At 42.5% G+C, this 70570-nt stretch overlaps 3 protein-coding genes and 2 long non-coding RNA genes across 10 annotated transcripts; all 5 read right to left on the reverse strand.

Moving 5' to 3' along the window:
• Positions 1 to 421: 421 nt before the first annotated feature.
• On the reverse strand, positions 422 to 23276 carry LOC135538994 (uncharacterized). 5 transcript variants are annotated; one of them, XR_010455529.1, is made up of 4 exons: positions 11775 to 12069; positions 7717 to 8034; positions 1942 to 2062; positions 422 to 1140 (listed from the first exon to the last, which is right to left on the reverse strand). XR_010455529.1 is itself a non-coding variant. In XM_064964882.1 (4 exons), exons 1-4 carry the CDS (start codon positions 23212 to 23214, stop codon positions 1020 to 1022), a joined length of 615 nt encoding a protein of 204 aa, XP_064820954.1. In that variant the 5' UTR covers positions 23215 to 23276; the 3' UTR covers positions 422 to 1019. The 5 variants fall into 5 exon arrangements, 1 of the variants encoding a protein (XP_064820954.1); XM_064964882.1 differs by lacking the exon at positions 11775 to 12069 and adding an exon at positions 23160 to 23276; XR_010455527.1 differs by lacking the exons at positions 422 to 1140; positions 1942 to 2062; positions 7717 to 8034; positions 11775 to 12069 and adding exons at positions 18696 to 19188; positions 19990 to 20110; positions 20464 to 20779; positions 23160 to 23276.
• A 13517-nt stretch (positions 23277 to 36793) lies between these two features.
• LOC135539000 (OX-2 membrane glycoprotein-like) lies at positions 36794 to 43237 on the reverse strand. Of its 2 annotated transcripts, none has more exons than XM_064964889.1 (11): positions 43027 to 43237; positions 41714 to 42052; positions 41108 to 41413; positions 40929 to 40964; positions 39156 to 39252; positions 38993 to 39052; positions 38767 to 38826; positions 38200 to 38229; positions 38006 to 38063; positions 37759 to 37797; positions 36794 to 37664 (listed from the first exon to the last, which is right to left on the reverse strand). In XM_064964889.1, the coding sequence occupies exons 1-10, from the start codon at positions 43076 to 43078 to the stop codon at positions 37786 to 37788; spliced, it is 1050 nt and encodes a 349-aa protein (XP_064820961.1). In that variant the 5' UTR covers positions 43079 to 43237; the 3' UTR covers positions 36794 to 37664; positions 37759 to 37785. The 2 variants fall into 2 exon arrangements, with proteins under 2 accessions (XP_064820961.1, XP_064820959.1); XM_064964887.1 differs by having other exon boundaries at positions 38006 to 38068; positions 43027 to 43233.
• Positions 43238 to 45933: 2696 nt separating this feature from the next.
• Positions 45934 to 50231, reverse strand: LOC135539002 (OX-2 membrane glycoprotein-like). Its single transcript, XM_064964892.1, has 5 exons — positions 50015 to 50231; positions 49508 to 49849; positions 48206 to 48532; positions 47473 to 47571; positions 45934 to 47268 (listed from the first exon to the last, which is right to left on the reverse strand). The coding sequence occupies exons 1-5, from the start codon at positions 50052 to 50054 to the stop codon at positions 47204 to 47206; spliced, it is 873 nt and encodes a 290-aa protein (XP_064820964.1). The 5' UTR covers positions 50055 to 50231; the 3' UTR covers positions 45934 to 47203.
• Positions 50232 to 59540: 9309 nt separating this feature from the next.
• LOC135538995 (uncharacterized) lies at positions 59541 to 61299 on the reverse strand. Its single transcript, XR_010455530.1, has 4 exons — positions 61092 to 61299; positions 60460 to 60771; positions 60135 to 60258; positions 59541 to 59591 (listed from the first exon to the last, which is right to left on the reverse strand). It is a non-coding gene; the product is annotated as an uncharacterized LOC135538995 (long non-coding RNA).
• Positions 61300 to 66898: 5599 nt separating this feature from the next.
• LOC135538993 (uncharacterized) lies at positions 66899 to 70361 on the reverse strand. Its single transcript, XR_010455525.1, has 5 exons — positions 70151 to 70361; positions 69525 to 69831; positions 69194 to 69316; positions 68613 to 68652; positions 66899 to 67513 (listed from the first exon to the last, which is right to left on the reverse strand). It is a non-coding gene; the product is annotated as an uncharacterized LOC135538993 (long non-coding RNA).
• Positions 70362 to 70570: the final 209 nt, after the last annotated feature.

Here is a 70570-nt window from a genome sequence, read left to right on the forward strand (position 1 = left end):
GGGTTCTACGTGGAACTAAAACGGCTTCTCCCTTGAACCAAAAAGGGTTATTCTATCGGGACAGCTGAAGAACCCTTCTGGATTCCTTTTTTCTAAGAGTCTAAGTAATAAGCTGTAGTCAGCTGGTCATTACCAGGTGATGATGAGGTCTGAACTATGACCAGGAGGCTCCATAATATAGCACATAATATAGTGGTCAGAATTATGACCAGCCGGTCAGATAGAGGTCACAATTATGACCAACTGGTCGCTGGCGGGCAGAAAAATACATCATATTCTGGTCAGTAAAATAATGTAATTTTTCAACCAGTTTGTGACCAGAATAAGATGTCATGAAAATACTTATTTTCAACCAGGTTTTGCCCACTGGTCATATGGGGGTTAGAAAATACATGATATTCTGGTCAGTAAAACGACATAAAAAAAACATCATTTGTCAACCACTTTGCAACAGAGTAAAATGTCATACAAAGATGTCATAATGACGTCTTTTCAACCAGGTTTTGCCAACTGGGTAGGCTACCAGCATAAGTAGGCCTGTACTGTTGTTGTCATTTGTTTCCAAATATGTTGTCATTTGTTTCCAAATGTTTCAGAATTTGAGGTCAGTGCAGCATATTAAAAGGTAATTGAATTCAAACAATCTGTTTACAGGTCTACAACCATTTGCAATAGTTTTTTATTTCAGAAATGGTCAGATACTGCAAATGTCACTGTAAAAGATTTAAACATTCTGTCAACACCTCCAGAGACATTTGATCAAGCTTACCATTTCTATTTGGAAACTACCATGGTATAATTACAATACTTCCAAAGTATACAGTGAAAAAAGGCGTTATTCTCAGTATAAATGGTGAATGAAGGCCATTTTTCAGGCAGATTCTCACTCAGGCGCGCACAGGTTCAGGACGGGTCTGATTTATAGCGGAAACATGCATACGTATTGCATCCGCCCAAGTTGATGAATCTCAGTGTTATTGTACGTGTGCGGTCTTTTCAGGTATGGAGCGCGCAGATATTTATTGTGAAATGTACGCAACTGTTGCAAATGGGGACCCAGCTGCTGTCATCTGACTAACAGGCAACAGCAAGCAGTGTTGTGGCACCTCGTTGACGGTTCCAGACACTTGTAGCTGTGTTCTGTTGAGCAAAAAAAGAACAAGATTGAATTAACATATAGCACCAACTGAAACATGTTTTACACAAGACATTTCCCAGAGCACAATGATTGTGTGCAGTGTATCTGGTTTTTTCACCACACTCGTTTTTGACAGGAAATGAGACGTGAGAAGCCACAACAGTGCAGCTATTGGAAACTACTCACTGGTCACAGATGTCAGTTGAACATCTAGCCTAGTTTCGATTTACATTTTGGTTGAGTTGTCAACTAACGTGAATTCAACATTGCATTTGTGTGTTGAAATTAAGTGGAAACAACATTAATTCAACCAGTTTTTTTCTCCGTGGGTAGTGATCAGTACAAACTCATTGAATCAGACTTAAAGTAGGTCAAGTAGCCTGTATTTTATACATGGTGTTTGGGTATTTAAAAATGTGTCAGTTTGATATAGAGCATTGCGTGTAAAGGGCTTACATAGAAACATTTCCAGAAGGACTAATTCGAGACAGAAAGGAGTTGGAACAATCAACTGTTATCATCCTATACAATGAATTACACTGAGCTAAAATAAATCCATCTCTGCCTTCCTTGTTGAGTGCTCCAATTACTTTCTGCCTCAAATTAGTCCTTTTGGATGTTTTTCTTGGTAAGCCTTTTCATGCTTTTCATCATTGTTGTACTCTATCCTCGTTGTAGATCTAATATGTATTTGAGAATGCACCATTTTTACTACGGTGCTTCCAAGTAATTATTCAAATACCATAAATCTGTCAAACACTCATTACAGCAACTCTTTTACCAATGTATTAATATCATCTGACCTGAGATGAATGTTCCTCATGATTACGCCACCAAACACCAGGACAGCTACACATGCTGCAACACCTGATATCATCCCCCAATAGAAGAGACGGTTGTCTGTGGCCTTTCGCACTTGGGCCCCTGAGCAAGGGGAAAATATATATTAAGATCTTATTTGTTTCTCTTCTGCCATCTTGTTCATTTTCATTAAGCCAACGTGTTGTTGACAGTATCTACATTTTAAGACATTATTACATGAACTTGTTATGTACTTGAGTGAAGACCCAAAAGCGGTTTTAACAGAAAACAGAGTTCTTTAATGAAAAACAGGAATGGCATAAATCCTCTTCCAACGTAGTCAATGGAACAAAAAGAACGTTAGTATAATGCAGGATGCACCTGCCAGGCAGACTCCGACAGGATAGGACAAGGTGGAAGCAAACGGGACGACAGCTTGCTTCTGGCATCAAAAACACAAACAAGAATCAGACACTGAAAGTAGCAGGAACAGAGAGAGAAATAGAGACCTAATCAGAGGGGAAGAGAGAACAGGTGGGAAAGAGTGAATGAGCTAGTTAGGGGAGATGTAGAACAGCTGAAGAATGAGAGACAGAGAAGGTAACCTAAAAAGACCAGCAGAGAGAGACAGAGTGAAGAGAAAGGACAGGAACAGACATAACAAGACATGACAGTACCCCCCACTCACCGAGCGCCTCCTGGCGCACTCGAGGAGGAAACCTGGCGGCAACGGAGGAAATCATCGATCAGCGAACGGTCCAGCACGTCCCGAGAGGGAACCCAACTCCTCTCCTCAGGACCGTACCCCTCCCAATCCACTAGGTACTGATGACCACGGCCCCGAGGGCGCATGTCCAAAATCTTACGAACCCTGTAGATGGGTGCGCCCTCGACAAGGATGGGGGGAGGGACGAGCGGGGGCGCAAGAACGGGCTTAACACAGGAGACATGGAAGACCGGGTGAACGCGACGAAGATAGCGCGGGAGAAGAAGTCGCACTGCGACAGGATTAATGACCTGAGAAATACGGAACGGACCAATGAACCGCGGGGCCAACTTGCGAGAAGCTGTCTTAAGGGGAAGGTTCTGAGTGGAGAGCCATACTCTCTGACCGCAACAATATCTAGGACTCTTGGTCCTACGCTTATTAGCGGCCCTCACAGTCTGCGCCCTATTACGGCAAAGTGCCGACCTGACCCCCTTCCAGGTGCGCTCGCAACGCTGGACAAAAGCCTGAGCGGAGGGGACGCAGGACTCGGCGAGCTGAGATGAGAACAGCGGAGGCTGGTACCCGAGGCTACTCTGAAAAGGAGATAGACCGGTAGCAGACGAGGGAAGCGAGTTGTGGGCGTACTCTGCCCAGGAGCTGTTCTGACCAAGACGCAGGGTTACGAAAAGAAAGACTGCGTAAAATGCGACCAACAGTCTGATTGGCCCGTTCGGCTTGACCGTTAGACTGGGGATGAAAGCCGGACGAGAGACTGACGGAAGCCCCAATCAAACGGCAAAACTCCCTCCAAAATTGAGACGTGAACTGCGGGCCTCTGTCGGAAACGACGTCAGACGGAAGGCCATGAATTCGGAAAACATTCTCGATAATGATCTGAGCCGTCTCCTTAGCAGAAGGGAGCTTAGCGAGAGGAATGAAATGAGCCGCCTTAGAGAATCTATCGACAACCGTAAGAATAACTGTCTTCCCCGCTGATGAAGGCAGTCCGGTGATAAAATCTAAAGCGATGTGAGACCACGGTCGAGAGGGAATGGGAAGCGGTCTGAGACGGCCGGCAGGAGGAGAGTTCCCAGATTTAGTCTGCGCGCAGACCGAACAAGCGGCGACAAATCGCGCGCGTCACGTTCCCGAGTGGGCCACCAGAAACGCTGGCGAATGGAAGCGAGCGTACCCCGAACGCCGGGGTGGCCGGCTAACTTGGCAGAGTGGGCCCACTGAAGAACGGCCGGACGAGTAGGAACGGGAACGAACAGAAGGTTCCTAGGACAAGCTCGCGGCGACGGAGTGTGAGCGAGTGCTTGCTTTACCTGCCTCTCAATTCCCCAGACAGTCAACCCGACAACACGCCCGTCAGGGAGAATCCCCTCGGGGTCGGTGGAGACCTCAGAAGAACTGAAGAGACGAGATAAAGCATCAGGCTTGGTGTTTTTGAGCCCGGACGATAAGAAATAACAAACTCGAAACGAGCGAAAAACAGAGCCCAACGAGCCTGACGCGCATTAAGTCGTTTGGCTGAACGGATGTACTCAAGGTTCCTATGGTCAGTCCAAACGACAAAGGAACGGTCGCCCCCTCCAACCACTGTCGCCATTCGCCTAGGGCTAGCGGATGGCGAGCAGTTCGCGATTACCAACATCATAGTTACGTTCTGACGGCGATAAGCGATGAGAGAAAAACGCGCAAGGATGGACCTTGCCGTCAGAGAGAGAGCGCTGAGAAAGAATGGCTCCCACGCCCACCTCTGACGCGTCAACCTCAACAACAAACTGTCTAGAGATGTCAGGTGTAACAAGAATAGGAGCGGATGTAAAACGATTCTTAAGAAGATCAAAAGCTCCCTGGGCGGAAACGGACCACTTAAAGCACGTCTTAACAGAAGTAAGGGCTGTGAGGGGAGCTGCCACCTGACCGAAATTACGGATGAAACGACGATAGAAATTAGCGAAGCCCAGAAAGCGCTGCAGCTCGACGCGTGACTTAGGAACGGGCCAATCAATGACAGCCTGGACCTTAGCGGGATCCATCTTAATGCCCTCAGCGGAAATAACGGAACCGAGAAAAGGGACAGAGGCGGCATGAAAAATGCACTTCTCAGCCTTCACATAAAGACAGTTCTCCAAAAGGCGCTGGAGGACGCGTCGCACGTGCTGAACATGAATCGAGAGAGACGGAGAAAAATCAGGATATCGTCCATGTAAACGAAAACAAAAATGTTCAGCATGTCTCTCAGGACGTCGTTAACTAGTGCCTGAAAGACAGCTGGAGCGTTAACGAGGCCGAAAGGAAGAACCCGGTATTCAAAGTGCCCTAACGGAGTGTTAAACGCCGTCTTCCACTCGTCCCCCTCCCTGATGCGCACGAGATGGTAGGCGTTACGAAGGTCCAATTTGGTGAAAAACCTGGCTCCCTGCAGGATCTCGAAGGCTGAAGACATAAGAGGAAGCGGATAACGATTCTTAACTGTTATGTCATTCAGCCCTCGATAATCCACGCATGGGCGCAGGGACCCATCCTTCTTCTGAACAAAAAAAACCCCGCTCCGGCGGGAGAGGAGGAGGAGGAGACTATGGTACCGGCGTCGAGCGAAACCGACAAATAATCCTCGAGAGCCTTACGTTCGGGAGCCGACAGAGAGTATAATCTACCCCGGGGGAGTAGTTCCCGGAAGGAGATCAATACTACAGTCATACGACCGGTGTGGAGGGAGAGAAGTGGCCTTGGAACGACTGAACACCGTGCGCAGATCGTGATACTCCTCCGGCACCCCTGTCAAATCGCCAGGCTCCTCCTGTGAAGAAGAGACAGAGGAAACAGGAGGGATAGCAGACATTAAACAGGTCACATGACAAGAAACATTCCAGGATAGGATAGTATTACTAGACCAATTAATAGAAGGGTTATGGCGCACTAGCCAGGGATGACCCAAAACAACAGGTGTAAAAGGTGAACGAAAAATTAGAAAAGAAATGGTTTCGCTATGATTACCAGAGACAGTGAGGGTTAAAGGCAGCGTCTCACGCTGAATCTTGGGGAGAGAACTACCATCTAAAGCGAACAAGGCCGTGGGCTCCCTAACTGTCTGAGAGGAATGTCATGTTCCCGAGCCCAGGTCTCGTCCATAAAACAGCCCTCCGCCCCAGAGTCTATCAAGGCACTGCAGGAAGCAGATGAACCGGGCCAGCGGAGATGGACCGGAAAGGTAGTGCGTGATCCAGAAGGAGAGGCCTGAGTAGTTGCGCTCACCAGTAGCCCTCCTCTTACTGATGAGCTCTGGCTTTTACTGGACATGAGGTGACAAAATGACCAGCGGAGCCGCAGTAGAGACAGAGGCGATTGGTGATTCTCCGTTCCTTCTCCTTGGCCGAGATGCGGATACCCCCCAGCTGCATAGGCTCAGCATCCGAGCCGGCGGAGGAGGGTGGCAGTGATGCGGCAGGTGGCAGTGATGTGGAGAGGGGAGCAACGGAGAACGCGAGCTCCTTTCCACGAGCTCGGCGACGAAGAACAAACCGTCGCTCTATGCGAATAGCGAGAGCTATTAAGGAGTCCAGACTGGAAGGAACCTCCCGGGAGAGGATCTCATCCTTAACCTCGACGAGGAGACCCTCCAGAAAACGAGCGAGCAAAGCCGGCTCGTTCCAGTCACTAGAGGCAGCGAGAGTGCGAAACTCAATAGAATAATCCGTTATGGATCGATTCCCCTGACATAGGGAAGACAGGGCCCTGGAAGCCTCCTCCCCAAAAACAGAACGGTCAAAAACCCGTATCATCTCCTCCTTAAAGTCCTGATACTGGTTAATACACGTCCGGTAAGGAGAGAAATGACGTAGGCGATGCGGGCTGCGCTCCTGGAGTAAGTGTGGGGCTGGAGAGAGAACACCACATCACACTGAGTGAGGAATGAGCGGCACTCAGTGGGCTCCCCAGAGTAACACGGCGGGTTGTTGATCCTGGGCTCCGGAGACTCGGAAACCCTGGAAGTGGGCGGTGGATCGAGATGGAGTTGGTGAACCTGTCTTGTGAGGTCGGAGACTTGGACGGCCAGGGTCTCAACGGCATGTCGAGCAGCAGACAATTCCTCCTCGTGTCTGCCTAGCATCGCTCCCTGGATCTCGACGGCGGAGTGAAAAGGGTCCGGAGCCGCTGGGTCCATTCTTGGTCTGATTCTTCTGTTATGTACTTGAGTGAAGACCCAAAAGCGGTTTTAACAGAAAACAGAGTTCTTTAATGAAAAACAGGAATGGCATAAATCCTCTTCCAACGTAGTCAATGGAACAAAAAGAACGTTAGTATAATGCAGGATGCACCTGCCAGGCAGACTCCGACAGGATAGGACAAGGTGGAAGCAAACGGGACGACAGCTTGCTTCTGGCATCAAAAACACAAACAAGAATCAGACACTGAAAGTAGCAGGAACAGAGAGAGAAATAGAGACCTAATCAGAGGGGGAAGAGAGAACAGGTGGGAAAGAGTGAATGAGCTAGTTAGGGGAGATGTAGAACAGCTGAAGAATGAGAGACAGAGAAGGTAACCTAAAAAGACCAGCAGAGAGAGACAGAGTGAAGAGAAAGGACAGGAACAGACATAACAAGACATGACAGAACTGATGAAAAAAATCCAATATTGTGACTACAGAAATGCTCAGTTCTGTCAGATGTAACGTCTATGACAGACGTTACAAAACAAGAACACAAAACACTGACAGAACATCAAGGTAAGTGTAACAGAATAACTTTAGACCGTCCCCTCGCCCATACCAGGGACCCTCTGCACACATCATCAACTGACACCCACGAAGCATCGTTACCCATCGCTCCACAAAAGCCTCAGCCCTTGCAGAGCAAGGGGAACTACTACTTCAAAGTCTCAGCGCAAGCGACGTCACCGATTGAAACGCTATTTAGCGCGCACCACCGCTAACTAAGCTAGCTGTTTCACATCCGTTACATTACCACATGACAGGCATTCCACTAAATATGTGATGATAAGATATGCTGGGGTTAATTTTAAAATGATTGTCAACAATCCCATCAGACCAAACACTTACCATTGACCGAAATATGTATGTTTATATCAGAATTGCCTTCATAATGTGCACAATCACAGGTGTAGTTCCCTTCATCAGATGGTTGTATGTTGGTGATGTGTAGAAACACTCTGTCATTCTCTGTCTGCAGTGTGACTCTGGGGTCACAAGTGCTGTTGGTATGATTTGTCTCAACGTCGTGTGAAACTATACACTCTTGACCCTCATGTGTAACTCTATTTTTGTGACATACTACAGTACTGATGTCAGTGAGTGTTTGGTTTGGGCAGAGAAGAGTGGAATCTGCTCCTCCGGTCTCCAATGTTTTCTCTTGAGTCACTGTAAACAGGAAGAGAAACAGATTGTGAGTATATTATTTCATGAGATCGGTTTGATTGAGCATGAGTAGTTCTCATTAATAAAAAGTCCCATTTCAGTCTACAGAAATGACTATAGACCCAAATGGACGTTTTACAATGGTAGAAAGAAACCTGGCACAAGAAAAATACACTTTACTGAACTGTTAATGTCCAAATGAAGACGACCCAAAGTGAATTCATGACCGTATAGTAAAACTATCTCAACGTAACAGGACAATGATATGGGGGGTTTAACTGTGTACGGGATGCAACTCTAGACAAGTCATCAACTAAACTAAATCCTCTTCCTAACATGTCTAAGGTATTAAACCACAATATCAAAGAGATGGGTCTGTGTGAACTGTGGGGATAGAAACATTCAACTGAAAGACAATACTCCTATTACTCTCACCTCCAAAACTCATATTCAAGAAGTTACTTTTTCATTGTAAACTTGGCTTTAATTGACTGTGTTTCTGAATGTAAATAGCTTCCTATAATAATAACGGACAATAGCCCATTGTCTTTCACGTTTAAGCTCAAACCTCCCATGCCAATAGCAGAGACATAGCGATCCAACACAATGTTTATTGGAGATAAGGAGATTACCTCATATCGCAACACACAGATAGACATGTTTTTGGAAATAAATGTAGGCAATGAAGTGTGCCCAACTGTAGTCTGGGAAGGTCTTAAATCGATACATGAGAGGTTGTATCATGTCTTACTCTTCACATTAGAAAAATTAGACCAATAAAGAATCAGAAATAATAGAACAGAAAATCCACGACTTAGAAAGAAAACACAGTTTAGATAGAAATGTTGACACCCTTCAACAGTTGAACACTTTTAAGCTTGAATATAACACAATAAACTCTCGATCTGCAGAGATTGCTGCCATAAAATCCAAGCAACAATATGTTGAGCATGGTGAAAGTGCAGGGGAAATGCTTGCTTGGTAAATTAAGAAAGAGTAATGTACCATCCATAGTATTCAAACACCAGATGGTCTAATTTTTCAATGGTTCCTTTGAAATTAGCTCAGTCTTTAAAACATTTTATGACAACCTGTATCAATCCCAAAACAAAAGTTGCAAGGAATATATAAACATTTTCCTCAATAAGGCCATTTGACCAATTATAAATGAACCAGAGAAAAGGAGTATGGAAAAAACATCACCCCAGGTGAACTGTTGAAGGGCATCTATAATCTACATATTGGGAAATCTCCTAGTAATGATGGATTCCCAGTGGAATGTTATAGACACCTTCATTCCAAATTACTAAGGCCTATATGCTCACAGCAGCTCTAGAGAAAAATGAACTTCCCCAGTCACCATGTTTGGCTACAATCACCCTACTTCAAAAGAAAGATAATGATCCACATGTGGATCCTTCTGCCCAGGATAACTTTTGAATGTAGATTACAAAAATCATTGCTGAAGTATTGGCTTTTCATTGGCATAGAAACAGTCATGTAAAAGTTAATTCACTCAGATCAAACAGGGTTTATAAGAAAAAGGATGTCCAGACAATCTCCACAGTTTTTTCAGTGTAATCTATCATACCACCATCAAATTCATGAGGTGGAAAGACACAACATTGCCAGGCACCCTTATATGTTATAACCCCACCTTACCTCCAGCATTTAGTGATGACATCTTTAAGTCGTGTTCCAATGGGGCATCATTCATTTAACATGTTTACTATGATGGATCTATACTGTCATTCAATCAATTACATTATCCAAGGCCGATTTCTTTCAGTTCTTACAACTCAGAAATCATATTCAGTCACTTCAACAGAATATGGTTGAACCTAAGGCATCTAGCATAGATTAAATACTGAAAGAAGCTGCTACGACAAAAAGTTGATTGCCAAGTTATATCAAGGGCTGATTGAAACTTTACCTGATGGTTCAGAACCTATAATGAACACATGGTAAACAGATCTAAATGAAGAAATTAAGGAGAACCATTGGTCACAGATATGTTAAAATGTTCATACCTGCTCCTACAAAGACATGAACTAATGCAATGTAAGATCATTCATAGGACTTACTATACTCCTGCCAGAATGTGTGTAATGTCACCCAAAAAGCACAAAGGAACTCTATTACATATGCTGCGGTCCTGTGACAAACTGACACCATTCTGGGATAATGTATGTGCTACCATTTCATTAGGTCTAGGAATTTATATCCATTCATCTCCACGATTATGTTTGTTGGGAAATGTAAATATTGGTGATCTAGATCGACTTGCTGCAATAAAAAATAAAGCCATCAATTGGAAAGCTCCATATCCACCCTCAATAACAAACTGGAATGAAACCATACATATTAAACCATGCATATTAAACCATACATATTAAACCATACATATTAAACCATACACATTAAACCATACATATTAAACCATACATATTAAACCATACATATTAAACCATACACATTAAACCATACACATTAAACCATACACATTAAACCATACACATTAAACCATACACATTAAACCATACACATTAAACCATACATATTAAACCATACACATTAAACCATACACATTAAACCATACATATTAAACCATACATATTAAACCATACACATTAAACCATACACATTAAACCATACACATTAAACCATACACATTAAACCATACACATTAAACCATACACATTAAACCATACATATTAAACCATACACATTAAATCATACACATTAAACCATACACATATTAAACCATACACATTAAACCATACACATTAAACCATACACATTAAACCATACATATTAAACCATACACATTAAACCATACATATTAAACCATACACAATAAACCATACATATTAAACCATACATATTAAACCATACACATTAAACCATACACATTAAACCATACACATTAAACCATACACATTAAACCATACATATTAAACCATACATATTAAACCATACACATTAAACCATACACATTAAACCATACATATTAAACCATACATATTAAACCATACACATTAAACCATACACATTAAACCATACATATTAAACCATACATATTAAACCATACACATTAAACCATACACATTAAAACATACACATTAAACCATACACATTAAACCATGCATATTAAACCATACATATTAAACCATACACATTAAACCATACACATTAAACCATACACATTAAACCATACACATTAAACCATGCATATTAAACCATACATATTAAACCATACATATTAAACCATACACATTAAACCATACATATTAAACCATACACATTAAACCATACACATGAAAAATACATATTAAACCATACACATTAAACCATACACATTAAACCATACATATTTGATAGAATTTGGAAATGTTATGTTGACCATCTTAAAGAATGATTTGTATAGTTACCATTTTGTTTTTGTGTTGCGTGTGATAAAACATAAGATGAGTAGCTAGTGGTAGTGAAGTAAAAATTAAAGTTTATTCTTGTTGAGTAACTGCATTAAAACTGTAGTTAGCAATTACACTTTACAATACAGTGCATGAGTAGCTAGTGAAGTAAAGTTTATTCCTATGGACTAACTACATTAAAACTGTAGTGAACAATGTGGTTATCTTTACAATGCAGTGTCCTTATTACTGTGTAGGTCTAACCCCTGTAAGTAGTCCTGTTAGGTTCAGGGTTAGTGTACAAATTAAATACATAATGGGATCTCTTACCGTTAACAGCTGTGCATAGACCCCACAGCACCAGAAGCAGAGCAAGTCTGGATACGCCTCCACACATACTGACCAACTGCAGAACCAAACGTTGACCCAACACTGCCTGCTCAGACCGACAACAGATGTGACGTCAATGCAACGTTATTTACTCAGTAGAGGAACAAAATAAAACTAAATCAAACCAAAGTGATGCTCCTTTTACTCGGTTGATTTGGTTATAATGGGCCCTGAGAGCTGAGTGTAGGAAGTTCTGCTGTCGTCTAGCTTGTATTCGTGTTACTCCTATGCAGAAACAATGGCACCTCTGCTAGTGCAACCTAGTTTTTGTGACTGGGGTCTTTGTAGAGCACCACAGAGAGGTCTTATGATCAACCACAGACACATCAACAGGTCCACTTCCTTCTTTAGACACAAAAAAGTATAGATTTTGCACCACCACAAGGCTGAAGGGTGCTTTATAACTGATTTTTTAATTTATTTTTTATTTCACTTTTATTTAACTAGGCAAGTCAGTTAAGAACAAACTCTTATTTACAATGACGGCCTACCAAAAGGCAAAAGGCCTCCTGCGGGGTTGGGGGCTGGGATTAAAAATATTAATAAATAAAATAAAATATAAGACAAAACACACATCACGACAAGAGAGACAACACAACACTACATAAAGATAGACCTAAGACAACAACATAGCATGGCAGCAACACATGACAACACAGCATGTTAGCAATACAACATGAAAACACATGGTAGCATTACCTGCAGATCTATACATTACGTCTCCGTAATCTAGCATGAGTAGGATGGTCATCTGAATCATGGTTAGTTTGGTAGCTGGGGTGAAAGAGGAGCGATTACAATTAACTTTAACCTGCAGCTTTGATATGTGTTGAGAGAAGGACAGTGTACCATCCAGCCATACTCCCATGTACTTGTATGATGTGACTACCTCAAGCTCTAAACCTGTGGCGAGAGGGGCATTTCTCTTACCAAACCACATGGCCTTTGTTTTGGAGGAGTTCAGAACAAGGTTAAGGGAAGAGAAAGCTTGTTGGACACTAAGAAAGCTTTGTTGTAGAGTGTTTAACACAACATTCGGGGAGGGGCCAGCTGAGTATAAAACTGTATCATCTGCATATAAATGGATAAGAGAGCTTCCTACTGCTGGAGCTATGTTGTTTATGTAAATTGAGAAGAGCGGGGGGCCTAGGATCGAGCCTTAGGGTACACCCTTGGTGACAGGCAGTGGCTGAGACAGCAGATGTTCTGACTTTATACACTGCACTCTTTGAGAGAGGTAGTTAGCAAAGAGACACCAATACTCCTTAGCCGGCCCACAAGAATGGAATGGTCTACCGTATCAAAAGCTTTGGCCAAGTCAATAAAAATTGCAGCACAACATTGCTTAGAATCAAGGGCAATGGTGACATCATTGAGGACCTTTAAGGTTGCAATGACACATCCATAACCTGAGTGGAAACCAGTTTGCATACCAGAGAGAATACTATAGGCATCAAGAAAGCCGGAATAGGGTGAAATAGGAATAGGCCTGTAACAGTTAGGATCAGCTTGATCTCCCCTTTAAATAAAGGACAAACCGTGGCTGCCTTCCAAGCAATGGGAACCTCTCCAGAGAGCAGAGACAGGTTAAAAGGTCAGAGATGGGCTTGGCGATAATAGGGGCAGCAACCTTAAAAAAGAAAGGGTCTAAACCCTCTGACCCAGAAGTTTTTTGGGGGTCAAGCTCTAGCACCTCGGACTCAGTGACCGCCTGCAGGGAGAAACTTTGTAGTGGGGATAGGAAAAAAGAGGGGCTAGTCGCATTAGAAAAGGTGAGAGATTAGGAAATGTTGGACGGGCGAGGAGGCATGGCTGAGTCAAATAGGAATCCCAACTTAATGAAGTGGTGATTATAGAGCTCAGCCATGTGCTTCATGACAGTAACAACCACATCATCAACTTTAAGGGACATGGGCAGCTGTGAGTAGGAGGGTTTATTCTTCAGGTCTTTAACTGTTTATAGAACGTCTTGGGGTTAGACCCACAGAGAGAGAACTGCTCCTTATAGTAACTAACTTTGGCCTTCCGGATAGCCTGAGTGCACTTATTTCTCATTTGCCTGAACGAGAGCCAGTCAACCTGAGCACATGTGTGCCGAGCCTTTCGCCAAATGCAATTCTTGAGGTGGGGTAACTCCGCAAGATCACGGTCGAACCAGGGGCTGAACCTGTTTTTAATTCTAATGTTCTTTATGGGGGCGTGTGTTTGTTAGCAATACCACTGACATATAAAAAAAAAGAAGGTCCAAGTGTCTTCGACAGAGGGGATCAAGCTGATTCTATACCAATTTACAGAGGCCACGTCATGAAGGAAGACTTGCTCATTAAAGTTTTTTTACCAAGCGTCTATGACAAATCATGACAGGACGTTTCACTGAACAGCCATTACGAACACAGGCTGTAAAACAGTGATCACTAAGGTCCTTACTGAAAACACCAGACTGATACCTCTCGGGATTATTTGTGAGGATAACATTGAGCAAAGTATCCTTTTCTGGGTGTTTGGAGTCATACTTTGTGGGATTGTTAATAATCTGAGAAATATTTAGGGAGTCCCATTGCTTTAGGACTTGGTCAGGTGGTTTAGGCATGTCCCAGTTTAGGTCACCTAGCAGGATATTCAGACTTAGTGTAAGGGGGCCAGGAGAGAGCTTAGGCCATGTAGGGTACAGGCCAGTGCTTATGGAGGACGATAGCACCCAGCAACAGTCAACAAAGAGCTATTTGAAAGTTTAACGCTAAAATCCAACAACTCAAATTGTTTGGGGACAGTCTTGGTTGAGCACTGAAGGTGATCCTTGGAAAAGATTGCCACTCCCCCACCTTTGGAAGATCTGTCTTGACAAAAAAGTTTATAACCAGAAAGGTTAACATCAGTATTCAGAACACTCTTCCTTAATCACGTCTCAGGAATGACCAACACATCTGGATTTAAGCTGTGAACCCACACTTTCAATTGATCCATTTTAGGTAATAAGCTTCTAGTGTTAACGAGCTGAAAACCCAGGCTTTTACGAGAGCAGCAATCACCAAAGCAGATATCAACAGGCAACGTGAGAAGGTGTCACACCCACTTGGGAGAAGCTTTTATTTCTGGAGATGATTTCTTGTAGAAAATGGCTTACATATTGCTAACAGGCCACATAGTCAATGTACCTGCTAGGCCAAGCCTAACTTAGTGAAGACCTTGATTCATCTCTGTCTTTACAGTTCCTGAAACATGTCTATGGCCACCCACTCAGTTACCAGTGACCTATTCTGCCACATCCCAGGGAATGGAGAGTGCTGAACCACCCCTCCTTAAATCCATAGTCATTGACAGTAAGATGTGTGAAAAATGTTGTTTGGTACTGAGATTTTCTATGTGTATTGATTCCTACGAACCAACTTTGTAAGAGCCTTGTGTCCTGATTCAACAGACACCTCCCCTGGTGAGTCATGTAAAGTTTCCTGATTCAACAGACACCTCCCCTGGTGAGTCATGTAAATCTCTTCCATTTCTCTCTTGCTCATTCTCTCTGTTGCTCAGTCAGACTCACACACGTGCAGTTACACCCATTTCTAACACTGTTTGTTGCAGGAATGATATGAGAGACGCATAACTTTTGAACAATATAATGTTTTATTGTATCTTTACACATACTTGAATTTTTGCATTTACCTTTCATTTTTTAAGACTGCCAAGCTGTCCTATATTGGGGTACCTCTGTGCTTATAATAAGTTGTTTGAATATTACAATGTGTATTAGGATTAAGCTAAACTTGACCATTTAAAGAGGAGTTCAGATCACCTCTTTCTTAAAATGCTTCAGATTGATGAGCAATGAATTAATGTCCCACTTCGATATGAAGGGACAGAGGAGCAAACATGCCTTTGCTACCACTTTTAGTAGATTCTGACTGTTAAATATATTTGCCTGTGTGTTACTGTTATATCCTACAAGCCCACATTATGGAAAACATATATTTGATGCTTACAGAAAGTGTCATGAAACGCCAGAAGAGTCAGGAGGTTGATGTGTTTGGTGCCTTTTGGAAAGTCCTAAAATATGTCCCTGAGCCGTGTTGGAGAAGGACGCAAAGTATGTATATGATCAAGTTGCTCTTTTTTAAAGACGTCTCTAAGCTGTAACTGCCACAACATTATTCAACTAGTACCATGGAAATACTTTTAGCCAGTTGGGTACAACGTTTCTTCAAGAGTGTCCTCTTCTAGTTTGCTTATAAAATATAAACTTGATAAAGTTGTAATGTGCTGATTGTCTTCACTTCATCTGACCCATCACACCACTCTTCAAGAGGATCACTACGCTCCAGATCTGACCCATCACACCACTCTTCAAGAGGATCACTACGCTCCAGATCTGACCCATCACACCACTCTTCAAGAGGATCACTACGCTCCACATCTGACCCATCACACAACTCTTCAAGAGGACCACTATGCTCCAGATCTGACCCATCAGACCACTCTTCAAGAGGATCACTATGCTCCAGATCTGACCCATCACACCACTCTTCAAGAGGACCACTATGCTCCAGATCTGACCCATCACACCACTCTTCAAGAGGATCACTACGCTCCACATCTGACCCATCACACCACTCTTCAAGAGGACCACTATGCTCCAGATCTGACAAATCACACCACTCTTCAAGAGGACAACTATGCTCCAGATCTGACCCATCACACCACTCTTCAAGAGGATCACTACGCTCCACATCTGACCCATCACACCACTCTTCAAAAGAACCACTCTGCTCCAGATCTGACCCATCACACCACTCTTCAAAAGAACCACTCTGCTCCAGATCTGACCCATCACACCACTCTTCAAGAGGACCACTATGCTCCAGATTGCCTTCTGTGCTCAGAGGTCCCTGATGAGGATCTCGACCATCACACAGCTCTTCAAGAGGACCACTATGCTCCAGATCGCCTTATGTGCTCAGAGATCCCTGATGAGGATCTCGCCCATCACACAGCTCTTCAAGAGGACCACTATGCTCCAGATCGCCTTATGTGCTCAGAGATCCCTGATGAGGATCTCGCCCATCACACAGCTCTTCAAGAGGACCACTATGCTCCAGATCGCCTTATGTGCTCAGAGATCCCTGATGAGGATCTCGACCATCACACAGCTCTTCAAGAGGACCACTATGCTCCAGATCGCCTTATGTGCTCAGAGATCCCTGATGAGGATCTCGCCCATCACACAGCTCTTCAAGAGGACCACTATGCTCCAGATCGCCTTATGTGCTCAGAGATCCCTGATGAGGATCTCGCCCATCACACAGCTCTTCAAGAGGACCACTATGCTCCAGATTGCCTTCTGTGCTCAGATGTCCCTGATGAGGATCTCGCCCATCACACAGCTCTTATTAATAATCAATCAAATAAAACAATTGGCCTTTATTTCTATGCATGAGATTTCTGTGGGTGAATTATGAAACAATTATTTTATGCAGATGTATGAAAAATTGTTATGTATATTTGTTTTGCCATTGCTTGATCTATTTTAAACGTAAGAATATGTTGCAGATTAACTTTAATTGATGGGCCTCCCGAATGGCGCAGCGGTCTAAGGCTCTGCATCACAGTGCTAGAGGCGTCACTACAGATCAGGGTTTGATCCTGGACTGTGTCTCAGCTGGCCGTGACAGGGAGACATGAGGAGGTGCACAATTGGCCCAGCATCGTCCGTGTTCGGGGAGGGTTTGGCCGGCCTGGATGTCCTTGTTCGATCTCGCGACTCCTTGTGACGGCCGGGCGCATGCATGCTGAATTTGGTCGCCAGCTGTACGGGTTGGTGCGGCTGGCTTCCTGGTTAAGCGAGCAGTGAGTCAAGAAGCAGTGCGGCTTGAAGGAGTCGTGCTTTGGAGGACGTACGGCTTTCGACCTTCACCTCTCCCGAGTCCGTACTGGAGTTGCAGCAATGGTACGAGACTAACAACTAATTGGATATCACGAAATTAGGGAGAGAAATGGGTAAAAAGTACTCCCAAATATTTGTTTATCTTTCACTGATGACTCTGGAAACATGTAAGGAAAAATGTTTTCAATATCCAACTTTATCCTCTGCAATACTTATTACAGTACACTCTCAGGGGGGAAAATGTGTTATTTGGCTGTCCCCATTGGAGAACCTTTGAAGAACCCTGTTTGGTTTCAGGTAGAACCCTTTTGGGTTCTATGTTGAACCCTTTCCACAGAGGGTTCTACGTGGAACTAAAACGGCTTCTCCCTAGAACCAAAAAGGGTTATTCTATCGGGACAGCTGAAGAACCCTTCTGGATTCCTTTTTTCTAAGAGTCTAAGCAATAAGCTGTAGTCAGCTGGTCATTACCAGGTGATGATGAGGTCTGAACTATGACCAGGAGGCTCCATAATATAGCACATAATATAGTGGTCAGAATTATGACCAGCTGGTCAGATAGAGGTCACAATTATGACCAACTGGTCGCTGGCGGGCAGAAAAATACATCATATTCTGGTCAGTAAAAGAATGTAATTTTTCAACCAATTTGTGACCAGAATAAGATGTCATGAAAATACTTATTTTCAACCAGGTTTTGCCCACTGGTCATATGGGGGTTAGAAAAATACATGATATTCTGGTCAGTAAAACGACATTAAAAAAACATCATTTGTCAACCACTTTGCAACAGAGTAAAATGTCATACAAAGATGTCATAATGACGTCTTTTCAACCAGGTTTTGCCAACTGGGTAGGCTACCAGCATAAGTAGGCCTGTACTGTTGTTGTCATTTGTTTCCAAATATGTTGTCATTTGTTTCCAAATGTTTCAGAATTTGAGGTCAGTGCAGCATATTAAAAGGTAATTGAATTCAAACAATCTGTTTACAGGTCTACAACCATTTGCAATAGTTTTTTATTTCAGAAATGGTCAGATACTGCAAATGTCACTGTAAAAGATTTAAACATTCTGCCAACACCTCCAGAGACATTTGATCAAGCTTACCATTTCTATTTGGAAACTACCATGGTATAATTACAATACTTCCAAAGTATACAGTGAAAAAAGGCGTTATTCTCACTATAAATGGTGAATGAAGGCCATTTTTCAGGCAGATTCTCACTCAGGCGCGCACAGGTTCAGGACGGGTCTGATTTATAGCGGAAACATGCATACGTATTGCATCCGCCCAAGTTGATGAATCTCAGTGTTATTGTACGTGTGCGGTCTTTTCAGGTATGGAGCGCGCAGATATTTATTGTGAAATGTACGCAACTGTTGCAAATGGGGACCCAGCTGCTGTCATCTGACTAACAGGCAACAGCAAGCAGTGTTGTGGCACCTCGTTGACGGTTCCAGACACTTGTAGCTGTGTTCTGTTGAGCAAAAAAAGAACAAGATTGAATTAACATATAGCACCAACTGAAACATGTTTTACACAAGACATTTCCCAGAGCACAATGATTGTGTGCAGTGTATCTGGTTTTTTCACCACACTCGTTTTTGACAGGAAATGAGACGTGAGAAGCCACAACAGTGCAGCTATTGGAAACTACTCACTGGTCACAGATGTCAGTTGAACATCTAGCCTAGTTTCGATTTACATTTTGGTTGAGTTGTCAACTAACGTGAATTCAACATTGCATTTGTGTGTTGAAATTAAGTGGAAACAACATTAATTCAACCAGTTTTTTCTCCGTGGGTAGTGATCAGTACAAACTCATTGAATCAGACTTAAAGTAGGTCAAGTAGCCTGTATTTTATACATGGTGTTTGGGTATTTAAAAATGTGTCAGTTTGATATAGAGCATTGCGTGTAAAGGGCTTACATAGAAACATTTCCAGAAGGACTAATTCGAGACAGAAAGGAGTTGGAACAATCAACTGTTATCATCCTATACAATGAATTACACTGAGCTAAAATAAATCCATCTCTGCCTTCCTTGTTGAGTGCTCCAATTACTTTCTGCCTCAAATTAGTCCTTTTGGATGTTTTTCTTGGTAAGCCCTTTTCATGCTTTTCATCATTGTTGTACTCTATCCTCGTTGTAGATCTAATATGTATTTGAGAAAGCACCATTTTTACTACAGTGCATCCAAGTAATTATTCAAATACCATAAATCTGTCAAACACTCATTACAGCAACTCTTTGACCAAGCTATTAGTATTATCTGACCTGAGATGAATTTTCCCCATGATTACACCACCAAACACCAGGACAGCTACACATGCTGCAACGCCTGTTATCATCCCCCAATAGAAGAGACCGTTGTCTGTGGCCTGTTGCACTTGGTGTCCTGAGAAAGGGGAAAATATATATGATGATCTTATATGTTTCTCTTCCACCATCTTGTTCATTTACATTAAGGCATCGTGTTGTTGACATTCTCCATTTTAAGACATTATTACATGCACTGATGAGAAAATCCAATATTGTGACTACAGAGATTCTCTCAGATGTAACTTCTATGACAGATGTTCCAAAACAAGACACTAAAACACTCACAGAACATCAAGGTAAGTCAAATACATATGAAATACTGAATGTACTTTTGCACATGACATGCATTCTACTAAATATGTGATGATAAGATATGCTGGGGTTCATTTTAAAATGATTGTCAACAATCCCATCAGACCAAACACTTACCATTGACATAAATGTGTATGTTTATATTAGCACTGCCTTTATAATATGTACAATCACAGGTGTAGCTCCCTTCATCAGATGGTTGTATGTTGGTGATGTGTAGAAACACTGTCATTCTCTGTCTGCAGTGTGATTCTGGGGTCACAAGTGCTGTTGGTATGATTTGTTTCAACGTCTTGTGATACTCTACACTCATGACCCTCATGTGTAACTCTATTTTTGTGACATACTACAGTACTGATGTCCGTGAGTGTTTGGTTTGGGCAGAGAAGAGTGGAATCTGCTCCTCCGGTCTCCAATGTTTTCTCCTGAGTCACTGTAAACAGGAAGAGAAACAGATTGTGAGTATATTATTTCATGAGATCGGTTTGATTGAGCATGAGTAGTTCTCATTAATAAAAAGTCCCATTTCAGTCTACAGAAATGACTACAGACCCAAATGGACGTTTTACAATGGTAGAAAGAAACCTGGCACAAGAAAAAGCCACTTACTGAACTTTTAATGTCCAAATGAAGACGACCCAAAGTGAATTAATGACCTTATACGAGAACTCTGTCAATGTAAAAGGAAAATTGATATGGGGGGGTTTAACTGTGTACGGGATGCAACTCTAGACAAGTCATCAACTAATCTACAGTTGAAGTCGGAAGTTTACATACACCTTAGCCAAATACATTTAAACTCAGTTTTTCACAATTCCTGACATTTATCCGTGTAAAAATTCCCTGTCTTGGGTCAGTTAGGATCACCAATTCATTTTAAGAATGTGAAATGTCAGAATAATAGTAGAGAGAATGATTTATTTCAGCTTTTATTTATTTCATCACATTTGCAGTGTGTCAGAAGTTAACATACACTCAATTAGTATTTGGTACTATTGCCTTTAAATTGTTTAACTTGGGTCAAACGTTTCGGGTAGCCTTCCACAAGCTTCCCACAATAAGTTGAAACTAATTTTGACCCATTCCTCCTGACAGAGCTGGTGTAACTGAGTCAGGTTTGTAGGCCTCCTTGCTCGCACACACTTTTCCAGTTCTGCCCACAGATTTTCTATATGATTGAGGTCAGGGCTTTGTGATGGCCACTTTGTGATGGACACTCCACACCTTGACTTTGTTGTCCTTAAGCCATTTTTCCACAAATTTGGAAGTATGCTTGGGGTCATTGTCTGTTTGGAAGACCCATTTGCGAACAAGCTTTAACTTCCTGACTGATGGCTTGAGGTGTTGCTTCAATATATCCACATAATTCTCCTTCCTCATATGCCATCTATTTTGTGAAGTGCACCAGTCCCTACTGCAGCAAAGCACCCCACAACATGATGTTGCCACTCCGGTCCTTCACGGTTAGGATGTTGCCACTCCGGTCCTTCATGGTTAGGATGTTGCCACTCCGGTCCTTCACGGTTAGGATGGTGCCACTCCGGTCCTTCACGGTTAGGATGGTGTTCTTCGGCTTGCAAGCCTCCCCCTTTTTCCTCCAAACATAATGATGGTCATTATGGCAAAACACTTATATTTTTGTTTCATCAGACCAGAGGGCATTTCACCAAAAGTATGATCTTTGTCCCCATGTGCAGTTGCAAACCGTAGTCTTGCTTTTTTTATGGCGGTTTTGGAGCAGTGGCTTCTTCCTTGCTGTTTGTCGATATATGACTTGTTTAACTGTGGAAATAGATACTTTTGTACCTGTTTCCTCCTGCATCTTCACAAGGTTGGCAAAATACAGTGCATGTTTCTGTAGTACGAGTAGGTATATACAGTATCATCGGTAACAATTGTGTACAAGCCACCTAGCTAATAAAATACTGGGGCTTGCGGTCATTATTTACATTTCAACCACAGCGATTCCCCAATTGAGGCGCAACAGAGTTCACCCGCAAATGCAGGAACACCGGAAATAATAACTAAACCAACGAATGAGAAATGGTGGAGGCTACGAGAACGAATAGACATTTTTTTCCGAATAAAAGTAGTGAGTGAAAAACGTAATTACATAGCTCGCTCCCTACCCGGTATCTCATTCTACTGTTATACGACTCTGTATGCGTTGTTTGTTGGCAACCTTGTTATTTACGACGTTTTTGGAATGGATTCCTGTTGGAACGTTCCACAAATTATACCCACACTCATTTATCTGTATAGAATGCAGTGTATAGAAATAAATAGGGTTGACCCAGCCACCCCAGGCATAGACTGTTCTCTCTCCTACCACATGGCAAGCGGTACCAACCCCCCTTTGACGCTGCTGCTCCTCTGTTAATCATATGCATAGTCACTTTAACTATACATTCATGTACATACTGCCTCAATGCAAATAGTCCGGGTAGCCAATGTGCGGAGGCACCGGTTAGTCGGGCGAATTGTGTCCCGCCACCCACCAAACCCTTTCACGCCACTGCTACCGTTTATCATATACGCAGTCACTTCAAAATACATGTACATACTACCTCAATCAACCCGACTAACCGGTGCCTGTATTATAGCCTCACTACCGTTATTTATTTATTTACCTTTTTTTACTTAAAAATGGCACTGTTGGTTAGAGCCTGTCAGTAAGCATTTCACTGTAAGGTTTACTCCACCTGTTTTATTCGGCGCACGTCACAAATAAACTTTGATTTGAAAGCACCTCATCAATTAAAATAAAAAGCTGACTAATGCAGTATATCATGTATACAACTGATATTACTCACCTTTAGGGAGGACTATTAGCTGAATAAACAGGTAGTTGTGGAGAGCAGGAGCCATGGTGAAAATGATTTCGCCTCAAAGATTTGAATTGACCGTCACATACGGACGTTTTGGCAGAACCCACCCCTACACTGAAAGTGAAAGTAAACTCTGCTGGTGTATCACGGGTTTTAGTTGAGAGGTTAATTAGTTGAACTCTTAAAATAGATAGGCGCTGACATATTACACACATAGTCAAGGGAGCCTGGTGCAGCGCTATTAAACAACCTAGTCCTGATTGTGATGTTACTGTAAACAGAGTTATAACAAAGTAGCCCTGATTTTAAATGGGGATGTTACTGTAAAACAAGGTGACGGGGAGAACACAATACATTTAAAGAACGATTTAGAATCTTAAACAATATAACACATACAGATCAAGCGAGAATAATAGCCTGATTTATTAACAGTGTCAAATCAAGTGGGGTCAAGCACAACATCCATGATCAAAATAAATACGATCAGGAACTAAAACGTGATACACGTAAATCTAGTGAACAAGGTACAGTATATCAAACTATCAAAGTGCAAAACATTGTTATCATCACCATTATATTTTCAGGGCTCAAATATATTCATACATTGATAGTGGTAAAACATCCATGTATCACTATAGGTACCGTATGTAATAATAACAGCATAAACCTCACATTGCACTTGTGTCAATCATGTTTAAATGGATTCAAGTTCAATTAAATAGAAGGACAACATATACAAATATATTCTCCCCTGTCGTCTTCCTGTTGTGTCATAAAGTCAATTGTAGGTGGTGATTGTGTTCTAATATAATATATTTCCTCACTGACAAACCTCATCTCTCAAAACTAAAGTGCAATTTCAAAACAAAAAACAGTATTAGTGACATTATGTAATGTATGGTGCAGGTATAAATTAGCTTACATATGACTGGGGAAGAAATATGACTCTGACAACTCAAAAAGGTTCAATACATGTATCTAGTACACAGTGCATCTACCTGTCTGACTGTCTCATTAGAAATGTTTGTCATAACCACATCCTTCTAAACGTAGGAGCTGGGCTAATAAAGAATACTAATAAAGAACAGGAAGGCCTGCACACTGTTCATGCTCCCAAGACTCCCAGACAGTCTCATCCTCATTCATGAATAGTAGTACTGTATCTTGCTAGTCGCCATGCATTTAATATGATCTTTGTCATACAATTAGAATATACTGTAATATTCTAAAGATGGATTAGTAGTCTGGTTGAGACGTGTTAGTGGATCTCATGTCTTGAGGAACTGGGCTCTTCTGTAACTGTAACATGTCTTGAGGAACTGGGCTCTTCTGTAACTGCTCTTCTGTAACATTTACAATCTCTGTTTCAAGCACTACCAGGATGATCCAGTAAGGTTCTCTAATATATTTTGAATGGACTGGAGATAGTTGTGGTCCTGAAAGACATGAACCCCAATGATACTGATCAGAGTCAGATCATGTTGAAGTAGTGTACTGATTGAACGGCTTTGTGGGTATTTACAGTTACATATTCTCCAGGGAGGATGCTGAAAAACAATTAAATGTTTTCTAATTTATTTCTTACCTACAGTAAGAACACTTTACCTGAAACCATACTGTTATTTAGAATATATGTCTTACTGTTAGGTTAGACCTCTAGATTTCAGGGTCATCATGTTGAGGGTTGATAGTTCTTCCATAGGCTGTGGGATTTGGGCTAAAGACATTGTCAAACTTACAAAAACGATGTCAAATTAATACTGTATTTTCTCTTTGCCATCTGAACAGTAAAACGTTTATTTATCTGTTTGCACCCCCACAATGAAACACAGTGAACCCATCACTGTTGAATTACCTGTGAAAGATGACAAGATGAGAATGGTACAATTCACAGATTAGTGTCATAGAATAGTTGTGGTCATTAGATTAATGATTTACCACTGATCTTGTCACCATCAGTGACCTCAGGTACACCTAGCACATAACATACAGAGACAGTACTTCAGAATGACACCAGCATGTTGATTGTTACTGTAGGCATGTATAGAACCATTTCTCACCGGGAAATGAAGCTTGATTTCTAGCTGGAATAACCATGGATACGTTGTTGGTGACACCTCCAGAGAACAGTGACACCATACAGCCAACCCTGGTGTCTTTGTCAGGTAGACTGAATGCTGCCAGCGTAGAAGTTATGGTGACCATGGGATGGGTGACATTGGCCATTGTGGAACTTTCTAGAATTTGTGTCTTCCCAGGTTACTATAGGAGCAGGTCGTCCAGTAGCAGGACAGAGTGGTGTGACGGTTGTTGGTTTGTGCGATGAGTGAGCGCTATAGGACAACAACAAAACACAGTGAATGTAAATACTATGTTTTCATGTACATCAAGGTCAAATGGATGCATGATGATTGGAGGGAATTGTTCCTGGGTTAATCATTTACACACAGGTCAAGGTAGAACAACAGATTGAATGCATTGGAGGCCGTTATTCCTGTTTTAAATGGATATGACACATTGTTTGAAGACCTCAAAAGTAGTCTAATGTTAAGGTGAATCCTCAATTTTGATTGAGTGTAATGTCCCCTTAACTCCTCTTTACAGTGATTGTATTTTACCATTAACTCAAAGGCAGATCCGTCCATTGATAGCGCCATCTGGATAGGCATTAAACAGACACGTGTTGCAGGACTCGTCTCCTCTTATTATTTTACATTTCTGGGGAGGGGGGGGACAGGACACTGAGATTCCTGTCTTGCAGGAAATCACGCACAGAACAAGCAGTATGTTGTGAACTTGAGTGAAGACCCAAACGCGGTTTTAACAGAAAACAGAGTTCTTTAATAAAAAACAGGAATGGCATAAATCCTCTTCCAACGTAGTCAATGGAACAAAAGAACGTAGTATAATGCAGGTTGCACCTGCCATGCAGACTCCGACAGGACAGGACAAGGTGGAAGCAAACGAGACGACAGCTTGCTTCTGGCATCAAAAAACACAAACAAGAATCAGACACTGAAAGTAGCAGGAACAGAGAAAGAAATAGAGACCTAATCAGAGGGGGAAGAGAGAACAGGTGGGGAAAGAGAGAATGAGCTAGTTAGGGGAAATGTAGAACAGCTGAGGGATGAGAGACAGAGAAGGTAACCTAAAAAGACCAGCAGAGAGAGAGAATGAAGAGAAAGGACAGGAACAGACATAACAAGACATGACAGTACCCCCCCACTCACCGAGCGCCTCCTGGCGCACTCGAGGAGGAAACCTGGCGGCAACGGAGGAAATCATCGATCAGCGAACGGTCCAGCACGTCCCGAGAGGGAACCCAACTCCTCTCCTCAGGACCGTACCCCTCCCAATCCACTAGGTACTGATGACCACGGCCCCGAGGGCGCATGTCCAAAATCTTACGAACCCTGTAGATGGGTGCGCCCTCGACAAGGATGGGGGGAGGGACGATGCGAAGAACGGGCTTAACACAGGAGACATGGAAGACCGGGTGAACGCGACGAAGATAGCGCGGGAGAAGAAGTCGCACTGCGACAGGATTAATGACCTGGGAAATACGGAACGGACCAATGAACCGCGGGGCCAACTTGCGAGAAGCTGTCTTAAGGGGAAGGTTCTGAGTGGAGAGCCATACTCTCTGACCGCAACAATATCTAGGACTCTTGGTCCTACGCTTATTAGCGGCCCTCACAGTCTGCGCCCTATTACGGCAAAGTGCCGACCTGACCCCCTTCCAGGTGCGCTCGCAACGCTGGACAAAAGCCTGAGCGGAGGGACGCAGGACTCGGCGAGCTGAGATGAGAACAGCGGAGGCTGGTACCCGAGGCTACACTGAAAAGGGGATAGACCGGTAGCAGACGAGGAAGCGAGTTGTGGGCGTACTCTGCCCAGGGGAGCTGTTCTGACCAAGACGCAGGGTTACGAAAAGAAAGACTGCGTAAAATGCGACCAACAGTCTGATTGGCCCGTTCGGCTTGACCGTTAGACTGGGGATGAAAGCCGGACGAGAGACTGACGGAAGCCCCAATCAAACGGCAAAACTCCCTCCAAAATTGAGACGTGAACTGCGGGCCTCTGTCGGAAACGACGTCAGACGGAAGGCCATGAATTCGGAAAACATTCTCGATAATGATCTGAGCCGTCTCCTTAGCAGAAGGGAGCTTATCGAGAGGAATGAAATGCGCCGCCTTAGAGAATCTATCGACAACCGTAAGAACAACTGTCTTCCCCGCTGATGAAGGCAGTCCGGTGATAAAATCTAAAGCGATGTGAGACCACGGTCGAGAGGGAATGGGAAGCGGTCTGAGACGGCCGGCAGGAGGAGAGTTCCCAGATTTAGTCTGCGCGCAGACCGAACAACGGCGACAAATCGACGCGCGTCACGTTCCCGAGTGGGCCACCAGAAACGCTGGCGAATGGAAGCGAGCGTACCCCGAACGCCGGGGTGGCCGGCTAACTTGGCAGAGTGGGCCCACTGAAGAACGGCCGGACGAGTAGGAACGGGAACGAACAGAAGGTTCCTAGGGCAAGCTCGCGGCGACGGAGTGTGAGCGAGTGCTTGCTTTACCTGCCTCTCAATTCCCCAGACAGTCAACCCGACAACACGCCCCTCAGGGAGAATCCCATCGGGGTCGGTGGAGACCTCAGAAGAACTGAAGAGACGAGATAAAGCATCAGGTTTGGTGTTTTTGAGCCCGGACGATAAGAAATAACAAACTCGAAACGAGCGAAAAACAGAGCCCAACGAGCCTGACGCGCATTAAGTCGTTTGGCTGAACGGATGTACTCAAGGTTCCTATGGTCAGTCCAAACGACAAAAGGAACGGTCGCCCCCTCCAACCACTGTCGCCATTCGCCTAGGGCTAAGCGGATGGCGAGCAGTTCGCGATTACCAACATCATAGTTACGTTCTGACGGCGATAAGCGATGAGAAAAAACGCGCAAGGATGGACCTTGCCGTCAGAGAGAGCGCTGAGAAAGAATGGCTCCCACGCCCACCTCTGACGCGTCAACCTCAACAACAAACTGTCTAGAGATGTCAGGTGTAACAAGAATAGGTGCGGATGTAAAACGATTCTTAAGAAGATCAAAAGCTCCCTGGGCGGAAACGGACCACTTAAAGCACGTCTTAACAGAAGTAAGGGCTGTGAGAGGAGCTGCCACCTGACCGAAATTACGGATGAAACGACGGTAGAAATTAGCGAAGCCCAGAAAGCGCTGCAGCTCGACGCGTGACTTAGGAACGGGCCAATCAATGACAGCCTGGACCTTAGCGGGATCCATCTTAATGCCCTCAGCGGAAATAACGGAACCGAGAAAAGGGACAGAGGCGGCATGAAAAGTGCACTTCTCAGCCTTCACATAAAGACAGTTCTCCAAAAGGCGCTGGAGGACGCGTCGCACGTGCTGAACATGAATCAAGAGAGACGGTGAAAAAATCAGGATATCATCCATGTAAACGAAAACAAAAATGTTCAGCATGTCTCTCAGGACGTCGTTAACTAGTGCCTGAAAGACAGCTGGAGCGTTAACGAGGCCGAAAGGAAGAACCCGGTATTCAAAGTGCCCTAACGGAGTGTTAAACGCCGTCTTCCACTCGTCCCCTTCCCTGATGCGCACGAGATGGTAGGCGTTACGAAGGTCCAATTTGGTGAAAAACCTGGCTCCCTGCAGGATCTCGAAGGCTGAAGACATAAGAGGAAGCGGATAACGATTCTTAACTGTTATGTCATTCAGCCCTCGATAATCCACGCATGGGCGCAGGGACCCGTCCTTCTTCTGAACAAAAAGAACCCCGCGCCGGCGGGGGGAGGAGGAGGAGACTATGGTACCGGCGTCGAGCGAAACCGACAAATAATCCTCGAGAGCCTTACGTTCGGGAGCCGACAGAGAGTATAATCTACCCCGGGGGAGTAGTTCCCGGAAGGAGATCAATACTACAGTCATACGACCGGTGTGGAGGGAGAGAAGTGGCCTTGGAACGACTGAACACCGTGCGCAGATCGTGATACTCCTCCGGCACCCCTGTCAAATCGCCAGGCTCCTCCTGTGAAGAAGAGACAGAGGAAACAGGAGGGATAGCAGACATTAAACAGGTTACATGACAAGAAACATTCCAGGATAGGATAGTATTACTAGACCAATTAATAGAAGGGTTATGGCGCACTAGCCAGGGATGACCCAAAACAACAGGTGTAAAAGGTGAACGAAAAATTAAAAAAGAAATGGTTTCGCTATGATTACCAGAGACAGTGAGGGTTAAAGGCAGCGTCTCACGCTGAATCTTGGGAGAGAACTACCATCTAAAGCGAACAAGGCCCTGGGCTCCCCTAACTGTCTGAGAGGAATGTCATGTTCCCGAGCCCAGGTCTCGTCCATAAAACAGCCCTCCGCCCCAGAGTCTATCAAGGCACTGCAGGAAGCAGATGAACCGGGCCAGCGGAGATGGACCGGAAAGGTAGTGCGTGATCCAGAAGGAGAGGCCTGAGTAGTTGCGCTCACCAGTAGCCCTCCTCTTACTGATGAGCTCTGGCTTTTACTGGACATGAGGTGACAAAATGACCAGCGGAGCCGCAGTAGAGACAGAGGCGATTGGTGATTCTCCGTTCCCTCTCCTTGGCCGAGATGCGAATACCCCCAGCTGCATAGGCTCAGCATCCGAGCCGGCGGGGGAGGGTGGCAGTGATGCGGCAGGTGGCAGTGATGTGGAGAGGGGAGCAACGGAGAACGTGAGCTCCTTTCCACGAGCTCGGCGGCGAAGATCAAACCGTCGCTCTATGCGAATAGCGAGAGCTATTAAGGAGTCCAGACTGGAAGGAACCTCCCGGGAGAGGATCTCATCCTTAACCTCGACGTGGAGACCCTCCAGAAAACGAGCGAGCAAAGCCGGCTCGTTCCAGTCACTAGAGGCAGCGAGAGTGCGAAACTCAATAGAATAATCCGTTATGGATCTATTCCCCTGACATAGGGAAGACAGGGCCCTGGAAGCCTCCTCGCCAAAAACAGAACGGTCAAAAACCCGTATCATCTCCTCCTTAAAGTCCTGATACTGGTTAATACACTCAGCCCTCGCCTCCCAGACTGCCGTGCCCCACTCACGCGCCCGTCCGGTAAGGAGAGAAATGACGTAGGCGATGCGGGCTGCGCTCCTGGAGTAAGTGTTGGGCTGGAGAGAGAACACCACATCACACTGAGTGAGGAATGAGCGGCACTCAGTGGGCTCCCCAGAGTAACACGGCGGGTTGTTGATCCTGGGCTCCGGAGACTCGGAAACCCTGGAAGTGGGCGGTGGATCGAGGTGGAGTTGGTGAACCCGTCTTGTGAGGTCGGAGACTTGGACGGCCAGGGTCTCAACGGCATGTTGAGCAGCAGACAATTCCTCCTCGTGTCTGCCTAGCATCGCTCCCTGGATCTCGACGGCGGAGTGAAAAGGGTCCGGAGCCGCTGGGTCCATTCTTGGTCTGATTCTTCTGTTGTGAACTTGAGTGAAGACCCAAACGCGGTTTTAACAGAAAACAGAGTTCTTTAATAAAAAACAGGAATGGCATAAATCCTCTTCCAACGTAGTCAATGGAACAAAAGAACGTAGTATAATGCAGGTTGCACCTGCCATGCAGACTCCGACAGGACAGGACAAGGTGGAAGCAAACGAGACGACAGCTTGCTTCTGGCATCAAAAAACACAAACAAGAATCAGACACTGAAAGTAGCAGGAACAGAGAAAGAAATAGAGACCTAATCAGAGGGGGAAGAGAGAACAGGTGGGGAAAGAGAGAATGAGCTAGTTAGGGGAAATGTAGAACAGCTGAGGGATGAGAGACAGAGAAGGTAACCTAAAAAGACCAGCAGAGAGAGAGAATGAAGAGAAAGGACAGGAACAGACATAACAAGACATGACACAGTATGGCTGGTGGCATTGTTATGCTTGAGGGCCATGTGGTACCCTTCCTGCAGGCTCATCCTGACATGAGGGAGGAGGATGTCTTCCCTGTAACGCACAGCGCTGAGATTGTCTGCAACGACAAGCTCAGTCTGATGCTCAGTCTGACACACAGCCCCAGACCATGACGGACCATCCACCTCCAAAAATCGATCCCGCTCCAGAGTACAGGCCTCGGTGTAACGCTCATTCCATCGACGATAAACGCAAATCCAACCATCACCCCCGGAGAGACAAAACCTTGACTCGTCAGTGAAAAGCACTTTGTCAGTCCCGTCTGGTCCAGCAATGGCGGGTTTGTGCCCATAGGCGACGTTGTTGCCTGTGATGTCTGATGATGACCTGCCTTACAACAGGCCTACAAGCCCTCAGTCCAGCCTCTCTCAGCCTATTGCGGAGAGTCAGAGCACTGATGGAGGGATTGTGCGTTCCTAGTGTAACTCGGGCAGTTGTTGTTGCCATTCTGTACCTGTCCCGCAGGTGTGATGTTCGGATGTACTGATCCTGTGCAGGTGTTGTTACACGATCAGCTGTCTGTCCTGTCTCCCTGTAGCCTTAGGAGTCTCACAGTACGGACATTGCAAAGTATTGCCCTGGCCACATCTGCAGTCCTCATGCCTCCTTGCAGCATGCCTAAGGCACGTTCACACAGATGAGCAGGGACCCTGGGCATCTTTCTTTTGGTGTTTTTCCCCAGAGTCCGTAGTGTCCTAAGTTTTGTATAGCTTGGAAAAAGGTATCCGTGATATAATTATTCCTTCCAGATCATTTTGTCCAAAATTAGGTTGTAGGTTTGGAGTTTTGATCTGGAGTGAAGGTTATGTTGTGGTGGGTAGCATCCTGTATATGTCCCTGCCAAAAACATCCAAGTTTATATCTTACTCCAAAACTTTCTTACTGTAAAAAACATGTTGAAAAATGCAAAGCTCACATGCAGCTGTGTTTCTCTAAGCAGAGGGAGGGTCCTCTTGACAACCCTCTGAAGACGATAGAGTAGTTCTGCAGTCCTTCGTCTTCAAACTCCACTTTCCTCTGAAAATCCTTGTTAACAAATCAGCTGTGGTGTTTGCTGTGAGAAGCAATATTGTTTATTTTTGCCAGGTGACTTGCAGCATGTCTTTCAGTTTCATGAGCTCACAGTTTAATACTGCGTCTTCTCCTAAGGGTTGCTGTGACAACCTGCTGTGTTCTCACCAGCTAAGAGAGCTCGGCATGAAAACCGTTGCAGACTAATCTCGCTTCTTGTGACGGCCGGCCGCCCAACAACCTGCCCGCTTGACCCTATCCCCTCCTCTCTTCTCCAGACCATTTCCGGAGACCTTCTCCCTTACCTCACCTCGCTCATCAACTCATCCCTGACCGCTGGCTACGTCCCTTCCGTCTTCAAGAGAGCGAGAGTTGCACCCCTTCTGAAAAAACCTACACTCGATCCCTCCGATGTCAACAACTACAGACCAGTATCCCTTCTTTCTTTTCTCTCCAAAACTCTTGAACGTGCCGTCCTTGGCCAGCTCTCCCGCTATCTCTCTCAGAATGACCTTCTTGATCCAAATCAGTCAGGTTTCAAGACTAGTCATTCAACTGAGACTGCTCTTCTCTGTATCACGGAGGCGCTCCGCACTGCTAAAGCTAACTCTCTCTCCTCTGCTCTCATCCTTCTAGACCTATCGGCTGCCTTCGATACTGTGAACCATCAGATCCTCCTCTCCACCCTCTCCGAGTTGGGCATCTCCGGCGCGGCCCACGCTTGGATTGCGTCCTACCTGACAGGTCGCTCCTACCAGGTGGCGTGGCGCTCTCACCACTGGTGTCCCCCAGGGCTCTGTTCTAGGCCCTCTCCTATTCTCGCTATACACCAAGTCACTTGGCTCTGTCATAACCTCACATGGTCTCTCCTATCATTGCTATGGAGACGACACACAATTAATCTTCTCCTTTCCCCCTTCTGATGACCAGGTGGCGAATCGCATGTCTGGCAGACATATCAGTGTGGATGACGGATCACCACCTCAAGCTGAACCTCGGCAAGACGGAGCTGCTCTTCCTCCCGGGGAAGGACGGCCCGTTCCATGATCTCGCCATCACGGTTGACAACTCCATTGTGTCCTCCTCCCAGAGCGCTAAGAACCTTGGCGTGATCCTGGACAACACCCTGTCGTTCTCAACTAACATCAAGGCGGTGGCCCGTTCCTGTAGGTTCATGCTCTACAACATCCGCAGAGTACGACCCTGCCTCACACAGGAAGCGGCGCAGGTCCTAATCCAGGCACTTGTCATCTCCCGTCTGGATTACTGCAACTCGCTGTTGGCTGGGCTCCCTGCCTGTGCCATTAAACCCCTACAACTCATCCAGAACGCCGCAGCCCGTCTGGTGTTCAACCTTCCCAAGTTCTCTCACGTCACCCCGCTCCTCCGCTCTCTCCACTGGCTTCCAGTTGAAGCTCGCATCCGCTACAAGACCATGGTGCTTGCCTACGGAGCTGTGAGGGGAACGGCACCGCAGTACCTCCAGGCTCTGATCAGGCCCTACACCCAAACAAGGGCACTGCGTTCACCTCTGGCCTGCTCGCCTCCCTACCACTGAGGAAGTACAGTTCCCGCTCAGCCCAGTCAAAGCTGTTCGCTGCTCTGGCCCCCCAATGGTGGAACAAACTCCCTCACGACGCCAGGACAGCGGAGTCAATCACCACCTTCCGGAGACACCTGAAACCCCACCTCTTTAAGGAATACCTAGGATAGGATAAAGTAATCCTTCTCACCCCCCTTAAATGATTTAGATGCACTATTGTAAAGTGGCTGTTCCACTGGATGTCATAAGGTGAATTCACCAATTTGTAAGTCGCTCTGGATAAGAGCGTCTGCCAAATGACTTAAATGTAAATGTACTTACCACATCCTTAGGTCAAAAAGGGGGGTGTACAGAACTAGTCTAAGTACAGTAGAAGGAAGTTATGAATGAAGAGGCTTTTAAACTGACTGCAGTACAGGACCATGTGTTGAATTATTAAAGTAACATCAACTACAGAATGTGTGGACATCAGTGAATATAAGGAACTATGTCTATTGATCAATCCTCTTTGTTCACTGATTAAATTATAGTAAACTACAATTCTATCAATCTTTAGGATACAATATACACTGTGTACAAAACATTATAGACTGACCAAGTGAATCTCGATGAAAGCTATGATCCCTTATTGATGTCACCTGTAATTCACTAATTAAGTTCACTAACCTTGGTAAGACACGTCTGCTTGCGGCTTGATCCACTCGGGTAAACATTGAGGGAACAAATATAGCAGGCTTCTTCTGCCCATGTTACATTCTTCATGGTAATAGACGTTGAGTTGAGAGATGCCTCTGTGAAAACCACCTTGCCTCGGTGCGGGTCTATGATTTGAGCTCCAAACCGCTTGCTGTAGGTGGCCAGATTCTCCACCGAGTCGTCTTTGAACAGCCTCTGCCAGGTGACTTGCAGCACACATTGTTGGGTCCAAATGGGTGCATGTGTGATGATAACTCAATCTGTTGGAATATATTGATACGAGAGCGTATTTTAAAGAGCGCTCCATAGGCCACGCCCCAGCGGGCATCGTGAGCAAGTTGGAGGCGACTCAATTACCACCTCATCGACCGGGGCGATTGTGCGATAGACCTCCTGGTAGAAGCTGCACTTCCCAGGAGTCACGTGTATCCCCTCTCACAGGCGGAGACGGCGGCTATGGAGACATATGTCTCCGAATCCCTGCATCAGGGGTACATTTGGTCCTCCACTTCACCCACCTCCTCGAGTTTCTTTTTTGTGAAGAAGGAGGGGGGTCTGCGCCCGTGTATTGACTATCGGGGTCTGAATCAGATCACTGTGAGGTATAGTTACCCGAGGTATAGCTACCGCTCATAGCTACAGCGACAGAGTCAATGCATGGGGCGCACTTCTTCACCAAACTAGATCTCAGGAGTGCTTACAACCTGATGCGTATCCGAGAGGGAGACAAGTGGAAGACGGCTTTCAGTACCACCTCTGGGAACTATAAGTACCACGTCATGCCGTACGGGTTGATGAATGCGCCATCAGTTTTCCAAGCCTTTGTAGACGAGATTTTCAGGGACCTGCACGGGCAGGGTGTAGTGGTGTATCTCCCTGGTAAAGGAGGTGCAGCGGTTATTAGGGTTTGCCAACTACTACCGGAGGTTTATCTGGGGTTTTGGTCAGGTGGCAGCTCCCATTACCTCACTGAAGGGGGGCCCGGTGAGCTTGCAGTGGTCAGCTGAGGCAGACAGGGCTTTTAGTCACCTGAGGGCTCTGTTTACCTCCGCTTCTGTGTTGGCCCATCCGGATCCCTCTTTGGCGGTCATAGTGGAGGTGGACGCATCCGAGGCTGGGATAGGAGCGATGTTTTCACCCCAAGAGTAACGGGCAGGTAGAGAGAGGGATGTGGGTAGGTTTCTGAGGTCTTACTGCTAGGACCGGTCAGGGGAGTGGGCAGCTTTTGTGCCCCTGGCAGAGATGGCCCAGAACTCGCTCCGCCACCGGTGGTGGCTGGCCCGCTCCAGGAGTCTGAGGTGCGGGAGGTTCCTCCGCCCCCTCTAGACATCGAGGGGGCCCCGGCATACTCCGTTTGTTCCGTACTGGATTCGAGACGTCGGGCGAGGAGTCTTTAGTACCTCGTGGACTGGGAGGGGTATGGTCCCGCGGAGAGATGCTGTGTTCCGGTGGAGGATGTGTTGGATCCTTCTATGCTGCGAGACTTCCACCATCCCCAATCTTGATCGCCCTGCGCCTCACCCTCCGGGTCTTCCCCGAGGTCGGTGCCGACGAGCGGGGGGGTGTAGTGTCACGACTTCCGCCGAAGTCGGTCCCTCTCCTTGTTCGGGCTGTCAACATCACCGACCTTCTAGCCATCACTGATCCATTTTTCATTTTCCATTGGTTTTGTCTTGTCTTCCATCAAACCTGGTTACAATCCCATCAATTACATGTTGTGTATTTAACCCTCTGTTTCCCCTCATGTCCTTGTCGGAGATTGTTTTATTGTATGTTATGTGCAAATCATGTGTCGGTGTGCGACGGGTTTTGTACAAACGTATATTATTTTTTGTACATTTTGGAGTTTTATGAGCACTTATTAAACGACTCCGTTTATACCAAGTTTGTTTTCATGCGCCTGACTTCCCTGCCACCGACACGCACCCATTACACTGAAAATGAGTTAACTCTGGTTCATTCAGCCCTTCCTATGGGGAAAATAGTTCAGCCCTTTCTATGGGGAAAATTTATGGAGAAAGAATAGGGTTTTGGAATAAATGCTGAAAATAAGGTATGAGGTTAACACAGGCTTCGGAGATCTTATATGTTTTGTTCTATGAGATACTATCAGTCAGTTAACATGACCAAGGAGTTAGTGAGAATTATTGAATTCAGTCCTCTGTGTGGTGTAAAACAATCTGGTACACTGACTATCAAATCCATGTTTCAACAATCTTTAAACTGAAGAGACCTGGGTGTGATGCGTTCTGCCTCTTCATGAGAGAAGTCAGAGATTCAGCTGCAAAACTACAGTATCAAACCCGTTTCTCTACGCCGTCTCTCCCTAAAATTATATTTGTGCGACCCCTAGTGGCACTTGTTTGTAACCTCGGTTGGTCTCTTGAGTGGCAGAATAATCAAAGACAATTCATTTTTTAAGCATTCCCAGCAGCAGATTTATGACACACTGTATAACAAGCTGATGTCACAACATACACTACAACGTTGTTTAAAATTGTATTGATAAAAGTAGAAAACAAACACACACCCACAACAAAGGACATTACAACATTGTGTATCATAAAAAAACATTTGATTTATAAAGAGTGAAGAAAGAAAACCACACACCATGAAAGTAGTCGACATTATGACATTGTGTAGGTTATAATATCACAACACGTGATTTATAAATAAGTGAAGTATAAAACCACAAGTCTAGTGTGGATTTCTCATGTTTCATCATTAACCAACTACAAAATATATTTACATACAGACTGTATTTACATATACAATAACCAGCAGGCCTGTGTGTGTCAGCCATTCAGTCCACTATTCAGTACCCACAATGCCCATGGATAGAAACATTCTCCGAACCACACAGATGTGTGTGAGGCTGTCACACCCTGACCATAGTTTGCTTTGTATGTTTCTATGTTTTGTTTGGTCAGGGTGTGATCTGAGTGGGCATTCTATGTTACATGTCTAGTTTGTCTATTTCTATGTTTGGCCTGATATGGTTCTCAATCAGAGGCAGGTGTTAGTCATTGTCTCTGATTGGGAACCATATTTAGGTAGCCTGTTTGGTGTTGGGTTTTGTGGGTGTTTGCACCAGATAGGGCTGGTTTGGGTTCCACCCCCACATTTCTTGTTTTGTTAGTCTAGTCATGTATAGTTTCTTGATTAAAGAACCAGGAATAATAACCACGCTGCGTTTTGGTCCGCCTCTCCTTCAACTCAAGAAGACCGTTACAGAGGCAGTATGGTCGTCCCTCAGTTCTCGTCACCCTCTAAAAGTTTCCTAAGATGGATACAACAGAATGGCATAGATATTTATTAAAACATATATACTTTTGACTGTATCTTTGTAATTATTTGTAATGATTTCAGCTCACCTTCTACATTGCAGGTCATCTGGTCTCTCAGGAGATATTCTGCATAAAAGAAGGTAATTTAAATATCGACTGAATGGAGTATACTATATTAGTGATGTGAGTAACATAACAATGCAGCAAATGCAACTAATTTGCATGTATGCAGTCACCGTGAATACCACCTCAAAACATAATTCCAGATCTTCTCGTTCAATAAGAGAATATGGTATAAAACACCCGCCCAAAAAACAGGAGGACTTAAACCTACTTCTTTACAACACCTTGTGCTTGTTGCATCATACGCTTGGCTGAGGAGCTGAGGGAGTCTAAACTGAAACACAAAAAGTACATTTTTGAGTAATGTTTGAATTTTGGGGTTATTGTAACCCATTTTAACAATTCACAATCATATGTTTCAAGCATTCTACCAGGACGATCAAATAAAGTTGTACAAATACTCACATTTTGAATGGACTGGAGATTGGTGTGGTCCTGAAAGAAATGAACATGGTCAATTTATTGATAAGAACCATATTATTTATGGAAACAGCCAGTCAGTGCCGCTTCTAGCCTTCAGTGACGTGAGCGGCTGCTTAGGGCCCCACAGCCACTAGGGGGCCCTCAACCAAAACAATGTTTTTATATACAGTATATATATGTTTTAGGAAGTCAGTCGGGGTCTCAACATACTGTTGAATTGCAGGACATTAACTTTTAAGCTGCCAAGAGGAAGGGCAAAAAGCTAGAAACGGCCCTGCAGACAGTGATGTAAACACTGACATAATAAACATGACCACTCTTTGATTAAAGAAATACACATCTTTCCCAAGCTGAGAGAATATCTAGTGCATTAGTGACACGATGAGTCACAAAGCAGAACAGATATCAACATGCAGCAGAGTGCATGATGCTGTCACCATGACGACTCTATGACCACCACAGAAGTACATCATTCTTTTGTAACGTTCTATTCTTCCCTGTTTCAAGCACTTTATAAAGATAATTAAATAAAGTTGTAAAAATATTCACATTCGTGATGGAGTGAAGGTTTGTGTGTCCCTGGTTGGTGGACTGGAGGTTGGCGTTTCCCTGAAATGAATAAAACATGTCAATGTACTGACAAGAGCACACAAGGTTTTTTTTAACCTGTGTGGCAGAGATTTTTTAACAATTATATTAGCATGTTTTAGGTTTCCTTACAAATAGATTTGATGGACCTATTGACCCCTTACAGGTTCTTTAGAATGAGTCTCACCATTCAGTTGTTGTCTTTGTTGGAGTCCTGCTGAATTCTGGGCCAGACACTGGGGCTTTTCTGTACATCAAATTAGAGATCAACTGGTAAACAACTGGCAGTCAAATCACATATTAAATTCATAGTAACTGTTTTTGTTTCAAGGTAATATTTGTATCTCTACCTGGATGAGGTATTGTTTCTCCTCTTAAGAAACCAAAGTATTACACAGATTCCAGCAATGAGACACATTGAACCCATCACTGCACCAACCACTGTACCTGTGAATGAGAGAGATGACAAGAGAAGACAGAGGTCAACTTCCCAGGTACACTACACCAAAGCCTCATGCATGTACAGTCGTGGCCAAAGGTTTTGAGAATGACACAAATATAATTTTTCACAAGTCTGTTGCCTCAGTGTCTTTAGATATTTTTGTCAGATGTTACTATGGAATACTGAAGTATAATTACAAGCATTTCATAAGTGCCAAAGGCTTTTATTGACAATTACATGAAGTTGATGTCAATATTTTAAGTGTTGACCCTTCTTTTTCAAGACCTCTGCAATCCACCCTGGCATGCTGTCAATTAACTTCTGGGCCACATCCTGACTGATGGCAGCCCATTCTTGCATAATCAATGCTTGGAGTTTGTCAGAATTTGTGGGTTTTTGTTTGTCCACCCGCCTCTTGAAATTGACCACAAGTTCTCAATGGGATTAAGGTCTGGGGAGTTTCCTGGCCATGGACCCAAAATATCGATGTTTTGTTCCTTGAGCCACTTAGTTATCACTTTTGCCTTATGGCAAGGTGCTCCATCATGCTAGAAAAGGCATTGTTCGTCACCAAACTGTTCCTGGATGGTTAGGAGAAGTTGCTCTTGGAGGATGTGTTGGTACCATTCTTTATTCATGGCTGTGTTCTTAGGCAAAATTGTGAGTGAGCCCACTCCCTTGGCTGAGAAACAACCCCATACATGAATGGTCTCAGAATGCTTTACTGTTGGCATGACACAGGACTGATGGTAGTATTCAACTTGTCTTCTCCGGACAAGTTTTTTTCCGGATGCCCCAAACCATCAGAAAGGGGATTCAAAGAAAATGACTTTACCCCAGTCCTCAGCAACCCAATCCCTGTACCTTTTGCAGAATATCAGTCTGTCCCTGATGTTTTTCCTGGAGAGAAATGGCTTCTTTGCTTCCCTTCTTGACACCAGGCCATCTTCCAAAAGTCTTCGCCTCAATGTGGGTGCAGATGCAGTCACACCTGCCTGCTGCCATTCCTGTGCCCCGATCCCACAGCTGAATCAACTTTAAGAGACAGTCCTGGCGCTTGCTGGACTTTCTTGGGCGCCCTGAAGCCTTTTTCACAACAATTGAACCGCTCTCCTTGAAGTTCTTGATGATCCAATAAATGGTTGATTTAGGTGCAATCTTACTGGCAGCAATATCCTTGCCTGTGAAGCCCTTTTGTGCAAAGCAATGATGACGGCACGTGTTTCCTTGCAGGTAACCATGGTAGACAGAGGAAGAACAAATGATTCCAAGCACCACCCTCCTTTTGAAGCTTCCAGTCTGTTATTCGAACTCAATCAGCATGACAGAGTGATCTCCAGCCTTGTCCACGTCAACACTCACACCTGAGTTAACGAGAGAATCACTGACATGATGTCAGCTGGTCCTTTTGTGGCAGTGCTGAAAAGCAGTGGAATTGGCAAATAGCGACTTTGCAATTAATTAAAATTCATCTGATCACTCTTCATAACATTCTGGAGTATATGCAAATTGCCATAACACAGAGGCAGCAGACTTTGTGAAAATTAATATTTGTGTCATTCTCAAAACTTTTGGCCACGACTCTAAATATGGCTCTGCACTACACCTAAAAGTTAAATAGGAAAAGAGCCAGTCAATAGGTTGATTATGACCTGTCATTATTAGAATAACAACCACTTACCACTGATCCTGCTGTCATCAGAGACCTGAGATTGACCTAGCACAGAAATACACAGGCAGTACTTCATCGTGAACACAGGAAATACATCATCATGAACACAGGCCGTAAATCACCATGACATCAAGTTCCTGATCATGTCAATATATATTATGGTGATATTTACCCTAACCATTTCTCACCTGCAAATGAAGCTTGATCCCTAGTTGGAATCACCATGGAGACATCCTTGACGACCCCAACGGATGATGCTACACACCCGACCCTGGTGTCTTTGTCAGGTAGACTGGACGCTGCCACCATGGCAGTTATGGTGACAGTGACTGTTTGATTGGGATGGGTGACATCAGCCATGGTGGATTTGTCTAGACTGATGTTTTCTACGTGGTCCCAGGTTACTGTAGGAGCAGGTCGTCCAGTAGCAGAACAGGACAGAGTGGTGTGACTGTTGTTGGTTTGTGTGATGAGGAGTGAGGGTCCATACAGCTCTATAGGACAACAACAAACACAGTTCACAGTGATTGTAAATACTATAATGTTTTCATGTCCATCAAGGTCAAATGGATGCATAATAATTTGAGGGAATTGTTCCTGGGTTAATCATTTACACACAGGTCAAGGTAGAACAATGGATGGAAGACATTGGAGGCCATTGTTCCTGTTTTAAAGGGACATAACATTGTTTTAAGACGTCAAAAGTAGTCTAATGTTAAAGTGAATTCACATTATACAAGTTGGATTATAGAGTGTAATGTCCCTTAAACCCCTCCTTAGTTATCATATATTACCATTAATTTGGAGGCAGGTCCTGCCACTGATAGCTCCCTCTGGATAGGCGTTAAACAGACACTTGTAGCAGGACTCGTCTCCTCTTGACACTCCTCTGATGACAATAGAGCAGTTCTGCAGTCCCTCGTCTTCAAACTCCACGTTCCTCTGAAAAGGTGGGTTGACTACTGGTCCAAATCGTTTGTTGTAGCTGGCCACATTTTCAGTCGCCCCTGGTGTCACTTTCTGCCAGGTGACTTGAAGCACATCTTTGGGTTTCATGAGCCTGCAGCTGAAGTGAGCATCCTCTCCCAGGGTTGCTATGACAACCTGCTGTGTTCTCACCAGCTGAGAGAGCCCTGCATGCATGAAGATAGTTACAGCCTGCAGTGAACACTGTGAAGGGATTAAACTGCAGAAATACATTTAAAGGTATATGCAGTGTTGCATCAATCATTTCCAATTCCCATTCTGTATGTTTGTACATTTCAAAGGAATCTTGGAAAACTAGCCCTTGGTGGGCTAAAATAAATCCTATCAAATGTAATGCTGGAATATGTAACTTTTTGGACAACCAGACCAAATTCACAAATTAATTTAGAGAAATGATATATCTGTCATTCTCATTGACAGCAAGTCTAAGAAGTGGTAGATCGGTTTTATGTGAGCTATTTCTATGCTTCCAGTTTTATTGCAGCTGAAAGTACAATATTTTTTGGGTTTTGGAAAATATATTTCACAGTGTTTTAGATGGTACAGTGATTCTCTACACTAAGCATGGATGGTTTTGTTACATAAACTGAAATTAGGCAAACTACTTGAATTTTTGTTAATAAGACACATGTATTTTGAGCCAAGACAGCATTTTAAGCTGAGAGTTTCAGCAAACTCAGGTTTTTTGATTAATCTCAAATTGAGTAAAAATCATTGGCTCAGTGAAGTATTCCATGTCAGCTAAAGAATCCTCCCAATTCAAATGTCCAGGAAACTGGGATATTTAGGCTCCATGGACTTTTTATAAGTTGCATGTTTTACAGTATAGAACAGGAAGATGCTGATGTTTGTATACTGATGGTGACTGGACCGGCTATTCACCAATTAAAAAGACACCTTAGCGTCAATAATGTTCAAAATATAATACTTTTTATTGAATTAAATGTATTCCTTTAAGGACTATCTGCAGTTACAACTTATGCATAATGCACCTATAAGTGCAGTGTAGTTATCTACATATCATAATGAAACGCAACTCTGAAATTGATAATACTGATTAACTTACATTTAAGACCTACAGACCGATCATGTATTTCATATGAACACGGATGTAACTCACCCTCAGGAAGGAATAGCAGCAGAAGAGTAAGGTAACTTTTAACACGAGCCATGGCAGCAATGTGTGGCCAGATGAGGAAAGGTGATGTAAATGGACCTCTGGATAATGTGTGGCAAAGTAGTATTTCATACTAGAAACCGTTTTCAAATGAGGCATTGTGGGAGGCATGGTAACGTAGTCCGTTGGATAGTTTAAATACTAACAAGCTCTGTTGTTATAGTTCAAAAACTTTTCAAGAAACCTTGTTGGCCAATTTTGTGTTGTGAGCTCCTCCCACAGAGAAAAGGACAGTTGCTAGTCTCTCCACAACCCCTCGTCTAGTGAAAGTGAAAGTAAACACAGAACAGGATCAGGAAAACATCGTTGCAAGGTTGGAGGTAATAACATGATGTATCATCAAGCTAAGTGAATCTAATGGTGAGATTAACTTCACCTATATGAAGGTTTTCTCGTGTGTGTGTGTCAGTACCATTGCTTGCTCAAAGATGTAGCTGTGAAGTAAGTCTCTCCCTACAGCCGGTTGATTGACCCAGCAAATTGAGTGTGAAATCAAAGATAAGGGTGGCGTCTGAACTATGTTCCCCACAGCAAGCAGATTTGATTTGTACGTATATGATACATGTGCAGCCAGCATGCACAACCAAGTGTGTGTGGGAAAGACATGTAAGATATTCATGTGTCAAGGGGAAAATGGACTAGCCTGAGTACCAGTCTCCAGCTAACATTCAATGTTTTTATAAGAAACATTAATGCGTTAAATGGACTATAGCTATTTAAATAAAATCACGAATGTAGTGCAATACAGGTTTGAACTGCTGTAAAAATGTCACGCCCTGACCTTAGATATCTCTGTTTTTCTATATATTTTGGTTAGGTCAGGGTGTGACGAGGGTGGGTACTCTAGTTTTTGTATGTCTAGGGTTTTTGTAGGTCTAGGGGTTTTGTTTATCTATGTTGGCCTGATATGGTTCCCAATCAGAGACAGCTGTTTATCGTTGTCTCTGATTGGGGATCATATTTAGGTAGCCCTTTTTCCCCACTTTCTGATGTGGGATCTTGACTATGTGTATATTACACACACACAGCCAAGTGAGCCTGGTGCAGAGCTATAACAACCTATCCCTGATTTTAAATACAGAATATATTCATAAAATACACAGGCTTGAAATAACTAGTAGTAGCTTTGCTTAACCTGTCAGCACTATATTGTATAGCTTCACGTTTCGTTTGTTATTTTGTTCGGTGTTTATTCTTTTAATAAAGAGAATGAATGCACACCACGCTGCGCCTTGGTCTCCTTCATACGACGATCGTGACAAGAAAAGCACTACATTTCATAAAGGAAAGCAATAGTATCAGCAATATTGTGTACATTCAGAAAACAATTCTGACAAATGCAGGATGCATAAAACTAATTAGATCACCTTTAGAAATGACAGGACTATACAGGTAGCTGTAGTGTGCAGGAGACATGGTGAAACTGAGTTATATTATAGTAAAGAGAGGGAATTAGAATTTTCCTCTGTGTCCACATATGGCCCCTCCCCATACACCAGGCTAAAAGTAAACTCAGCTGGTGAGACTTTATTTTTATTTTTAAACAGTGTAAGCCAATGTCAGAACCATTGTTTTAGTTGAGAAGGTTAAAGGAACTCTTCTCAGGACATAAAACAGAAAGGAGCTCAAATATTACACACACAGCCAAGTGAGCCTGGCGCAGAGCTATAACAACCTACCCCTGATTTTAAATGGTTATTACTGTCAGAGCTATAACAACCTACCCCTGATTTTAAATGGTTATTACTGTCAGAGCTATAACAACCTACCCCTGATTTTAAATGGTTATTACTGTCAGAGCTATAACAACCTACCCCTGATTTTAAATGGTTATTACTGTCAGAGCTATAACAACCTACCCCTGATTTTAAATGGTTATTACTGTCAGAGCTATAACAACCTACCCCTGATTATAAATGGTTATTACTGTCAGAGCTATAACAACCTACCCTGATTTTAAATGGTTATTACTGTCAGAGCTATAACAACCTACCCCTGATTTTAAATGGTTATTACTGTCAGAGCTATAACAACCTACCCTGATTTTAAATGGTTATTACTGTCAGAGCTATAACAACCTACCCCTGATTTTAAATGGTTATTACTGTCAGAGCTATAACAACCTACCCCTGATTTTAAATGGTTATTACTGTCAGAGCTATAACAACCTACCCCTGATTTTAAATGGTTATTACTGTCAGAGCTATAACAACCTACCCCTGATTTTAAATGGTTATTACTGTCAGAGCTATAACAACCTACCCCTGATTTTAAATGGTTATTACTGTCAGAGCTATAACAACCTACCCCTGATTTTAAATGGTTATTACTGTCCTATAACCCTGATTTTAAATGGTTATTACTGTCAGAGCTATAACAACCTACCCCTGATTATAAATGGTTATTACTGTCAACAGAGCTATAACAACCTACCCCTGATTATAAATGGTTATTACTGTCAACAGAGCTATAACAACCTGCCCCTGATTTTAAATGGTGATATTACTGTCAGAGTTATAACAACCTACCCCTGATTTTAAATGGTTATTACTGTCAGAGCTATAACAACCTACCCCTGATTTTAAATGGTTATTACTGTCAGAGCTATAACAACCTACCCCTGATTTTAAATGGTGATATTACTGTCAGAGCTATAACAACCTACCCCTGATTTTAAATGGTTATTACTGTCAGAGCTATAACAACCTACCCCTGATTTTAATGGTTATTAATGTGAGCTATTACTGATTTTAAATAGTGATATTACTGTATACAAGGAGCTATAACAACCTACCCCTGATTTTAAATGGTGATATTACTGTCAGAGCTATAACAACCTACCCCTGATTTTAAATGGTGATGTTACTGTAAACTGAGCTATAAAATCTACCCCTGATTTTAAATGGTGATGTTACTGTAAACAAGGTGACAATGGGCAGTTTTTTTTATTTTTTAAATACAGCATATAGTTTTATTTCACAGGTGGTAACACAATCCATATAAAGAATGTTTAATAATTAAAAACAATTAAAACATTTTACAGATCAAGCAAGATTAATAGCCTGATTTTATAAACAGTGTCAAATCAAGTGGAAATGGAATCGAACACAACAAGCAACATACATTATCAAAACAAATAACAATAGGAACTCAAGACGATATATCAAGGAGCAAAAATGTGCATTATCATCATTACATTCTAAGAGCTCAAATACATTCACACATTACACTGGTATAACAGGAAGAACAACAAAACTATCTGTAGTTCCATAGATTTATAATAACAATACACTGTAAACTTAACTTGAACAAAAGTGCAACAAGGTCAATCATATTGAAGTGGGTTGAAATCAAATAAATTACTTGGTTATTTAGAACATAAAATAAATAGATAAATATATTCTACTTGGTGTATGTTGTAATAAAGTACAGTCAAACAGTAGGTGGTGCTGTCCTAATAGATGAGGTAACCTAGCCTGATGACTCAAACTAAATTCTCCCACTGCTTTGTCCTTCACCACATACTTTAGTCTGAATATGGGTAGGGTTATTATTGAAGTTGTTTGTGGTGACGAGGGGCACGACGGGCGTTGTACAAAACAATGTCTCCAGCGATTGGATTGTCTCTAACCAATCACAGTAACAGCCAATGAATTTTCAAACCCCTGTTTAACCCACGTGTGTTCTAGCTCTGACTCAACCCATCGTTACTGGACAAATCAGATGGCCCAGAATGTGTTGGCATTCGGTGAAAAGCTGGGGAGGTACTCAAATCCAGACTCATTGCAAAGAAGAAACTAATGTCCTTTGGCGTAACATTTGGTTGGAGCAAGGAGTTTGGGTAGCCAGGCAACAAGTAACCTACCTCATATCACAACACTCACCTACAAGAGGTCATCAATCTCTCAAACCTAAAAGTGCCATTTCAGTACCTCTAAACAGCATTAACCATATCATGGCTTGTATAATACATGTGTTAATTAGCTTATTTATGACTGTGTAAGAATGATTCAACAAGGTCCAACATCCAGGCTCAGTAACAACAGGTGCTCCAGTCCTCAACAAAAACAGCTGTCAGCTACAGTGCATATAAGCACGGTCGGCAACAACAGACAGATGTTTACACAACGCTCCTAAGACGGTCCTGCTCGTCTGCTGTGGTTGCCAACGCTGCTTGGCTGCAACCTGCCAGATAGAATGTGACGGTTACTATACTGTACTGCAGTGAATCCATAAACATTACGGAGCTCTAAGCCATGCGTTGCTCAGTTTATTTCATAAAAAGACAGAACCATATATAGAGTTGATGACTCAATTCATTCCACTTGTCTTACTAAGACGATTAAAATAAAGATATTAGATATTACAGATAATCTTGTGCGGACTCACCTTTTTTCTTTTGAAGCTCGACACAACCCAAGATGACTAAAAGGGAAATGATTAGGAACACTGGGATGCCAACCGCCCACGAGGATGTCCTCTTGTCATCTGGAAGGTGAAACATGAAACTCCAGTGAGCATGTGTTTGGAGAGACAGCATTTACTCCGAAGAGAAAGACAAGGAATTGTACACCCTTCTTTTCTAATGCATTCAGTTTGAATAACATGTTGATAACATGGTCTGTCCCATCTATCCAATCATATCATCCATCACGTAGCTTCCCTGAGGGGCTGGAAACCACCCAGAACTCAACACAACACTTGACTACAGTGTGATTTAAAAAAGGAGTGACTCGTGATGCTTTGCCATGGTGGTCAACATTAAACCCAACGGGTGAGATAAGATTACTAACAGCACTAATAGCATCACAACATTAGCCTCTTGGAACCAGCCTGAAATCGCTGCGTTCTGTTTTCAGGAAACAGAATGTTGCACTATTGCACGATGATGCTGGTCACAAGGCTATCACGACATGCCCCTGGGGATGATGTAGTCTGTTAAATAGAATGCCAAATTCATGCATCCAAATGGAAATGTTTCCTATTAACATCAAGAATTTGGCAAACTATTTATAAGGCTAGGGATGATGTTGTTTTCACAATGTTTTCAAGTTGAACCGTTCTGTACTGACATGCTAAAAGTGTATGGTCTAAAAGTATATGACACGTCAACATTACGTACCCTCTTCAACCTCCCTCTCTCCAGGGAGAATAGGAAGCAGGACCCGTTCGTGTCTCTGTGTCCTCATCCCATTGTTTACGATACAGTCCACGTATCCCCCGGAGCCTGGCAACAGTTGGAGGGTGATGTTGCTATTGGCTGTGACAGTTTGGTCTTTGTTAATGACAGTCCAGTTGTTAGGTGTCTTTATGAGTGCTGCTGTATATAAGTTCCATTGGATCCAAGGTGCTGGTTTACCCGTGGCAGAGCAGCTGACCACAACTTCCATGTCTGCTTTAGGTTCAGTGCTGGGGACTTTTTGCATTGTGGCCCTCACTTCAGATAAACCTTTGAATAGATGAAACAGGGAATATTAGATCATGTTGAGTTTATTTATATATGACTTATATTACCAGACAGATCAATTAAGAATAGCTTTCAAAATATGTATCATGTTTTCATATGTTTTGACACCAGCAAATGTCCCTTATTAATGCAGCAGAGTTCATGGTCGTTCAGACAGTTTTGGGATTCAGACAATTTTGGGAAATCCTGCCAGTGATGGAACAATGCCAATATGGTGATTTATAGTTGAAGTTAGCTGGTGTTCTAAACTATAGTGTTTCTATTCCCCTAATACAACCCTTTACACGGCCCATACTGTATTATTCAGATATATCATTCCTTAGTAAATGTCCTGCAGTAAAGGGTGAATAAAGGATTATTCTATATTTGGTGGAGCACCAGATGTAAGGACCTTTTCTATTACCTGTACTGGTTTTGCTTCTAAATGTATGAGTGAAGCATCTACAGTACATTCATAAAGTATTCAGACTGCTTCCCTTTTCACATTCAGTTACGTTACAGATTTATTCTAAAACGGAGTAAATAAATACAAATTCCTCAATCTACACACGATATCCCATAATGGCAAAGCAAAAACATGGTTAGACATTTTCGCAAGTCTTTAAAAAAAAAATCAATTTTAGGCTGTAACGTAACAAAATGTGCAAAAAGTCAAGGGGTCTGAATACTTTCCGAATGCACCGTATGTATTACTTATGAAGTCTTTTGAATGCTCGATAAGAGTGTTTCCCCAAAAATATTATCTCCAAGGATACCCCCAGTGACTTCCACTTCTATACCAGCACACCTGATTCAACTAGGTCTAATCAAGGGCTGGATCATTAGTTGACCAGGTGTGCTTGTACCTGTGCATATTATTTCGAGTTACAATATCACTTACATTAAAATGTAATTTCAATTGAATAAAGAACAATAGAGGTACGCCCTAAAACTGTTATTATTCAGTGCATTAAATACCTTGAACGGTAAGACACGTCTGCTTGCGTCTTGATCCACTCGGGTAAACATTGAAGGAACAGATATAGCAGGCTTCGTCTGCCCATGTTACGTTCTTCACGGTAATAGACGTTGAGTTGAGAGATGCTTCCGTGAAAACCACCTTGCCTCGGTGGGGGTCTATGATTTGAGCTCCAAACCGCTTGCTGTAGGTGGCCAGATTCTCCACCGAGTCGTCTTTGAACAGCCTCTGCCAGGTGACTTGCAGCACACCTGTCGGGTCCGCATGAGTGCAGGTATATGATGCGTCGGCATTGAAGTCAACACTGGTGTCTCCTCTAGCTACGACGTTGACAGAGACCGCTACAAAAGGAAGAAGGCAAGTTAACAGGTAAATAAATAAAACAAGTTTAGCCTACATACAGAAATCAATAACCTGTCAAACGTGGGAAATGTTGTTTACCTAACCCATCTCATCTTATATGAGCAGAATCAACCCCTAGTCAGAAGCCATGGAAAACAATTTACCTTCAGAGAGCAGGCATAAGAGAACGAGAAAAGTATTCATTCTCAGCTGGTGAATGTTGAATTAAGCTCATGGTTTTGTTTCTCACGTTGGACCATAATATATTGCTTCGTTAGTTGCACGTGAAGTGAGTCAGATTCAACGAGAGAGAAATAACGTTTTTGGAAAGCCCTTAAATTGTTGAGGTGGTATAGAGTAGCCTAGTTCCCCAGTGGTTCCCGGCCGTAGCCAATTACAACGTGACATCTACTGTAAAATACATGACAAGGAAGAAGGAACTGTCAGTATTTTTTTTTTGTGGCGCACATTAGGCTGAAGCTGAATGACGTCATTGCAACAAAATAATCGCGGAAATGTATTTATTTTGACGTAACATTTTTTTGGTTCACATACTCTGTACCAAATTAAACTACATTGTAGAGGTCACCACATTAAAGGTATCGAAAGACGACTGTAACCACAGCAAGTTCCAAACCAATTGGCTGCTAATGCTCCACCCCAGAAACGTAACATGCCTACTACACTTGATGAACATAGATTTCAGTCAATCTACAGTACCAGTCAAAAGTCTGGACACACCTAATCATTCAAGGCTTTTTCTTTATTTTTAGTTTCTACGTTTTAGAATAGTAGTGAAGACATGAAGTAACACATATGGAATCATGTAGTAACCATTTGTGTTAAACAAATCAAAATATATTTTAGATTTTTCAAAGTAGCCACTCTTTTACCTTTGACCGCTTTGCACACACTTGGCATTCTCTCAACCAGCTTCACCTGAAATTTCCAACGATCTTGAAGGAGTTCCCACATATGCTGAGCACTTGTTGACTGCTTTTCCTGCGGTCCAATTCTATTGGGTAGAGGTCGGGTGACTGTGGAGATCATCTGATGCAGCACTCCATCACTCTCCTTCTTGGTCAAATAGCCCTTATACAGCCTGGAGGTGTGTTGGGTCATTGTCCTGTTGAAAAACAAATGATAGTCCCACTAAGCGGAAGCCAGATGGGATGGCATATCGCTGCAGAATGCTGTGGTAGCCATGCTGGTTAAGTGTGCCTTGAATTCAAAATAAATCACAGACAGTGTCACCAGCAAAGCACCCTCACACCTCCACGCTTCACGGTGGGAACCACACATGCGGAGATCATCCGTTCACTAACTCTGTGTCTCACAAAGATACGGTGGTTGGAACCAAAAATCTAAAATTTGTACTCACCAGACCAAAGAACAGATTTCCACCGGTCTAATGTCAAATGCTTGTTTATTGGCCTAAGCAAGTCTCTTATTATTATTATTATTATTATTATTATTATTGGTGTCCTTTAGTAGTGATTTCTTAGCAGCAATTTGACCATGAAGGCGTGACTCATGCAGTCTCCTCTGAACAGTGGATGTTGAGATATGTGTGTTACTTGAACTCTGTGAAGCGTTTATTTGGGCTGCAATTTCTGAGGCTGGTAACTGTAATGAATTTATCTATGGGTCTTCCTTTCCTGTGGCGGTCCTCATTAGAGCCAGTTTCATCATAGTGCTTGAGGGTTTTTGTGACTGCACTTGAAGAAACATTAAAAGTTCTCAATTTTCCAGATAGATTGACCTCCATGTCTAAAAGTAATGATGGACTGTCATTTCTCTTTGCTTATTTGAGCTGTTCTTGCCATAAAATGGACTTGGTATTTTACTAAATAGGGCTATCATCTGTAAACCACACCTACCTTGTCACAAAAACACTGATTGGCTGAAATGCATTAAGAAGTCAAGAAATTCCACAAATTAACTTTTAACAAGGCACACGTGTTAATTCAAATGCATTCCAGGTGACTACCTCATGAAGCTGGTTGAGAGAATGCCAAGAGTGTGCATAGCTGTCAAGGCAAAGGATGGCTACTTTGAAGAATCTCAAATCTCAAATATATTATATACTTTTTTGGTTACTACATGATATGTGTCATTTCATAGTTTTGATTTCTTCACCATTATTCTGCAATTTATAAAATAGTAAAAATAAATTAAAACCCTTATATGAGTAGGTGTCCAAACTTTTGACTGGTACTGTACAAAAACATTTTACAATGTGGGAAATGATGACTCTGTGTTATGGTAATAAGGTGAGCATTCTATGAGTGAGACATTTTCAAAATTTGAAATCTATTACAGTAAGTAGTGTGTCTATCATAGGGGTTCACAGAGTTTCTTCAACATGCTTCTCACATTAAGTGTTGTTCTGGTAATTGTGTCAGTAGGAAGTTCCCAGATTCTCATCCTTGTGGTTGCTGGTCTCCATTGTTAGTCTGGTGTTAGGGGTTGTGGCATTTCCTCTTCCTAGGAGATGTGTAGTGAGTGACTGTGTCTGAATGTCATAGCAAAAGGGGGAAGTCCACTGCCCCAGTAGGTAGAAAACACTAGTTGCATTACACAAGTGAAACTGAAAGCTCTTTAGATACTTATGTGACTTCATTAATTGAAGGTGATGTTAACATCACATTAGTATAACCAGTTGTGTAAAAATACTATCATGTGCTACTTCAGCAGTTTTTGGGCGTATCTGTACTTTACTTTTCTATTTATTTTTTTGATAACTTTTACTCCACTACATTCCTAAATAAAATAAGGTACTTTTTACTCCCATACATTGTCCCTGACACCCAAAGGTACTCGTTATATTTTGAATGTTTAGCAGGACAGGAAAATGGTCAAATTCTCGAGAATATCTGACAGACTCACTAAACACACACCTTTTGTTTGTAAATGTTGTCTGGTTTGCTTAATATAAGGAATTATAAATTATTTATACTTTTATTTTAGCTACTTAAGTATATTTTAGCAATTACATTTACATTTGATACTTAATTATTGTTTTTACCTTTGTTTAACTAGGCAAGTCAGTTAAGAACAAATTCTTATTTACAATGAGAGCCTACCGGGGAACAGTGTCGTTCTGCCTTGTTCAGCTGCAGAACGACAGATTTTTGCCTTGTCAGCTCAGGGATTCGATCCAGCAACCTTTTGGTTACTGGCACAACGTTCTAACCACTAGGCTACCTGCTGCCACACTTAATTATACTTAAATTCAAATACTTTTACTCAAGTAAGTATTTTACTGGTTGACTTTCACTTTTACTTTAATTTTTGATTATGGTATCGTTAAGAATGACAATTAGGTCCACCACTGAGTATAATATAGTTCATTTTATTATCATAATTGGGTTATAATTGTAATGGTACATTTTATTACATCATAAACTGCATGTCCTATTACAGTATAATCCCATCACTCTGTAATTTGACCATTTACAGTCTTGCTCGGAGCAGCCTTAAGGGTGGCAGGTAGCCTTGCGGTTAAGAGAGTTGGGCCAATAACCGAAAGGTTGCTGGTTCAAATCCCTGAGCCCACTCCAGGGTCACCATCAATAATGGCTGATCACCGAGGGTGTCTCAGGGGAGTGGCCCAAGAGAAGGTCTGAGTCATGGTTACTGTAGAAAGGAATAAAATGAAAGAGGATCCACTACCGGAGGGTTATTCCAATACTCTGGGCCACTCTCGGTGGCCTCGGTAGTAACTGAATCCAATTCCAGGAAAGGAGAGCAGTCATAATGATACTCACAGTAGACACTCATTATCAGAAATCACTGTACACTTTGATATCCTGTGATTGTATAAAGGGTATTGGAATGGTACTAAGAGTTATCTGGTAAAACTGAAAGTAGCCTAGTTTAGAGAGGCGGGCCAGTAACCAGAAGGCTGTTGGTGCAAATCCCATGCCAGACGGGAGAAACTTCTCCAGGGCTTCTGTACTGCAGTGTGTACAGTGTCACAACACTGTAGGGGCAAATTGTGTACATATATGTAGTTTTGATAAAAACACTTGACAGGGGAAATTGAGTAAAAAGGTATGTTCTAATCCAAATATCTGAACCAAACATTTTCATTGTATCTTGGGAAGAACCTGTTTAATATTCTGGTTAGCAGTTGTGGTCTTAAATTACTGTGGTGACATTGATGCATGTGACGCTGTCTCACTCAACCAGAGGATGATTCCAGCTGCATCTCAACACTTATGTATCGAATGTAACATAAAAACAGACACAGTGAAAAGACAAAGATGATCATTTCTGAAACACATATTTCTTAACAATTGATGTAGTCTACAGTACAGAATATAGACCCTATAAAATATGTTACAAACTCAACGGTAAATCTAAAGTATGGAGATAATTCAGTACAATCAGATGACGCAATGCTCTTACACAAATATAAAGCATTCACATATGTCATCAGACAGGACACTTTTCTGGAATTTTTACTTCAGAAATGTTGCATCACTATCCGTTCATAGCGCGGTGACAGTCCTTTTTCAAATATAGCACAGCGACACCTAGTGGAACAGCAGTTTTATTTCCCTTTTTGTTTCTTTTTAAAAAACCACAGGAATTAAAATGACTGATTTAATAATGCATGTTGCTGTGGAGGTGACAGACACTCGTGGCCTGGCTCTACTGTTCAGCAACACTAAAACCAGAGGGAGCCATAGTAATACTATGGTTTGCTCTGGTACTACACACATGCATGCATACACAGTTCCAGTCAAAAGTTTGGACACCCCTACTCATTCAAGGGTTTTTCTTTATTTTTACTATTTTCTAAGTTGTAGAATAATAGTGAAGACATCAAAACTATGAAATAACACATGGAATCATGTAGTTACCAAAAAACTGTTAAACAAATCAAAAACTTTTTTTATTTGCGATTCTTCAAAGTAGCCACCCTTTGCCTTCATTACAGCTTTGCAAACTCTTGGCATTTTCTCAACCAGCTTCATGAAGTAGTCACCTGGAATGCATTTCAATTAACAGGTGTGCCTTGTTAATTTGTGGAATTTCTTTCCTTAATGCGTTTGAGCCAATCAGTTGTGTTGTGACAAGGTAGGTGTGGTATACAAAAGAGAGCCCTATTTGGTAAAAGACCAAGTCCATATTATGGCAAGAACAGCTCAAATAAGCAAAGAGAAACGACAGTCCATCGTTACTTTAAGACATGAAGCTCATTCAATCTGGAATATTTCAAGAACTTCAAGTACAGTCGCAAAAATCAAGCGCTTTGATGAAACTGGCTCTCATGAGGACCGCCCCAGGAAAGGAAGATTTTTGGCTCCAACCGCCGTGTCTTTGTGAGACGCAGAGTAGGTGAACGGATGAAGCGTGTGGAGGTGCTTTGCTGATGAAACGGTCAGTGATTTATTCAGAATTCAAGGCATACTTAACCAGTATGGCTACCACAGCATTCTGCAACGATACGCTATCCCATCTGGTTTGTGCTTAGTCCCACTATCATTTGTTTTACAACAGGACAATGACCCAACACACCTCCATGTTGTATAAGGACTATTTGACCAAGAAGGAGAGTGATGGAGTGCTGCATCAGATGACCTGACCTCCACAATCACCCAACCTCAACCCAATTGAAATGGTTTAGGATGAGTTGGACCGCAGAGTAAAGGAAAAGCAGCCAACCAGTACTCAGCATATGTGGGTGGGAACTCCTTCAAGACTGTTGAAAACGCATTCCAAGTGACTACCTCCATGAAGCTGGTTGAGAGACTGCCAAGAGTGTGCAAAGCTGTCATCAAGGCAAAGGATGGCTACTTTGAAGAATTGTAAATATATTTACAATTACAATGCACAATTTGTTGCATTAGAGAAAGGTGTATAAAAAAAAATAATTACACATTTATAAATTAATGAGAATATTCTGAATCAAATGTTGCTGCTTCCCTGAATGTAGTTCAAATTGTGCTGAGTGGAACTCCTATTGATATACAAGGTAATGCTGATGGCATGAACAGTTCACTAATATCAGAGGACAGGACCTCTTTCAGTGTTGTGCATGCTTTGTGTTTGTTTGAGGAAAGGACTAATCTTACGTTCAAAGACTGTGCACACACCCCACACCAGCAGAAGCAGAGAAAGCCTCAAGGCACGTCTTCCACACATAATGACACACTGCAGAACCAGACGCTGGTCCAATATTTTCTGCTTGGACCAAATGTAGAACAAAAGTCAAACCAAAGTGATGGTCCTTTGACAGGTTGTATCCAGTCACATAATCTTGTGATGGCACCACTTCCTCTCGGCTGTGTAACTGTATTCTATTTTCTGTGTTACTTTCACAATGACAATACATCCCTTGGGCTCTGCAGTACAACCACTACATATAATAAACTGTGTGTCAAGAGCTCATCTTCCCTGCTCTAGCAACAATGATAGATTCTGACAGCTCTTCAAGACTGAGGGGGGTTTATATCAAGTGTATGTAAGTGATGGTTAGATCTGGTCCTACAGGTTAATAACAGGAAATGAACCTACCAACTGCTATGATTATGATACAACATTATTATAATCATTCAATTATTCACTTTTAAATACAAATTACTTTTTAATACATCTGCAGCAGGGCAATAAAGTCCAAGGGCCTCCATTTATAAACCCTACATACTTATAAAATAGAGCCCAGAATGTACGTGCACCAGTAGGGATGCGTTGGTAAAATCACCGGGAAGCCAATCCAGAAAAAAAGCCATATTACAACCTATGTGTTGTGATAATTGCAGTGTTTGCTCTGTAACCCGTTAGTTCATTTGCCTGGACACCATGATATATCAGCCTAAAGGTTGAGCCAATAAAATGACACAGTGGCAGAATAAATTCAACCACACCTTTTTGTTTAATTATATAACGGAGATCAACATCTGTCCAGTGAAGTCTACAAAACATATTGCTATGTAACAAACAGTTATGTGACCTACAGCATGGTCAAACAAGGTACTACTTAACAACTATTGGTTTAGAACCATGGAGACATACAGCGAGTCTCAAAGAAAACAGGAGCTGCCTCCACTAGTCCAGCACCATTTCAACTTCAACATTTCAACATCTAATCACCTATGCTTAGTCTAATAAAGTGATAACTAAAAGATACCCCAAACTATTTAGTCAAATCAATGTAAGGTAATTATGTGGCTGTCCATGGTACTGATTTCTGTGTGTGCGTGCAAGTAGAAAACATGTTGACTCACCCTACTTGTAGAGAAACACCAAAGCCATCCTCCTCTTTCATGTTGCCTAAACGATCTATCATTCTGTCATACAGTACACACTTTTAGTTTTTGTTGTCCTAGGCTACCTGGCTAAAATACTTGCTCGCTAGACTAACTTCCTTTCATGGACAGCGATACACCAGGCCAGCTAGTTAACATTAGCATACTACATCTAGCTACATGTTGAACTTCCATCCTCTCAAGCCAGGGGTACAATGTATTCATTTGTGGTTGGATCAGAATCGCTGTTATAATCATTTGCCAGTACAGAGAATTAAATAAAACCGCAACAATTAAAAAATGTTTTCTGTCAATGAAGACTTTTGGCTTGTGATGTGATTGGTCTGAAGCCAAATCCACACTGGCTTCCCTTGACACTTTAAAAAAATGTATTTTTGTCCACCAGGACCAGTCAGTGTCACGCCCTGACCGTAGAGATCCTTTTAATTCTCTATTTGGTTAAATCAGGGTGTGACTAGGGTGGGCAATCTGTTTTCTATTTCTTTGTTGGCCGGGTATGGTGTGTGTGTGATAATCAGAGGCAGCTGTCTATCGTTGTCTCTGATTGGAGATCATACTTAGGCAGCCTTTTTCCACCTTTAGTTTGTGGGATCTTGTTTTTGTACTGTTGCTTCCCAGCCCTACAGAACTCTGCGTTTTGTATATATATTTTTTTCTCGGTGTCATCAATAAAATAAAGATGTACGCCTACCACGCTGCACCTTGGTCCGATCCTTCCATCGACGAACATCACACACAGCTGAATGCTGAGCGTTTTCAGGTAGTATTTTGTCACGACTTCCGCCGAAGTCGGTTACTCTCCTTGTTTGGGCGGCGTTTGGCGGTCGACGTCACCGGTTTTCTAGCCATCGCCAATCCACCTTTCATTTTCTATTTGTTTTGTCTTGTTTTCCCACACACCTGGCTTACATTCCCTCATTATTTGACGTGTATATAACCCTCTGTTCCCCCCATGTCTGTGTGTGGAATTATTTGTTTTAAGTGTTTGGTGCATTTCTGAGTGGTTGGCGACGGGTTGTTTCAACCTGTATTTTGCTGTTCTGGGTGCCGTTTGTTTTTGCATCATTAAAGTGCTCCGGCTGTTACCCATTTCTGCTCTCCTGCGCCTGACTTCCCTGCTGCCAGTTACGCACTGCTTACAAGTTTTAATGCTCTTTCACGCGTGTACAGTTTCAGGACAGGTTTGATTTATTATGGTAAACATGCTTATGCATGTTTGGAAATTAAGTTTTAATGGACGGTTTAGTTTTGTCGTTACATCTCTAAACTTGAACATTTACCTCATGTAGGCCTACATGATACATGGAGATGGAACATTGAAAGCAAGGACAATACATTGTCACGGAGCATGTTGTGATGATGACTGTAAATCTCTACTGCTGCAGGGAATATCTTTTACCAATCCAATACACTGACACCTGGTGGAAATGCACATGATCACATCTGTCCACAGGAACATTGGTTCTACCTAACAGAATGTACATGAGTCATACAGTAAGTGCTGATATTCACAGCAACAGAAGACGATCTACAGTACAGGACCTATTCAGCCAGGTGTCAGTAACCAATCAATAGAACTATATAAAGTCAGTGTATCAGCTGTAAAAATAGGGGCATTACAGTAATCAAGATATACTGTACAGTTGTATATCCAGGGCTGGTGAAATACTATTTACTAGTGATAGAAAAAGGTGTCTAATTCCATGTTGTCATTTGTCAACGGTGCTAGAAGTCAGGGGTTAGAAGGTGTCAGCTGGAGGGTTGAGTAAAGATCCCATTGTCTCTTCTTGTGAGCGTGCTGTAGGGATCAATGTCCTGTTGCTCCTCCTACAAAGACATTAACAATATGTCAACATATTACACTGTAAAATCTCATATGGGCTTTGGAAATATTTGTAAATGTTGGCAAATTCAATTGAAAATGTGATAGAGCATAGTCTGCAGATGCCTTACCATTACAGGTAACAGCAAGCAATAACAGCCCTGACAGTCTTATGACTCCAGGTAACAGCCCTGACAGTCTTTGACTCCAGGTAATAACATCAAGCAGTAAATGACATTTTCCAAATCAAGCAGTAACAGCCCTGTCAAATTCAATTCCAGGTAACAAATGCCCTGACAGTCTTAACTCCAGGTAACATAGTAACAGCCCTGCTTATGATCCAGGCCTAACAGCCCTACACGACTGCAATAGCCCTGACAGCCCTGACAGTAGCCCTTTCGTTGGACTCCATAACAGGTTGTCACTCCAGTCAAACCTGGCAGTACAAGTAACAGCCCAGTGAACAAGTTAACCCACTGTTCCCCCGTGATTGTAAAAATAAGAATCTGTTCTTAACTCTTGCCTGGTTAAATAAAGGTAAAATAAAAAATAACAAAAACAAAGCAGTAACAGCCCTGACAGAAAAGATGTTGCATCACCTCTTTAAAGGTGTACACCGCTTTCTGCTGTGTTCTCCTGCTGTGTAAAAGAAGAGAAGACCAGTGAATGAACGTAGCATAACATGGTTTTACACAACAGATGCTTTCTGGAACAAAATATTTGACTGTTTGTTTGTGCGTGGCTGCATGCATGTTTTTTTCCTACACTAATTTTTGACAAGGCAGGAAGTGAAAACCCTAAACAGTTCAGTTATTAGTGATTTACAATAACCTTATCGAGTCAGACTTGAATGTAGGTCAAGTAGCCTATGTCACACCCTCATGTATTTCATATGACTTCAGTTAGATCTGTTCATGCTCTCTTGCCAGCTCTTTGTCACTCAGTTACACCATTGATATTTCCTTGGCAAGAGAGCAGAAACAAATATTAGACCTACAGTATAGCCTACTGCATATTTCTGAGGCCCATAGTTCTCTATATGATTTGTAGATCAGATTTGCTATTTGAGATTGACATTATTTATTACAGTACCTCCATAACAAAGTAATAGTTTAATTAAATTACCAAATATGTCAAATAGCCATCAACTTTAATTTTAACAAGCTAATAAGAATCTCTTACTTGTGATGACGTTTCCTTCTGATTATTCCAACAAGGACCACGACGGCTACAAATCCTGCAACGGCTGTTATTATCATGACATTGAAAGGTCGTTGGAAAGAAAGGTTGTTTGTGACATGGGATCCTGAAAAAGAAAAGGGGAAGAACTCATTGTGATCCTATATGGCTTGTTTCTCTTCCTCCACTCTGGTCATGTTGACAGATGTTCAATTTGAAGACTTTTTTTATACAATCCAGTTCACTTGGACTGAGATGGGAGAAGTGACTAAATGAGAGCAAACATTCACAGTTCAAGATAAATGTGACACGCAAACCAAACACTTACCATTGACAAAAATATTGAGATGCAAAATATTTGTTCCTCCATTAAATACACACTGACAGGTGTAGCTCCCTTCATCAGATGGTTGTATGTTGGTGATGTGTAGAAACACTCTGTCATTCTCTGTCTGCAGTGTGACTCTGGGGTCACAAGTGCTGTCTGTACCATTTTGGTCAAACCGAAGAGACACTCGACACTCACTCCCACCACTTATCATCTTACATATTACTAGATACATCATGTCATGAATGGTTTGGTTTGGACAGGAAAGAGTGCCCAAATCTGTTCCTGTTTCTAATGGTTTCACTTGAATCTCTGTAAACATGAAGGAAAATGGGTTGTAAGTGTGTTGTTTCATTTCAAATGTTTGTTTTGCATTGACTACAATTGCAATGCCCAGTTTGTTGCATAAGAGAAAGTTGTGTGTGTGTGTGTGTGTGCATATATATATTCTGACAGTTTCTGCTTCCATAAATGCAGTTCAGACTGTGCTGAGTAGAACTCCTATTATTATGAGGTAATGATAATGCCGTTACAATGTAACAAATGAAACATGAGGACAGAACCCCTTTCCTTTTCAGTGTTGTACAAACTGTACATGCAGGCTGTGTGTTTGAGAACAGGACACATCTTACCTTCTAAGGCTGTGCACACACACCACACCAGCAGAAGCAGAGAAAGCCTGAATGCACGTCTTCCACACATACTGACCCACTGCAGAACCAGACGTTAGTCCAATATTTTATGCTCAGACTGACAGCAGAACAAAAGTCAAACTAAAGTTATCCAAAGTGATGGTCCTTTGACAGGTTTGACCCAGTTACATGATCTGCCGCTGGCCGAGAGGAGGAAGTGGTGCTGTGTAAATGTATTCTAAGTGTTACTTTCACAATGACCACACATCTCTTGGGCTGTGTCTAAGGGCTATGCAGTGCACCCATCACATACTGCATAACAGTAAATACACATGTCAAAAGGTCCACTTCCTGCTCGAGAAACAATGATAGATTCTGACAGCACCCCAAGACTGGGGGGGGGTATATCAAGTGTATGTAAGTGATGGTTATTTGTATTCCGTATGGAAAACCATTAGCTGCCTTGGCAGATCTAATGTTACTGCTTGCATGAGTTACTTGATGTGGAATAGAGTGTTATTAACCTGGAGGACCAGATCTCGGTATCCCTATATCTAACAGGAAATGAATCTACCCAGTGCTATGTTTATGATATAACATTATTATAATCACTCAATTATTACCTTTAAATACCAATGCCTTAGTAATACATCTGCAGCAAGGCAATAACGTTCAGGGGCCTCATTTATTAACCCTGCATACTTATAAAATAGAGCCCAGAATGTACGTGCACCAGTAGGGATGCGTTGGTATCCCTACTGGTACAGTTTCAGGACCGGTCTGATTTATAATGGGAAACGGGAATGTAGTGAAGTAAAAGTTGTCAAAAATAAATATAGTAAAGTACAGGTACCACAAAAAACGACTTAAATAAAAATACTTTCAAGTACTACTTAAGTACTTTACACCTCTGCATTATGGTTGGTCCGAAATTACACTTGACAGTCATTCCCCCCACTTATCACTCTATATGTTTAAAAAAATATATTCACAAAGTGTTTGGGTTGGGCAGAAGGATGTCTTTATTTCAGCCACTGCCAACATGAAGGGAAACAGATTGAGTGTCCTGTTTCATGGTTTTCAGATTGAGCTTTAGTAGTGAAGTTGATTTCTTATTGACTCACTGCATCCCACAGCACCAGAAGCAGCCTAAATACAAACATACTGGCCAACTGCAGAACCACACATGACTTACTCAATGTCGTCTGCTCAGACCGAGTACATAACTCAACGTCTATCCAATGTTAGTTGTTCAATAGAGAAACAAAGTAAAACTTGGGTTGACTAGTTATAATGGACCTTGAGAGCTGAGCATAGGAGGTGCTGCTGTTGTCTAGCTTGTATTTGTGTTACACTTCTGCTAGTGCATCTTGGTCTTTGTGACTGGGGTCTTTGTAGAGCTCTCACCACAGAGAGGTCTTATGATCAGCTACAGACACATCAACAGGTCCACTTCCTTCTTTAGACACAAACAATGACAGATTCTGCACCACCATAAGGCTGAAGGGTGTTTTTATCAAGTGTAGAACTGATGCAGGTTATGGTTAGTTTCAATCAACTCTAACACTAACCAAATGTATTCTATTTTTTTGTATTATTGCGGTATCCATGCTTGTAATGTTACCTTTCTCCATCCCCATCCCTCAGCTAATGTAGCTATCATTGGGCTGAAACACAAACTCCAGATTGTGGCTTTATCAAGACCACCTGCTGTTTACTTATTGAAAGACTAAATAGAAGTGTGGAACATATTATAGATAATGTTCACTTATTATAAGTCCAGTTATTTTCTTTGTCTGCAATATGTTATCCTTCATTTATTTAACCTCATTCCATTTCGAAATGATAGCACGTGTTGAACTTTTATTGATGTAAGGTGTATGAGGTCTTGTGGTAGTAAAACGTGATGAAAAAGTAGACTTATGGTGTGTGTTTGGTTGAGTAAATCTTGGGTATCAATTTAAGTAATAGTAATTATTACATAAGTAAAGTCATACTTTTGGCGACATTAGCGCCTAGTCTCGGCCTTCAAAGTTCAGAATGTCTTTTCTGCACCAACTAAACTGTCCCTTTGTGGTAGAGCGTGCTCACCCCTGGACGTTGTGTGCTGGAGTTTGGATTTGTTCTCCTGGTTTCCTAACTACAAACCACTAAGTTATTCTTTGGATTGCTTGGCATTGCTGTAGTAATGAGTAAGATGGCTAAAACGACCAAAACGAAAAAGTCTAACAAGCCAGGTTCGGGTTTGCAACTTTGTATGTCCCGGCTAGGTGCATGTTCTGGCTGCCCTCACTCTAATCAGTTTGTGTGCGGAACTAGGAGATGGTGTCGGTAAAAGTGGCTTGCCTGCAGCTGGCACTGTATCTGTAGTCATGGACACAGGTTCTCTTGACAACCATGTAGCATTCTTCAGGGGCCTTGTGGTTTCCGATAGTGACTTCCTCTCCCTCGTGTCTATACCTTGGCTGAGTCCGAGTTGCGGGATGCAGAGATGGATTGGGTTGATGGTCGGAGGAAATGTCTTGTCTGCCTGGGTGTTGTGTATGCGTCTGTCTCGGTCAACCCCCGATTTAGTTAATTAGCCTCATTTAGACTAAAATGCCTCCTGGCTAACGTTGGCTATCATGCTAAACTTCCTAGCTTGGCAACTCCATTACTATTTCCAATTTCTGGAACCGGGTAATCCCAGGAGTGAAGGGCATTCGCACCCCTCAAAAGCTCAATGCTTTTCATGCCCGTTTTGAGGGAGGACATATCATTCCGTCTCCAGAAGCAGGCATGTCCAATCAATTGAATTTACCACAGGTGGACTCCAAGTTGTAGAAACATCTCAAGGATGATCAATGGAAACAGGATGCACCTGAGCTCAATTTCGATTCACATAGCAAAGGATCTGAATACTTTTGTAAATACACATATTTTTTTTATTGTAAAACATGCGTTTTTTTTCTTCTGCTTTGTCATTATGGGGTATTGTGTGTAGATTGATGAGGGGGAAAAAAAGGTATTTAATCAATTTTAGAACAAGGCTGCGTTAACTGATGCAAATAGTCACCTAATCATGATCTTCAGTTTAGAATCCAATTTGATTAATCAGCTGTGTTTGGTGTCACACTTTTTCTCCATCCCAATCAGGCCTCAAGAACTGGAGTTGGCCACCTCTGCTGTAAGTAACAAAGTGTAGAAAAAGGGAAGGGGTCTGAATACTTTCCGAATGCTATGTATGTGCACCCAGCAAGCACCTCGGAGCCTACAAAGAAGACTCTCCAAGAAGGAGAGTGATGGAGTGCTGCATCAGATGACCTGGCCTCCACAATCACCCAACCTCAACCCAATTTAAATGGTTTGGGATGAGTTGGACTGCAGAGTGAAGGAAAAACAGCCAACAAGTGCTCAACATATGTGGGAACTCCTTCAAGACTGTTGAAAAAGCATTCCAAGTGACTACCTCCATGAAGCTGGTTGAGAGACTGCCAAGAGTGTGCAAAGCTGTCATCAAGGCAAAGGGTGGCTACTTTGAAGAATTTAAGATATATTTTGATTAGTTTAACACTTTTTTGGATGCTATGATTCCATGTGTTATTTCATAGTTTTGATGTCTTCACTATTATATTGAGATGCAAAGAATGTGTTCCTCCATTAAATACACACTCACAGGTGTAGTTCCCTTCATCAGATGGTTGTATGTTGGTGATGTGTAGAAACACTCCACCACTCTGTATCTGTAGTGTGACTCTGGGGTCACAAGTGTTGTCTGTACCAATATTTTTTTGGTCAGATATTACACTTGACAGTCATTCCCACTACCTATCACTCTAGCTTACATATTACATAAATAATGTCGTTAATGGTTTGGGCAGGTAAGAGTTCCCAAATCTGCTCCTAAAGGCTGAGACAATAAGAAGACCGTGGCAGAATAAATTCAACCATCTTTCTAAAATTAATTATACAAGTCTACAAAACATATTGCTATCCTCGAGTCAAAGAAAACAGGAGCTGCCTCCACTATTCCAGCACCATTTCACCATCTAATCACCTATGCATAGTCTAATAAAGTGATAACTAAAAGATACCAAAAACTATTTAGTCCAATCAACATAAGCTAAATATGTGGCTGTCCATGGTACTGATTTCTGTGTGTGTGTGCAAGTAGAATAAACATGTTGACTCACCCTACTTGCAGATAAACACCAATGCTATTGTCACGTTCTGACCTTTTATTTACTTTGTTTTGTCTTTATTTAGTATGGTCAGGGCGTGAGTTGGGGTGGGCAGTCTGTGTTTTTCTATGTTGGGGTTTTGAGTTTAGCCTAGTATGGTTCTCAATCAGAGGCAGGTGTCATTAGTTGTCTCTGATTGAGAATCATACTTAGGTAGCCTGGGTTTCACTTTTGGTTTGTGGGTGTTTGTTTCCGTGTGAGTGTTTGTTGCCACAAAGTACTGTTTTGGTTTTGTTCGTATCACGTTTATTGTTTTGTAGTGTTCAGTTTGTCTTTAAATAAACGTTATGGACACTTACACTGCGCATTGGTCCTCCGATCCTTTCGCTTCTCCTCCTCAGAAGAGGAGGAGGAATGCCGTTACAGACATCCTCTTTCATGTTGCCTAAATGGTCTATCACTGTCAAACAGTACACGCTTTTAGTTTTTATTGTCCTAGGCTACCTGGCTAAAATACTTGCTCGCTAGACTCACTTCCTTTCATGGACAATGATACACCAGGATAGATAGTTAACATTAGCATACTACATCTAGCTACATGTTGAACTTCCATCCTCTCAAGCCAGGGGCACAATGTATTAATTTATGGTTGGATCAGAATCAATGTTATAATCATTGGCCAGTACAGAGAATTAAGTAAAGGCACAAGTCTAAATCTCCATCCATGGCTAATTTAGGAAAGGGCAGATTTTTATCTAGATAGTTAGCCAACGTAGTACAACACAACGAGATGCAACAATTTACGTTTTTTTTCTGTCAATAAAGACATTTGGCTTGTGATGTGATTGGTCTGAAACCAAATCCAGACTGGCTTCCCTTGACACTTTTTGTTTGTTTTGGTGCACCAGGACCAATCACAGCTGAATGATGGGCATTTTCAGGCAGAGTTTTAATACTATTTCATGCGCATACAGTTTCAAGACAGGTCTGATTTATAATTGGAAACATGCAGGTGCCCAGTCTTTTCAGAAATGGCACACGCATTAGTGTGAAATTTACGCAATTGTTATAAATGAGGCCACTGTGGTTTGTGAGGGAGCTTGTGAGAGGATTTTGCACCTATAACATTTCTGTCAAAGTAAAGTTGATACCTTATTTGGTAACTGCACCAGAAGCAGAAGCAGCCTGAATACAAACATACTGGCCAACTGCAGAACCAAACATTACTCAATGTTGTCTGCTCAGACCGAGTACATAACTCAACGTCTATCCAATGCTAGTTGTTCAATAGAGAAACAAAGTAAAACTTGGGTTGACTAGTCATAATGGACCTTGAGAGCTGAGAGGAGGAAGTGGTGCTATTTTCTAGCTTCTACCTGTCTTACTGTTTCACACAGAAACACTTGGACCTCTGCTAGTGCATCCTGGTCTTTGCAAAGCACCACGAGGCCGAATTATTAACTACAGCCACATCAACAGGTCCACTTCCTCCTTTATACACAAACAATGATAGATTCTGCTCCACCACAAGGCTGAAGGGTTCTTATATTATATAAGCATGATGTACTGTAGATAATGGTTTGTTTTCCTCGAGTGTACATGCTGGGTTAGATCCATACGTATACATATTACTATAGAGGCCATGGATCTGTTTGGAAGTGAAGTTTTAATGAATGCTTTAGTTTTGTCGTTACATCTCTTCACCTGAACATGTAATTAATGTAGGCCTACATGATAAATGGCGATGGACCATTGAAAGCAAGGAAAATGCATTGTCATGAAGCATGTTGTGATGATGACTGTACATACTGCTGCAAAGGAATATATTTTACAAATGCAAAACACTGACACCTGGTGGAAATGCACATGATCACATCTGTCCACAGGAACATTGGTTCTACCTAACAGAATGTACATGAGTCATACAGTAAGTGCTGATATTCACAGCAACAGAAGACGATCTACAGTACAGGACCTATTCAGCCAGGTGTCAGTAACCAATCAATGGAACTATATAAAGTCAGTGTATCAGCTGTAAAAATAGGGGCATTACAGTAATCAAGATATACTGTACAGTTGTATATCCAGGGCTGGTGAAATAGTATTTAACCCCTAGTGATAGAAAAAGGTGTCTAATGCCATGTCGTCAGTGGTCAACGGTGCCAGAGGTCAGGGGTTAGAAGGTGTCAGCTGGAGAGTTGAGTAAAGTTCATTGTCTCTCCTTGTGAACGTGCTGTAGGGCTCAATGTCCTGTTGCTCCACCTACAAAGACATTAACAATATGTCAACATATTACTGTAAAATCTTATATGGGGCTTTGGAAATATTTGTAAATGTTGGCAAATTCAATTGAAAATGTGATAGAGCATAGTCTGCAGATGCCTTACCATTACAGGTAACAGCAAGCAGTAACAGCCCTGACAGTCTTATGACTCCAGGTAACAGAAGAAGCAGTAACAGCCCTGACAGTCTTATGACTCCAGGTAACATCAAGCAGTAACAGCCCTGACAGTCTTATGACTCCAGGTAACATCAAGCAGTAACAGCCCTGACAGTCTTATGACTCCAGGTAACATCAAGCAGTAACAGCCCTGACAGTCTTATGACTCCAGGTAACAGAAGAAGCAGTAACAGCCCTGACAGTCTTATGACTCCAGGTAACAGAATAAGCAGTAACAGCCCTGACAGTCTTACGACTCCAGGTAACATCAAGCAGTAACAGCCCTGACAGTCTTATGACTCCCAGTAACAGCCCTGACAGTCTTATGACTCCAGGTTACAGAAGAAGCAGTAACAGCCCTGACAGTCTTATGACTCCAGGTAACAGAAGAAGCAGTAACAGCCCTGACAGTCTTATGACTCCAGGTAACATCAAGCAGTAACAGCCCTGACAGTCTTATGACTCCAGGTAACATCAAGCAGTAACAGCCCTGACAGTCTTATGACTCAGGTAACAGAAGAAGCAGTAACAGCCCTGACAGTCTTATGACTCCAGGTAACAGAATAAGCAGTAACAGCCCTGACAGTCTTATGACTCCAGGTAACATCAAGTAACAGCCCTGAATAACAGCCCTGACAGTCTTACGAGTCTCCAGGTAACTAGGCTACCCTGGGGCGGCAGGGTAGCCTAGTGGTTAGAGCGTTGGACTATAACCAGAAGGTTGTGAGTTCAAACCTCCGAGCTGACATGTTACAAATCTGTCATTCTGCCCCTGAACAGGCAGTTAACCCACTGTTCCCAGGGCGTTATTGAAAATAAGAATGTGTTCTTAACTGACTTGCCTGGTTAAATAAAGGTAAAAAAAAAAAAAAAAAAAAACATCAAGCAGTAACAGCCCTGACAGAAAAGATGTTGCATCACCTCTTTAAAGGTGTACACCGCTTTCTGCTTTGTTCTCCTGCTGTGTAAAAGAAGAGAAGACCAGTGAATGAATGTAGCATAACATAGTTTTACACAGCAGATGCTTTCTGGAACAAAATATTATGTGTGTTTGTGCGTGGCTGCATGCACGTTTTGTTCCAACACTAATTTTTGACAAGGCAGGAAGTGAGAAATTGACAGTTATTAGTGACCTACATTAACCTTATCGAGTCAGACTTGAATGTAGGTCAAGTAGCCTATGTCACACCCTCATGTATTTCATACGACTTCAGTTAGATCTGTTCATGCTCTCTTGGCAGCTCTTTGTCACTCATAGTCACACCCTTGACATTTAGTTGGCAAGCGAGCACAAACAAATCTTGGACCTAAAGTATAGCCTACCTGCATATTTCTGAGTCTCATAGTTCTCTATATCAATTGTAGATCAGATTGCTATTTGAGATTGAACTTACATTATATTATTACAGTACCTCCATAACAAAGGAATTGATTAATTAAATTACCAAATATGTCAAATAGCCATCAACTTTTCTTTTAACAAGCTAATAAGAATCTCTTACTTGAGATGACATTTCTTCTGATTATTCCAACAAGGACCACGACGGCTACAAATCCTGCAAAGGCTGTTATTATCATGACATTGAAAGGTCGTTGGAAAGAAAGGTTGTTTGTGACATGGGATCCTGAAAAAGAAAAGGGGAAGAACTCATTGTGATCCTATATGGCTTGTTTCTCTTCCTCCACTCTGGTCATTAAAATTGTTGACAGATGTTCAATTTGAAGACTATTTTTATACAATCCAGTTCACTTGGACTGAGATGGGAGAAGTGACTAAATGAGAGCAAACATTCACAGTTCAAGATAAATGTGACACGCAAACCAAACACTTACCATTGACAGAAATATTGAGATGCAAATTATCTGTTCCTCCATTAAATACACACTGACAGGTGTAGTTCCCTTCATCAGATGGTTGTATGTTGGTGATGTTTAGAAACACTGTCATTCTCTGTCTGCAGTGTGACTCTGGGGTCACAAGTGCTGTCTGTACCATTTTGGTCAAACCGAAGAGACACTCGACACTCACTCCCACCACTTATCATCTTACATATTACAAACATCATGTCATGAATGGTTTGGTTTGGACAGGAAAGAGTGCCCAAATCTGTTCCTGTTTCTAATGTTTTCACTTGAATCTCTGTAAACATGAAGGAAAATGGGTTGTAAGTGTATTGTTTCATTTCAAATGTTTGTTTTGCATTGACTACAATTGCAATGCCCAGTTTGTTGCATAAGAGAAAGTTGTGTGTGTGTGTGCATATATATATTCTGACGCAAATGTTTCTGCTTCCATAAATGCAGTTCAGACTGTGCTGAGTAGAACTCCTATTCTTATGAGGTAATAATAATGCCGTTACAATGTAACAAATGAAACATGAGGACAGAACCCCTTTCCTTTTCAGTGTTGTACAAACTGTACATGCAGGCTGTGTGTTTGAGAACAGGACACATCTTACCTTCTAAGGCTGTGCACACACACCACACCAGCAGAAGCAGAGAAAGCCTGAATGCACGTCTTCCACACATACTGACCCACTGCAGAACCAGACGTTAGTCCAATATTTTATGCTCAGACTAACAGCAGAACAAAAGTCAAACTAAAGTTATCCAAAGTGATGGTCCTTTGACAGGTTTGACCCAGTTACATGATCTGCCGCTGGCCGAGAGGAGGAATTGGTGCTGTGTAAATGTATTCTAAGTGTTACTTTCACAATGACCACACATCTCTTGGGCTGTGTCTAAGGGCTATGCAGTGCACCCATCACATACTGCATAACAGTAAATACACATGTCAAAAGGTCCACTTCCTGCTCGAGAAACAATGATAGATTCTGACAGCACCCCAAGACTGGGGGGTATATCAAGTGTATGTAAGT

Source organism: Oncorhynchus masou, unplaced genomic scaffold (assembly GCF_036934945.1).
Source record: "Oncorhynchus masou masou isolate Uvic2021 unplaced genomic scaffold, UVic_Omas_1.1 unplaced_scaffold_1317, whole genome shotgun sequence".
Lineage (NCBI taxonomy): Eukaryota > Metazoa > Chordata > Actinopteri > Salmoniformes > Salmonidae > Oncorhynchus > Oncorhynchus masou.

Coding starts and splice junctions, on each gene's coding strand:
- LOC135539002 (XM_064964892.1), bottom strand. CDS start 50,054: ATGAATACTTTTCTCGTTCTCTTATGCCTGCTCTCTGAAG. Junction 49,850..50,014: donor CTTATGCCTGCTCTCTGAAG/GTAAATTGTTTT, acceptor TTCCTTTTGTAG/CGGTCTCTGTCAACGTCGTA. Junction 47,572..48,205: donor AGAGAGGGAGGTTGAAGAGG/GTACGTAATGTT, acceptor TTCACCTTCCAG/ATGACAAGAGGACATCCTCG.
- LOC135538994 (XM_064964882.1), bottom strand. CDS start 23,214: ATGGCTCCTGCTCTCCACAACTACCTGTTTATTCAGCTAATAGTCCTC. Junction 2,063..7,716: donor CATACATATTTCGGTCAATG/GTAAGTGTTTGG, acceptor CCCCTTGCTCAG/GGGCCCAAGTGCGAAAGGCC. Junction 1,141..1,941: donor ATGAGGAACATTCATCTCAG/GTCAGATGATAT, acceptor TTTGCTCAACAG/AACACAGCTACAAGTGTCTG.
- LOC135539000 (XM_064964887.1), bottom strand. CDS start 43,078: ATGGCTCGTGTTAAAAGTTACCTTACTCTTCTGCTGCTATTCCTTCCT. Junction 39,053..39,155: donor AGAAACAATACCTCATCCAG/GTAGAGATACAA, acceptor TTTGATGTACAG/AAAAGCCCCAGTGTCTGGCC. Junction 38,230..38,766: donor ACCTTCACTCCATCACGAAT/GTGAATATTTTT, acceptor CATTTCTTTCAG/GACCACACCAATCTCCAGTC.